Raw genomic sequence first — 72,089 nt, forward strand, 5'->3', positions numbered from 1 at the left:
TGGAGCCCAACAATCTGTTTTAACAAGATGTCCGGATGAATTCCAATGGCTTTTAAAGTTTGAGACCTACTACCACTGTTCCTAGCTGTGCCAACAAGCAGGCTTGTCGTGACAAAAACAACACCCCAGAATTGGAAGGGGTAGAAATGGAATGAGGAAGGGAGAACTGGGAGTAATATGGCCCCACCACATTTTTGTCTGAAAAGTTAACTGGAGAATTTACAGCTTCCATAATTTTTAAAATCCGTCTCCGAAACACGTGGCCAACACCCAGAGTTTCAGTTTTTGATTGTAATATCCTCCCTGCTCAGGGAGACAGCCGCTGGTGGAGGCCACAGAGATTGCCATAAAGACTGCTTCGCTACAACTAGGTGAGAAGACTGTTCACAAAGTCAATAACCCCCTCTAAGTCGATGTGATATTCTAACTGCCTCCTTTTTAAATGATTCACAGAGGATGTTTCACGAATGTTGCCGCGGCCTCTGATTGAACAGTCTGAATTTCATTCGTTCCCTAGTCAAATACAAAGGAGGGTTTTGTGAGCAAATGCTGATTGGTGGGTGGGCAGGGACTGTAAAGTTCAGGAGCAAGGAGACATGATCGAAGGGTGATCTATCATGTGATGGGGCCCCCAAAAGTGCCAGGAGGAAGTATTGCTCATTTCAAAGAGTTAGGTACAGATTCGAGCCAAATGTCAAGGCAATGCTTTGTCCCCAGAGTAGAGCTGCAATCCTCCCAAAGCCAGTCGCAAATGTTCCATATTCTCTTCTTGGATTTTCTTGTTTTCAGACGAAAATTGTATGGATGACTTTGCTTCTATTAAAGCCAGGAAAATACAATTACAACACTTTTGTTTATGGTAAATACATATGGAAACATAAAGTAGCGTGAGCTTTAATACACAGGGTGCTCGATATTTGAATAATTTTTCAACTATTTTAATGTTCTGGAAAAAAGAACCACTAAAGAAATACGGAGACACATACAGAGAGGGGTGCCCTACCTATTGCCCGAGGCTCCAACATAGATTGATGAGGTACTGTTGGATTCTGTTTTGTTTTCAATTTTGATATTTTGTTCATCGTGGACATTATGCACCATTCATTTTGCTTTTAAAAACACTTCTTTAGGGGGCACCTGGATGGCTCAGTTGGTTGATTGGCCAACTCTTGATTTCGGCTCAGGTTCTCGCGGCTCATGAGTTCGAGCCCCACATCAGGCTCTGTGCTGACATTGTGGAGCCTGCTTGGGATTCTCTCCCTCCCTCTCAGTTTCTCCCTCTGTTCCTCCCCTGCTTGCTTTCTCTCTCTCTCTTTCTGTCGAAATAAATAAACTTTAAAAAAATTCTTTAGGGGTGCCTGGGTGGCTCATTTGGTTGAATGCCTGACTCTTGGTTTTGGCTGAGGTCATGATCGCAGGGTCGTGGGATCGAGCCCCATGTTGGGCTGCATGCTGAACATGGGGCCCGCTCAAGATTCTCTCTCCCTCTGCTCCTCCCCCTTTGCACTTTATCTCTCTCTCTCTCTCTCAAAAATAAACAAAATGAAAAGGCTTGCTGAATGGGAGAAAATATTTGTAAATCCTATATCTGACAAGGGGCTAATATCCAAAATATATAAAGAACTCATGAGCCATGCAGCTCATACAACTTAATAGTACAAACAAAGCAAAATAAAACAAACAAACAAACAACAAAACAAAACCACCCCAAATTGAACTACAAATGAGCAGAAGATCTGAACAGACATTTTTCCAAGGGGAAAAATCCCTGCTGGGGCACCTGAGTGGGTCAGTCGGTTAAGTGTGCAGCTCTTGATTTTGGTTCAGGTCATGATCTCACAATTTGTGAGCTCGAGCCCTGAGTCAGGCTCTGCACTGACAGCCTGGAGGCTGCTTGGGATTCTCCCTCTCCTCTCTCTGCCCCTCCCCCACTTGCTCTCTCTCTCTCTCTCTCTTAAAATAAATAAATAAACTTAAAAAAAAAACCCAACACTGCTGTGTCCTAAGCAGCATTATTTACAACAACCAAGCTATAAAAACAACCTGAATGTCCACTGGTGGGTGGATGGATAAAGAAACTGTGGTTTATATATACAACGGAATATTGTTCAATCATAAAAGAAAATGAAATCTTGCCATTTGCAACAACAGGGTTGGACCTCGAGGGTATTTGCCAGGTGAAATAAGTCAGATAGAGGAAGACAAATACCACGTGATCTCTCTTTTTATGGAACCTATACATACGTACGTGCACACCAAGCCCATAGAGGGTACAGATTTATGGTTGCCAGAGGTGGTAGTCGGAGTATGGGAGAAATGCATAAACTGTTTTTGGTGGGTTTTTTTTTTTGTTTTTTAGTTTAAGCAAACTGAATAATAATAAAAAAAATCTATGCTCTACCTTAAAAAATCTAAACAGGCTCCTTGGGAATGGGGGTGGTAATACACAATGCTGTTTCAAAATACTTACCCTATTGATTTTCTTTTCTTCCCTCACTTCCCTCTTGCACACGGTGACCAGGGTTGTGTTTCTAAACCATAGTCCTGATCATACCATTTCTTCTTTGTGTTTATTTATTTTTGAGAGAGAGACAGACAGACAGAACATGAGCATGGGAGGGGCAGAGAGAGGGAGACACAGAATTGGAAGCAGGCTCCAGGTTCTGAGCTGTCAGCACAGAGCCCAATGTAGGACTCGAACCCATGAACTGTGAGATCAGGACCTGAGCCAAAGTTGGAGGCTCAACTGACTGAGCCACCCAGGTGCCCCAATACCATTTCTTCTTCAAAACCATCATTGACTTCATTTCTTCGGGCTAAGTCCCGATTCCTAGCTTGCCCTTCATGCCCTTTGATGGTCCCATCCTCACCTGATGTCTGTCACAGCCCCGTGCTCTGGTTTGCTGCTGTCAGGACCCACCTGGTAGTCCCCTGGAGTAGTGACTCTGCTTTTGGGGTTCCTTTAACATTCCTTCTTCAAGAAGGCCCCCAATTGTTGAGCATGTTCTGCCCTTGCCTCCTTTAAAATGTTTTGTCTTTGGGGAGCCTGGGTGGCTCAGTCGGTTAGGCAGCTGACTTCAGCTCAGGTCAAGATCTCGCGGTCCGTGAGTTCGAGCCCCGCGTCGGGCTCTGGGCTGATGGCTCAGAGCCTGGAGCCTGCTTCCGATTCTGTGTCTCCCTCTCTCTCTGCCCCCCCCCACTCACATTCTGTCTCTCTCACTCTCAAAAAAAATGAATAAATTAAAAAAAATACATTTAAATTGTTTCGTCTTTATCTGTATAACGGTGGTGTTTCCATTCTCAAATTATCTGTATGTGAAAGTCAAGTCCTAAATTAGCCCAGCAACAACTACTGAAAAAGTATCATGTCTTATCTATGGTGGAGGTAGGAGGACTGTGTTTCATTCATTTTTGTTACCATCTTCCATGGCCTCCGAGGTCTCAAGCAAATTGGGAGAACTTCCTGTGTCTGATAACTTGAGATTTAGCCAAGAGGCCTCTGCTCTTATAGCCAGAGGCAGGTGGGGAGAGAAGCCATGGCTGGCCTGAGGCCCACTAACTATGTCAGAGAAGACCCTGGGAAAATGAATTCAGATACAGTGGTTCACCCTGGCCCTCCAGTGGGGCTGGGAGAGCCACTGTCTAAAAAAAGGCCTGAGTCACTGTCATTGTTACACCTGTGGAGGGAAAGGTAATCACATACCAGAGACAAAAAGTTCAGGCGTCTCCATCTGAGAGATCGGTCCAGAGAGAGCTTGATCCTTATAGGGATTTTTCCTGACAATATTTATAACAGGTAAATTACAGATAGATGTGTGTGCTCTGTTTGCTTAGTAATGCAGGTTTCAGTGTCCATCCTGCTAATAAGTGACCCAGAGGAAAATGGAAATGATTCAACTCATTTTTTTCCCTACATGCAAATTGTTACTGGCTGACATTTTTGTTTTTATCATTTTCATAGCTACTTTATTTAACTGTAAAAAGGAATTGTAAATGAAGAATTGAAAAATGCAGAATTTGACAGTTGGCTTTGGAATCCTTTTTATTATTTTAAATTGGAACTGTTACACGTGTTAGCCAGTAAAATATTTTTAAAGCATGTACTATTGAGGCACCCAGCAGGACACAGATTCAAATTAGGATAAATCTGAGTAATGTCCAATGAAAGACCTAAGATTATGTGGGCAGGATGTTAAAAAAAAAACTCGCAAAGGATAAAGCAGGGCTCTGGGCTAGTAACAAAGTGGACATCATTGCCACCCCTATCATAAAGGGGTAAGCGGAGGAAACAGTTACTAGAACCCATGAACAGAGGTTAGGTGGAGCCAGTGACCTAGTAGGTGCCACCATCTTGGGTCAAAGGGCATGTCTGGCAGGGGTACCCTTGCTGGGAGGAAGCTAAGGGAATACAATCCCGTACCTGCTCTCCTTCTTCTGTACTTCGGGTGTTGTTCCCCACTGCAAAGCCCAACCTGAAGCTAGAGTGTACAAGGCCAGTGAAATCTACCCAGATGGGTGTCCCAAGACAGAGATGAGGCTGGAAAAAGGTGGAGAGGGGATCGATACGGGCAGAGAGAAGCTACCCAGCGTATGGTTTCTATAATTGTTCCTACTTTTGACTCTTATAATGAAGGCTGTAGAGTTATTGTCTCCATTTAGAGATGAAGAAACTGATACCAGAGATGTACATTACTCACCAAGCCCACATCTTTTCTCCACAAACCCTGTGTCTGTTTGTTCTTTCTTTCTTTCTTTCTTTCTTTCTTTCTCTCTCTCTTTCTCTCTTTCTCTCTTTCTTTCTTCTTTCTTTCTTTCTTTCTTTCTCTCTCTCTTTCTCTCTTTCTCTCTTTCTTTCTTTCTTTCTTTCTTTCTTTCTTTCTTTCTTAATTTTATTTATTTTGGGAGAGAGAGGTGGGGAGGAGCAGAGGAGAGAGAGAGAGGCAGAGAGAGAGAGAGAGAGAATTCCAAGCAGGCTTCCCACGGTCCACCTGACTCAAGACTCAGACTCATCAACTGTGAGATGGTGACCTGAGCCAACACCAAGAGTCAGATGTGTAGCCAATTGAGCCACCCAGGCGCCCCCCAACCCTATGTTCTTTCTTAAATGTTTCAGAAGAGCAGTGGGCTGGTTCATTACAGTGCCATGTTCAAAGCAGCATTGCACCAAAGAGGAGCAATACAGAAACTCAAGTAACTCCCGATGCTCGGAAAAAAAAAAAATCTGTAAATCATCTTCCTATTTTCTGTGGTACCAGGGTTGAATCACCATCATTTCTGCTTCTAATGAGTTTCAGTATCAATTTGACCTCTTGCAAGCATCCCTGAAGTTGTTCAGACTTTGACATTGTATTTTACAACTCTTCGGGGGTTGGTGGAAAACACTGTGCAGTGTGGGGCTTGTTATATTTTATGGTTTAATATGCCCGTTTAAAAGAAAAAAAGATTCTCCTGTCCTCAGACCTTTCTGAGTGGCCCATACTCCAAGTTCTGTAAATTACAAGGAAACTACTCCATTACCTCGATTTCCCAAGGCAAAAGGGCATTTCTTCCTGCCTGGACAGAATGTTCCATAAATCACCCAGATTGGGATGCTTCCCTGGTCACAAAGAAGTCTATAAGTATTTATGCAAAGGTGAAAGAAGGCACGCTTTTCCTTCCTCATCAGGTACACATGATTTGCATATCCCATTATCTGCTTATTAACCAGAATGCCTTGTAACAATGGCAGACTGTGAAATACGCACACACGGGCAGTTAAACAACAAGCTCTCGGGAGGTTCATCCTGTGATTACCTCCTGGTAATGAAGAGGCAAATGGCGAGAATGTGACAAAGGGATATTCAGCAATGGAATGAAATCCGAATTTGATCTAATGCAACACGACTTGCTCTCAGCACAGGTAAAATATCAAATGGTCTGTGTGAAATTCAATCCTTGGTATAATCTTCCTAATAAATCCATTGTTCTCCTATTTGTCTGAGTACCATACAGAACAGGATGCAAATTAGGTTTCATTAACACGGAGCTTCCTTTTATCTTCATTCAGTTCAATTGTGACTTCTTTTTTTTTTTTTAGCTTTATGCACACTGGGAATGTGAATGTTCCGGTAAATTTAGCAACATGATGGGAAGGAAAACAAAAATCTTCACTGGTGTCTAAGTTACATCTTTCGGTACCATCAAAGGTAGATATATAAAAGCTATTTCTCTGAAAGCTTTCAGAGTTAAAATAAAACACCTAAAGTGCAGCAGGATTTTTGCAGTTTGCCATGTGTTAATTTTATACTTAGGAATCCCCCAGAAATGTAATTTCTTGGACATTATCCTCAGTTTTAACAACAGATGTACAAAGATATCTTTGGGAGGAGGAAAACTAAAAGTTACATGGTTACCCTGGGCCAGCGGCTCTGCCAGATTCTCAACCTACAGTATGTGATTGGATTTTCACAACAACCCTTCAGGAAGTAATTACTGTAACTCAGTTTCTGTTTTTTTCTGAGCCCTCCTCTGCCAGTCAGGATGCTCACAGGAGGGAATGATGCGGTCCCTTAGCAAAGATCCTCTCTACTTTGAGCTGCCAGCACACAGGTGATCCCGAGCCTCCTGAAATTCTGGCTATTTGGAACATTACTATTATTTGAAATATTTATACCCAAGCATCAGAATCTCCAGTCCGGGGCTCTGCCGAAGCAGCACACGCTGTTTAGGAAAAGGTTGCTTTTGTTCCTTCCGGGCACCTGAGTTATCATCACTGAGTTCATCCTCAATGATGGTGGCCTGGCTCTCCCTCCGGTTTTGCTGTTATGATGGGATGACGGGGAGTAGACCCTGCTCCAGGCTTTCAGGCCACCTCAGTCATTTCTCAGTCCTGTCCCAGGGTGAACCTGCTATAAAGGTGGTGTTAATTCTGGGATCAGATCTCTATATCTGGAGTTTTCCCGCTCACCCCTTTGGCAAATGGGTAAGCCGTCTCTTTTATAAAATGCAGAAATACTAAGCAAACACAACACAGCTAGAGGAATGCAGCCAATGTATTTATTGTGCTGGAGAAGACATCTAATGCCAATAAAATTAAATCCAATTTCTGGGTCTGCTTAGAAAGAAACTTAAGCACCACTGGAAATGAGCCTTTTTAAGAGAAAGACAAGGTTCTCAGCTCTCCTGACCATTGTAGTTTGGCTGCATTGCCAGGTCCTGGTTTAAATTTGAAGGTCAAATAGTTAACTTATGATAAATGATACTATATTGAGGTTTGAGCCAAGGCAGAGAGTGTGGGAAAGCTTATAAGAAAACCATTAAGGCTCCAATTTTGCTGACCTGTAAGGACTCTGGACTGAAAAAGTATAGATTCTTGCAATAAGTTTTTGTGAAGAGGCCAGAGAAGGTATTAGCAGCGGAGTTGAGGTCAGAGGAAAACAGAGCATCAGAACATGACAATAACCCCATTTAAGTGTGTGTTTACAAACCTGTCCTCTGAAATTTCAGATATGCTTCTCTTTTTTTCTACCCTTCTCCAATTAGATAGAAGAACTATTATAAACTGCACACTGAGCATTTGGAAAGGCTTTCCAATATTCCTTTCTCGGGGTGATATTCTCTTTTATGTTTGGTAGGGTTTTGCAGCCAAGCTGATTCTGATAGAACCTAAAATCAGCTTCCAATTCATCCCGTCTTCAGTTTTAATACAACTACCATAGTTCTTTGCTGCTATTTGTTTGTTATGCTTTAAAAACCTGCAGGCTCATGAACAAGTATAGTCTATGGTAGAGATAACTATGGGAAATTAAGATGAATTCTATTGTAAACTTAAGTAATTCACATCATTTCTTATGACCTTATATTCTTGCCTTTATAATGAAGGTATAATACTGCTCCCCTCCTTTTCATAACAATTAGAATTAAGTAAATGTTCGCTACAGGCAAAGAATGACCAGAATCTCTACGATCATACATACCTTGTCTCATTCAATTTCAAAATCCTCCTATGAGCCAGTTTTCATTATCATTTCTAGTTCTTTAGAGGAGGAACACTAGCGCTCAAAGATGTCAGATTACCTAAAAGGGATAGATCATGATTTCAGTATCTTTAAAAACTGTGCTAAACTCTGTATGTAACTTCCAGCCTTAACATTTTTTGACTCCACTTTTCAAAACAAAGATTCTTATTGGTTTAGCTATGTTAAAATATTAACTGGAATGAAATCACTCTTTGGATATCAAGGGAGTGTTTTATTCCTTCTAGAAGTTAACACAGTTGTACCTTGAAATACTTGCCTGCAGAGAAAGGTCTTCCATCACAGAGTGAGTAGAGATGTCCCAAGCTGTCTGGCATTGTTTTTCAAGGAAGACGCTTGATGATAACAATGGAAGTCACTTTAGAGCTTCATTACACAAGCACAAATGGGCAGAGGTAGGGAATGAAAACATCAAAAAAAGGTATGCAACGTAATTTGAATTTTAAGCCATCAGCGGTGGTTGTCGCTTCTTATGACAATCCAACAACAGAAGCAACTTTTCTACTATTGAGTAGATTGCTGACTTGATGTTTACTTAGATTTTTACCTCGGGTCTCAGATTTTTCACGCTTCTTAGCTAAGGTGTCCAACAGCTTCGTGATGTCTGGAGAAAGTGGGTGAATAGATCATTTTAGCCGCATTTTGCACAGCGCATCACGAGATCACTTTACTATGAATGGCAGGTGGTGATTGGCTTGGAAATAGATATTAGAGCTTTGGTATCATCCATCTGTCTCTCCATCCATCCATTAACTTAGTCCTTCAATAAATACGTATCGAGTATCTACTACGTACCAGGCAAAGGGTAAGCTTTAGCAATATCAAATTAATAACAAAAGTCTTGGTCTTGGGAACTCCCAGTCTAGTGAGCTGGACAGATAAATGAAAAACAAAACCAAAAACAACGCAGGTGACTATAAAAAGTGAATAGGGTTATGAGAGAAGAGAGTACCCGATACGCAGATACTTACTCCAATCCCTATGAGGGCCCAGGCGTGTTATCCAGTCCAGAGCCTTAAAAGTTGGGTAGGTATTCTCCAAGTGATGAAGTAGAGGGACAGTGTCCCAGACATAGGCAAATACATGAGGATTCAGGTCATACCAATGAGTTTAATTTAAAAGGGCCACTTTGAGTGTGCATGAGAGAATAGGGAGAGATGAGCTAGGCAGCCTCGTAAGATCCAAGTCAAGAAGGGTTTTGCATGTGTGCTGAAATACCTTGAACCTTTTCTTAAAACCAGTAGAAAATATTAAAGCAGAAGGTGTCACGCTATGATCTTTCTTTACAGACGACACTGGCAGATAGTGTAGCCCAAGAAATGCTTACCTATCCAACTGAACTATTGGACTCTGTGTGTGAAACCCCTCTTCCTCATCAGCAAGGACTTTTGAGGGGCTTCTAGAAATGACTGCTCTTCAATTATGAGACCAGCCATACCCAATCTTGCAAGAAGGCAGAGCATGGGCAATTGGCCAACAGTTTGGAGGCAATATGGCACTTGCACCCCCGGTTTGCATGTTTGCAAGTGAAATATGAAAGGTGCAGGGCCCTAATAGAAGCAGTCATTAGAAATAATTTACGGGATGATCTTGATTTTGGCCCATAAAACATCAGTGGAAACCTAAGTGTGTTCTACTTTGCTTATCTCCCCCCTGTCCTTAGCCACATAGCTGCTTTAAAAAAATGTCAGCACAATATAGCAGGTCCCAGAAGCTAAGTTTCTTACCAGCAACTCCTCCATATGATGCTTCTTCATCTAAGTTTTGGGCTGAGATGCTGATGGGGGTGAGGTGGGGTGGGTAGGGTGGAGGGCAGGAGCCCGGCAAGTTGCTTTAGTTTGGAACGTATTGTTAAAGGGAAACACATCTGCAAATACTTCATTATTTATGTAACCACAGCTCTTTGTACAGTTATTTGTCTTAATTATATGTTTGTCTACATTATTGTATTCAGTTTAGATTGCATTATCTTAGAGAGAAGGCACTGGGTCTCTATGCAACTTGACTCTAGCTTAATACTGGAGACATGCAAAAGCAATGTTTAAATAAACGCTACTTGATGTTGACATTTACAGAGACAGCAAAGGCTGATGATCGAATAATAACTTATTTTTATTTTATTTATTTATTTATTTTCATGTTTATTTATTTTTTGGGAGACAGAGAGAGAGAGACAGAGAATGGTCAGGGGAGGGGCAGAGAGAGAGAGAGGGAGACACAGACTCCAAAGCAGGCTCCAGGCTCCGAGCTGTCGGCACAGACCCTGATGCGGGGTTCAAACTCACGGACCGCGAGATCCTGGCCTGAGCCGAAGTCGGACGCCTAACCGACTGAGCCACCCCAGCGCCCCAAATAATAATTTAAATAACAAGCAAATAATTTAAACCTTGCGCTATTATAAATGCCTTAGAGTTTTATAGTGTCTCACTATTTTAAAATATTCTTAGATTCACTGCTTTATAGAATTCTCTGAAACCTCCGCCACGTCCGGGCAATAGGTCAGACCTCCATTTTCAATGTCAAACGTGGGGTCAGGGCTTTGAGAGGCTCCCCTGGCTCATCCTCTTCTTCCAAGTGCTTTGTGCATTTTATTTCTTCCACCACAACCAACCCAGAGTCGCACCATTGTTCTGAGAGCATTTACTCTGCAGCCACACACACGCGCGCGCACACACACACACACACGCACACAACTGCACTTGCAAATCCATCTTTTGTTCTGACTCGTGGATTACTCTGCTCATGCATAAAATGTCATTTTGAATTTTTATGGATTCCAGGAGAAATCTGGCCAGTTGGAATCCCTCATCAATCCCCTTCAACTTGGCTGAGTGGTGCGAGGCAATATTCCCCAACTGGTCAGCTGCACATGTGCTAATATTTCCCATCATGTGGTGTTCTTCTGGTCCCAAGTTCCCCATTGCCATTTTTTTTTAAAAATCCTATTTTTGATTATAGTTGATTTATCTCGAAGGGGGTATAAGGGTCATAATATAAAATGGAATACACACACACACACGCACACACACAGAGAGAGAGAGAGAGAGAGAGAGAGGTGGGGGTGGGTGGGGTGGAGAAGTCAGTGAGAGCTAGTTCCTCCGCTTCAGCCTATGGTTGGGGAGATGCAAAAGAAAAGCTGCTTCAGTCTGGAATCAATTATCTGGTATGATAGATGACAAGCAAGGAGCTGAACAGATGGAAAGAGGGGTGAGTAGAGGGGACAACCCACCTGATCCTAATTACGCACACCTACACTTGGAAATCTTTTTGCCAGACATCTTGAATAGCTCAAGACTAGGTGGAGGGGAGTTCCCAAAGACTCGGTGTACAAATGCAAACTTCAGTGATGAGCAAAGAGGTCACGTGGAAAGGAAGGGGGGAGATCACTGCCTGACAAAAACACCTCGAATGGAACATTTAAGGTCTTACGTTTTATAATCATACGTATTCTACAGATCTTGGCACTCTCCACGGGCTTAATAAATACATTTTAGATATCACTTCAGAAAGGGAAGGTTGGAATGCTTTAAAACACAGTTTCCATCACTTAAAAAGGAAATTCAGAGGGCATGGTGTATTTAAGAATTATGAGAGCATTTAGCAAGATTCTATGCATCCGGTAGGGTCATTGATGGAGACCAGAATTGACCTGTGGCCAAAGATTGACTGTCAGCCTCCGCAGCAGAAACACGAGAGGAAGAAGGTATAGTCGGGGAGAAGGCGGACGATGTTTGTCGAATCGCTGCCACGTAGCTTTGCTTACAACTTCTCATGTGATTTTTGTGATTCTTGGAGGTGGGTTTGATTATTTGCCATTTACAGCTGAGGAAATGGAGTCTCCCAGAGGTTAAGTAACTTACCTGACATCACACATGAAATGTCATAACAGAGATCTAACATCATTCCCGCTAGAGCAATGTAGTTTCATAGTGACAAGAGGCAAGTTGTGTGGAGTCGGAGGGTTTCCCCGAACCTGGCTCCTGAGCCCCGCGCGTCTCCCCTTTCCTTCCTCCTATCACATGTTATCTGCACCCCTGCTCTAGCACACCCTTGGTCTAACTGGTTCTACTGGGTTTTTATTGTCAACATAGTCACCCTGGGACCGACGTTTCTGAAGACTCCTTTGCTGTTTTGTTCGAAGTTCAGTTGACCAAAAGAGGAACTTACGATGTATTGGGAGGTAGAAGGACACCAGCTGCTCTTACCCTCTGAAGGTCTTCCCCTGGTTGAGTACAGCCACGGGAGCAATGCTGACGGGACCAGAGTGACCTTCAGGTCCTGGCTTATGCCTGGCCCCTAGTGCTCTGTATCTAGATCATTTCCTGACTGCTGACCCAGGCTTCCCACCAGACACTTAGTGGTGGGCCCGAAGAGGTCATAGCTCCCTAGATAACTTCCAGAGACTTCTCCACCAGCTCCCACTTTGCTGGCCTCCCTCACACCCATTCCTGTCCTGACTTGTGTCCACACACCAGGGCTTCAGGCAGGCTGGCTAGTGACCTCTCCTCTGACCCTCTGCCTCCCTCACCACACCTTCATCTCCCTCAGCAGCTCCCCAGCTGTGAAGGTCAAAGTCCTAGGAAATGATGGTCATGTCACCATATAAGGTTAGTACAATATGGTTGGCTACAGTCCCTATGCTGTGCATTACATTCTCATGACTCATCTTATAACTTGAGGTTTGTACCTCTTAATCTCCTTCACCTGTTTTACCTGCCTCTCCTCTCCCAAATCATTGCCCACTTTGGTACGAACAGTTTGCTTGTTTTGTTTTTTAGATTCCATGTATAAATGAGATCATCCAGTATTTGTCTTTCTCTGACTTTTTTCACTTAGCATAATGCCCTCAATGTCCATTCCTGTTGTTGCAAATGGCAAGGTCTCATTCTTTTTTATGGTTGAGTAATATTGTGATATCTATCTATCTATCTATCTATCTATCCATCTATCTGTCTATCATCTATCTATCTCACATCTTCTTTATCCATTCATCTATCAACAGACACTTGGGTTGCTCCCATTCCTTGGCTATTGTAAATAATGCTGCAATGAACATAAAGGTGAATATATCTTTTTGAATCGCTGTTTGTTTGTTTTTTCCTTTTTATTCAGATAAACACTCAAAAGTGGAAAAGAGTCCTGTTTTAAGAGCTAGTGAAAGCCCCATCCATTGAATTTTGGATATAAAAAAAGTCCTTCTCCCAAACTGGAAGGTTTTATTCTCCAGCTACTGCTCAATCACACCTGTGAAGTTATTGTTTCTAACGCCATAAACTCGATATCCTGGGATGGCTCATGGCTTTGGAGTCTCGCGAGAATTTCCGAGAGTTACTGCATTCCCTGGAACTTCTGGGGTAAGTGTATGAGAAGCTACAAATGTGATGGCATTTGGGGTTAGAAGATGTTGGTTGGGAGTCTCAAGACTGTAACTTGCTGGTTAGCATGACTTTAGGCAGCGGTTTCTTTAAATTTCAGTCGAGGTTTATAAACACCTAGTTTATAGTTTTGATGTGAGGCTCAAAAACGTAAACATGTGAAGATTTTTACACCATAAATGCTGCATACACTAGTTACTAATTTACCTATATAGATGTTAGGTAAGTATGTAAAACACTGTGGAATTAGTGAATTGTGTAACTAGTTAATGATCACTATATATTTGTAGATAACCAAAATATAGTTATTAATAATTACTAACTTGATTCTGGTCTGTCGGTTTTCACAAAATGGACCGCCACGCACCATCGAATTCCCTGCTCTCTGTCCGCACTGAGTTGACCTGACATTTACTTATTTCATTATAGAGTTTTTGCCCAGAATCATCATAACGCGAATCAGAATACGCTTTCTTCCTTTTGGAAATTGGAAATTTGGAAATTTAAATTAAATATACATAGGTGAGGGGTTCAGATCTGCCATTTTATTATGCGTATTCTTTTTGTTCCTTTTGTTTCCTGTTCCTCTATTTTTTTTTCATGCCTTCCTGTGGGCTACTCAAAAGTACTTACATTTGACTTGTAGTATTTCTGAACATATCACTTAGCACACTTTTCTTGCTCTAGGTATTAGCATATATCTATACATATAAATACCATATATTCTATTTAGATTTCTTTGCTTCTCCATTTTTAAAACAAAATAGTCTTAAGTACTTTCTCTATATACATTGAACATACGTCCCATGTTGTAATGTAAAGAATATAAAGATAAAATAAGACTAAAGAAATTCATGAGGGGAAGGCAATTTTTATGTTCATTTTTTATTTTTGCACATTCTGTTACCCTTCGATGTGTGGTGGCTCTAGACTGCTTATGTTATTGTTAACTTCCTGATGGAGAGCTTCTTTGAGCTCCGTTTTCCTTCATCAGAGAAGCACCCTTTGTTCTCATCCGTTTTCCTTCATCAGAGAAAGCACCCTTTCCTCCCCCTTTGTTCCTGAAGGATAGCGTTGCCGGATACAGAATTCGGGACTCACAGTTTTCCTTTCCACATTGGAAAGAATGCTGGGCCGTATCATCTGGCCTCCACGTTTTCAGAGGAGAAACCCACTGCCATTTGAATTGGTGTTTCTTTATGCATAATGTGTCTTTTCTGTCTGGTTATTTTTAAGATGTTTTTCTTTGTCTTTGTCTTCATTTTTAATGTTTATTTATTTATTTATTTTGAGAAAGAGAGAGAGAGAGAGAGAGCGTGGGGGAGGGACAGGCAGAGAGAGAGGGAGAGAATCCCAGGCAGGCTCCACACAGTCAGCTCAGAGCCCCACTTGGGGCTCGATCCCGTGAACTGTGAGATCATGACCTGAGCGGAAATCAAAAGCTGAGTGCTTAACCAACAGAGCCACCCAGGTGCCCCTCTTTCTCTTTGGTTTTAAGAAGTTCAATTATGTTGTGTCCTCATGTGAATGTGTCCTATTTGAAGTTCACTTAGAGTCTTGACTCTGCATGTTTAAGCCTTTTGGATATTTTGAAACATTTGGGGTCATAATTTTTTTAAATGCTATTTTAATCCTACAATCCTCCTCCTCCAGGAAATCTACTGATACAGATATTTGATTTGTTGTTGTTGTTATTGTCCCACGGGTCCCTGAGGTTGTGTTCATTTTTCGGGCTATTTTCTTTCTGTTATGATTGAGTACATTCTATTGATCTGTTTTCTAAGCACACTGATTCTTCCTTCTGCTATCTTCACATGACTATTGCGTCCATCCAGACCATTTTAAATTTTGGTGATTTTATTTTTTTAGTCATATTATTTCCCTATTTGATTTCTATCTATGATTTCTATTTCTTTGTGGAGATTGGCTATATTTGCATTTTTTCCAGGAGAATTTTATTTATTTATTTATTTATTTATTTATTTATTTATTTATTTTTATTATTTTTTTTTAATATGTGAAATTTATTGTCAAATTGGTTTCCATACAACACCCAGTGCTCATCCCAAAAGATGCCCTCTTCAATGCCCATCACCTCCCCTTCCCTCCCTCCCACCCCCCATCAACCCTCAGTTTGTTCTCAGTTTTTAGGAGTCTCTTATGCTTTGGCTCTCTCCCACTCTAACCTCTTTTTTTTTTTCCCTTCCCCTCCCCCATGGGTTTCTGTTAAGTTTCTCAGGATCCACAGTGAAAACATACGGTGTCTGTCTTTCTCTGTATGGCTTATTTCACTTAGCATCACACTCTCCAGTTCCATCCACGTTGCTGCAAAGGGCCATATTTCATTCTTTCTCATTGCCACGTTGTACTCCATTGTGTATATAAACCATAATTTCTTTATCCATTCATCAGTGGATGGACATTTAGGCTCTTTCCATAATTTGGCTATTGTTGAGAGTGCTGCTATCAACATTGGGGTACAAGTGCCCCTATGCATCAGTACTCCTGTATCCGTTGGGTAAATTCCTAGCAGTGCTACTGCTGGGTCATAGGGTAGATCTATTTTTAATTTTTTGAGGAACCTCCACACTGTTTTCCAGAGTGGCTGTACCAGTTTGCATTCCCACCAATAGTGCAAGAGGGGTCCTGTTTCTCCACATCCTCTCCAGCATCTATAGCCTCCCAGAAGAATTTATTATTGATTGTTAAAACATCCTTATGACAGCTTCTTTAAAATCCTTAGCAGATAATTCTAACATCTGATTCATCTCAATGTTGACATCAGTGGATTGTCTTTTTAAATTCACATCATGGTTTTCTTGGTTCCTTGCACAACTAATGTCTTATTCTATTCTGGACACTTTGGTTATTATGTTAGGAGATGCTTGATCCTATTTAAATATTCTATTTTAGCCGACTGTAGCTGTGTTTAGGTGTATTGTGTTAAATTCTAGCCTATTTTCCTGCGCTTTATTTCCAGTGATACTCTAGTGTTCAGAACAAGGAGTGTTGCAATCTCCTTGTTCTCCTACCCTCCTCCTCTTCCCCCTCCTCTTTCTCCCCCTTCCTTCTCTCCTCCTCCTCCTCCTCCTTTTCTGGCACCGGTGGGACTTCTAACTCAATCCCAGCTGGCAACATGTGCAGGAGTGAAAGGCATTTCCCTGAACTACCTGCTTCACTGGGCCACCTTCTGTGTGTATGTGTGTGGTTGGGGGGAGGCAGTGAAGAAACCGTTGGATCGGAATGTCCTTATCTCACTGGGGGGAGACCAGGGAAACACAGGCTTCAAGGCTTATGCTGCTGTCAGCAGAGTGAGCTGACGGCCAGTGCCTGGTTGTTGGTGGGAATTGAGATGACCCGTGATTCACTGCTCTGCTTCACATGGGCCAGACCACTTGCCGGTTTGGACAGAGAGGGAGAAGGGCTTTTCTTTACCAGTCCTTTCAGTACATAATGTAGGCCTTTCCTGTTTCTTTGTTTCCTGTTTGTGATGGGTTGTGGACTCTCCAGAGCCCAGCCTGGGGTATTTGGGAGACAAGACGAAAACCCAGTGAAGTCAACACATTGTGGTTCCTCAGTCTTAGGATTTCTAGCCTTCTTTCCAGCTTCCCCAGTCTTTTTATCATTGTCTGTTGAATAATTTCCAGGGCATTAAGTTAAACTGAGAGCAGGGAAGATTAAGTCTATGCCAGAGACAGAGAGACAGAGCTTGAGCAGGGGAGGGGCAGAGAGAGAGGGAGGCACAGAATTAGAACCAGGCTCCAGGCTCCCAGATGTCAGCACAGAGCCAGATGCCGACTCGAACTCACGAACTGTGAAATCCTGACCTGAGCCGATGCTTAACAGACTGAGCCACCCAGGCAACCCGTAACAAGTGAAGTTCTAAGGGTTGAGACAATTTGTATGATTGGATCCATTTTAAAATATGCAGGTTACACTTATAAATATGTATAGAAAATAGTTCAAAGAAATATATAACAGAATAGTAGCTTTTTTTAGAGTAATGGAACTACTGGTGATTTTTATTATGTCTCCATGTTAGTGTGGATGTTAAGATTATTTTTACTGAGAACATATACCGATTTTATAATCCAAAAATAAAGGTTAGGTCTTATCACTTAACTAGTCTTTGAAAAAAATTATACTGACAGAAAAATGAAACATAATTATAGGGGATCAGGTTCTAATTTTGACACGAGAAGGCTGGGGGTAGATAATGTGTTGTGATTTTTAAATCCTTAAAGAACTGTCAAAGTAAAGAGGAAGTATACTTGTGATATGCTTCCCCCAAAGGCAAAATTCAGAATGAAAGCAAAAATCACAGGGAGGGACATTTTGGCTTAATTCCATAATCAACTTTTATTTTATTTTATTTTATTTTATTTTATTTTATTTTATTTTATTTTATTTTGTTAAAAGAGAGCGTGAGCAATGGAGAAAGGCAGAGGGATAGAGAGAGACAATCTTAAGCAGGCTCCATGCTGAGTATGGAACTCGAGGCTGGGCTCGATCCCACCACCCTGGGATCATGACCAGAGCTGAAATCAAGAGTTGTTAAGCTCAGAGCTGACCGAGCCACCCAGGCGCCCCTGGGCTTAATTTTATAAAGAAGTTTGTGAGACAAATTTTGTTCAACAGTGGTACGATCACTTGTCCGGTGTAGTGTGGAGACAGTGTTCTGCGATGGGATGGTCCTCTGAGAGGTGACAGTATGTCTCTCCTGCCCAGAGCATCCCTGACAGCCTGATTATCTAGTGTGGCGGGTGAGAAACTTAGTGCCTTACTGAAACTTGGCTGTTGGTTGGAAAACACATTTGTTTTCTTTGGGGAAAGTTAAAGTCTAAGATAGTGAACATCTAATATTATGGCCTTCGTCTTTATCTTTCCTTTGAAAGATCTTTGATTTTCTCCTGGAACTGATTGTACAGATCTGATCTGTCTTTGAGAGGTGAAGAATGGTAGAAAAACCTTCTTTTTTCTCTCCCTTCTCCCTATTGTGAGAGGTGAAAAAAGTCCTTCTCCCAACATCTTGCCCCTGTCTTGTCCAAATCTTCGTCATTTTGGCGACTAGACGAAGAGTCTGAATATTTTCCTTTGTGTTTAATAGTTTTTCAGAAGATATGTATCCATTTTGGGGAGAGTGCAAGCAGGGCAGGGGCACAGAGAGGGGGACAGAGGATCCAAAGCGGGCTGTGCACTGGCAGTCTGACAGCACAGAGCCCGATGTGGGGCTTGAACTCACCAACCGTGAGATGGTGACCTGAGCCGAAGTCGGATGCTCAACCGACTGAGCCACCCAGGCGCCCCTGACTTTAATAGTTTTAAGTAACTTAAGAAGTTATCTTAAATTCCAGAGGTATGGAGGCAAGGTAGGGCAGTGGGACTGGAAACAGCCCTTTGCAAGAGGGTAGGGTCCCTGAATCCACAGGTTTGGGCTGTTGGCCCCTTTACTGTAGGCCATTAAATTTCCTACCCCGGTCTCTCCTCAGCCGTGCCCCTGGGAGATAATCCAGCGTGGAAGGTATTCAGGAGGTGTTTGCTGAAATAGCAAATAAGTGGGTGAATCTGTAAACATCTGTGCCTGCGGTTTTCAGATCCTTCGCGGGGAAGCTGGGGGGCCAGCAGATGGTTTCAGGCTCCTCTGTAAGGACAGCAAAGAAGCTTCAGGGAGAACTTTGGACGTGGTGCTTTGCGCAAAGCCGCACGCAGACACAACCGTGTGGCAGAAGATCAGCTTTGGAGAATCGTGTGGGGGTAGAGAATCAGCTTCTTGGGCTCATTCCAAATAGAGCTTTAACGGCTCAGCGTGTTGAGTGTTCCATTTTGCATCTGAGCAATTTAAAACATCTCCTTTAAGAGCTAGACAGAGCCAAGGCCACATTTCAATATCAGTAGAAAAAGCCACAGGCCTCGGGGCAAGGCATGAACTGAGCTTTGACCGTATAGACACTGCCTGCCTCAAATACAAATACTGAGTGTACTTTAGAAATGTGCACCTTGGGGCGCCCCGGTGGCTCAGTCGGTTAAGCGTCCGACTTCGGCTCAGGTCGTGATCTTGCGGTTCGTGAGTTCAAGCCCCACGTCGGGCTCTGTGCTGACAAAGCCTGGAGCCTGCCTCGGATTCTGTGTCTCCCTCTCCCTCTGCCCCTCCCCTGCTCATGCTGTGTCTCTCTCTGTCTCAAAAATAAATAAACATGAAAAAAGATTAAAAAAAAAAAAGAAATGTCCACCTTAAAATCTTTTCTTTCTCTTGGTGAGCTTAAAGCCTGCTCCTCTGCTGGGAATGCCAAGGGCTAGAGACGGCATCAGGGGCTGTGGATGAAGAGGCCTGAGGAGAAATGTAGAAGGTCCTTGAACCTTCCCAAGGCTGCCAGCCCTGCCTCTTTGCTTCCGTCCTCACGGGACCCAGCCTGCATCCCTTGTTTTGTTTCCACAAATTTAGCCTCTTCTTTGTTTTCCTGACGGCTTTTAAAACTTTTTATTGACATAGAATAAACTTGGCACATTTTCACAAGGTGAACTCACCCGTGGAATCCACAGCCAGACCGAGAGAGCGTTCCTTTACTAGGACGAGTGTGGCGATCCTCAGGGCTCCTCCCCTCCCAGCGGCTTCCCCGCTACATGGTGGACAGACTTTTAGCACAAAAGGTTAATTTTCCCCCTTTTTGAACTTGACATCATTAGAATCATACAGTAGGAACTGTTTTGTATTCAACTTCTTTTGCTCAGTATGTTTGCGAGATTCATCTACGTCCTGTGTGTACTTGTTGGGTTCTCATCGCCGTACAGAACGCGATAGCGTAGATACGTCAAGGTTTATCTAACATTCTGCCATTGACACCCATTTGGGTGGCTTCCAGTTTGGGGCTGTCCTATACAAAGTAGCTGTGAATATTCCTGGATGTGTTTCAGTGAATGGCTGAGTATATACCTAGGAGTGGAATTTCTGGGTCCTGGGGTATTTAGCTGGAATAAATCCTACTAAAGAGTTTCCAAAATGAACTGATTTGATTTGTATTCTCATCGGCAGCGTGTGAGAATTCTGCCTGCCTTGCATCACTGTTAATACTTGGTACAGTCTGTATTTCATTGTAGCCGTTTGGGTGTGTATGGAACACTATTGCCTTATGGTTTTCTTTTTTTTTATATATATATATATATATATAGTTTATTTATTTATTTTGAGAGATGGAGAGAGAGCGGGGCAAAGAGAGAGGGAGAGAGAGAATCCCAAACAGGCTTCATGCTGTCAGCACAGAGCCTGATGCTGGGCTCGATCCTTACGAACCATGAGATCGTGACCTGAGCCAAAATCGAGAGTCAGACGCTTAACGGACTGAGCCACCCAGGCACGCCTGCCTTGTGATTTTAATTGGTGTTTCCTTAACAATTAATAAACATGAGTCCTTTTTATATATTTTTTGGCCACTTGGATATTCTCTTTTGTGAATTATCTATTAAGTTCAAATGCCCTCTCCCTTTCTCTTCTGTGAGGTTGTCTGTCTTAAAGAAGACCTTTTATTGTAACTCTTTATTTATTTATTTTTGGCTAGAAGTTGTATATACATGTGCATTTCAATATATGCAAATGGATGCGTTTCAGTAGTCCCTCTGTCTCTGCGGTTTGCCCTTCCACTCTCAAGATGGCACATTATAAACATAAATTCTCAGTCCAATGTATCATTGTTTCTATGATTAGAGTTTTTCTTGTTATCCTATTTAGGAATGTTTGCCTACCATACAGTCAGAGACGGTATTTTCCTGTGCCTTCCTCTTAAAGTTCTGTTCTATTTTACATTTAGGTCTACCATATATCTAGAGTTGATGTTGTTTCTAGTATTAGGGGGCGTTCCGGATTCACTTTGTCCCATACAGCTACCAGTTCATGGAGTAGGTACCTTGTAGACAAAAGGCCACCACCCTATTCCCATAGCAGTGCATGGTCTCCTTTATACTAAGTCAAGTGACCATCTAGACTTGCACTGCATTGGGAGATCTCTGCTCTCTCCCGTTATTCTATGTGTCTCCCTCTAGTTGTTTTGAAGAAATAAAATATTGCAGAGACACTTAAAATCTCACGTGTCCATATTGGACCTATATTTCGCTCTTTCTTTCCAGAGGTATCCATGATCTTGAACTTCCTTCAAATAGGTGTTAATATTTTTACCACTCATGTATACCTTCATAATGGCATATCACATTATTTTATAAGCTTTTGAATTTTTACAAGTGGTATCATGTGGTTCATATCATTTTGCAACTTGCTAGTTTGTCTCAATATGATGTTTTGAGATATATCCATGTTGATAGATGACACTCTCCTTCCTTTAAACCTTAACTTCTATATATACTGGAAGGAACAAACATAGCATTCATTTATGGTGTTTTGTTCTTTCCCATGGCTAATTGCTGTGTTTCAGCTTTTTTTTGTTACTACAAGTGATGCTGTACTGAAAATTCTCTTCATTCGTCTCATGACCTTTTTTCTGGGGTAGATAACAGGAAATGGAAATGCTAAAGTAAAAAGTATCTGCGCCTTCAACTTTTCTAGGTATTTCCAAGTGCTCTCCAAGTAGATGTGCCAATTTATGCTGCATCGGCCGGTGTAGAGGCTCCATCCGCTTGCTAAGCCTATGTAGATAGTGGGGTTTCCCACTTGCCACCGTCCTTGCCACTACTTGTTTTTATGAGATGCTTTAATTTTCCTGCTCTGATATGTGTGACACGAGGTCCTATTATTGTTTCAAAATGCATTTCCTCTGGAAGAGTAAGATGAAGCAAGTGTTTATTTATTTACTGATGATTTGGGTTTTCTCCTGTTAGATTGTCTCATCAATTTGTAGGTGTTAAAGAACAATGATTCGTGCTGAGTTATGCATTTATTTATTTTTTTACTTATTAAATGTTTATTTATTTTTGAGAGAAAGAGACAAAGCGTGAGGGGGAGTGGGACAGAGAGGGAGACACAGAATCCGAAGCAGGCTCCAGGCTCTGAGCCATTAGCACAGAGCCCAATGCAGGGCTTGAACCCATGAACCGCGAGATCACGACCTGAGCCAAAGTTGCACGCTTAACTGTCTGAGCCACCCAGGTGCCCCTGCGTTATACATTTAGCAGGTGTTGAGAAGAACTTGTGTTTGAAAACTCGAGTGGAGCCGACAGAACAAGAGCTTCCTTCAAACACGATTATGACCATCAGAGTAGTTGTCTTGTCTACAGAGGTTTTTTGTTTTTAGTTGAATGACTACATTTTTTATTTCAAAGATTTATAGTTATTTCTATGTAATCTTCTTAAAATTTGACTTTACTTAGTGACTTACTTTTTAATGGATATTACCCTTTCACTTGTGTCTGTGAGCATACTGAAATTACTTATTTTAAATTCTTTGGCAGATGGTTTACAGCTAAGTGTCACTTTGAATTTGTTCATGTTCATTAGCTGAATCTGTTAGACATGTTATCTTGTGTAGCTCATGTATTTTGTAATTCTGATGTGTCAACTCATACTGAGTAGCAGGGATACTTTGTGTGTGTGTGTGTGTGTGTGTGTGTGTGTGTGTTCACTTCCCCTCCTTGCCACCCTGCCCCCCATCATTCTACCATAGAAAGGTAGGGCAGGAAAGTTATTTCAGTAAGAAAGGAATTTCTTTTTTATGGGGAGGGGCAGAGAGAGAGGGAGAGAGAGAATCCTAAGCAGGCTCTGTGCTAATAGCACAGAGCCTGATGTGGGCCTCGATCCCACAACTGTGAGATCATGTCCTGGGCTGAAATCAAGAGTTGGACGCTTGGGGCACCTGGGTGGCTCAGTCGGTTGAGCGTCCGACTTCGGCTCAGGTCATGATCTCACAGTTCGTGGGTTCGAGCCCCGCATCAGGCTTCGTGCTGACTGCTTGCTCAGAGCCTAGAGCCTGCTTCAGATTCTGGGTCTCCTTCTCTCTCTGCCCCTGCCCCGCTCACACTTTGCCTCACTCTGTTTCTCAAAAATAAATAAAATGTAAAAAATAATAAAAAAAAAAAAAGAGTTGGACACTTATCTGACTGAGCCATCCAGGCACCCAGGTAAGAAAGATATTTCAATGAAGAAGGCAGAAGCAAAGAGCCCACGGTGATTAGGGAAGAGACATTAACATTACAGAACTTAGCAGAAAAAAGACACTTCTATCATTTATATTATAGAAGCCAGACTGGGGTAAGTGGAAACATTTGTAGTATGGGGGGAGTTTAGAATCTACCCAGATTTTGTGTGTGTGTGAACGTTTAGTGTTCTCAACAAAGAAAGAATATGAAAATAAAATGAAGTGATGTCATGTTGTAAAGGAAGTACAAATACATAACATTGCTCCATTCAACTCCCCAACTACATGCTTATACTACCCTTCTCCCCTTGGGGAAGGAATAGGTAATCTGTATTTTTTTTTTTTTAAAGATTCTGACCCACGAGGAAGAAAGTCCCACGCAGTAGGATGGGAACTCTGCTTGCCATTTACTGACTTTTTACCTTGGACAATGGCTTCAAACCTACAGTCGAGACGTTTTAGTGGAGCAGAAACCCCAAATATCATGTGAGGATCGTAGAAGATGACATTTGTGGAGAGCCTTGAGAGGTGTTTGACACCCAGGCGTGCAACAAATGTTACCTTTCTTACCAATGACCACCCCTTGTTGAGCAATTCGGTCAACTTCCCTGGGCCCTCTCATCTGTAAACATGGGAGTAATATCTAAATGACATGCCACCGTTCAATGAAATAGCCAAGTCTGCGGAAGTGCTTTGTAAACTGGAAAATGATTCAAATGTAAGAGAAATTTTCCCCGATCTAAATGACCATGACTGCCACTTTGTACTCTTACACTGCTTTTCACAGTATTTATCACTTCCCAGATTGATTTATGGATGTATTTTTTATTGTCTTTTTCCAAGAGGGCAGGAGTTTTATTGATTGCTATATCCCAAGAGCCTCCTGACACACAGCGTGTACAAGAAGAATTTACCGAATGAATGAATAGCATATGGCTATGTTGCTATTATTGCTATTGTAAAATTGAATTATTTCCATTATTACTTTTACGGTGACAACCTCAACTTTTTCTTCTGCTCAGAACCTCACAATCTAAGATCTCCTTCTGCCAGGGTTCGATTCATTAATTTCTGTATTCATTCAATAGACATTAAGTGAATGTATTAAGTGAACAAAATTCTCCTAAGTTCTTCTTTGCTGCTGTGAGGTCAACACTTCTGGGATGCTTTCTTAACATCAGACAATCACAAAGGCCTGGAAACCCGGCTGCTTATCTCATGACAACTCACTATCCACCTGCACATGAACTTGACCAGGGAATTAAATACGGCAACTCTAACACTTGCCTACACAAGAAAAGCACTGTGATCTGGTTGACTGAAACAGATATATTTGTTCTTTCATTTGTTCCCAGCTCTGTAGTTATCAGTTCGGAGCCATTTCCAATTCAAGGCTTTGATTATTCGCAGGGTCTTCTGCTGACTCGGGCACTTTTGTGAGAATTACCCCAAATGTTAACCAGCATTGTAACCAAGAGCCTTTTTAATCACCATTGTAATTCTTGTATTGACTATTTCTTAATGCAAATGTTATCTCTTATCTGAAGGAAAATGCAACTTCCTAAATATGGAACCTCTTGGGGAAAATTGTCCATGCTAAATGAGGTAACACTGTATGTTAATAAACTTACTGTGGGATCTGTATTGATTCCTCTTGGAGGGAAAATGAATTAAGTTTTTAAAAAGGCGCAAAAGTTACCTTTACAGTCAGGATTATTCACTGTCTTCCAAGCGTAACAGGGCATTTTCGACTTCCACAATATTACCTTGCTTTATTATTTGTGCAAGCAATTCCCTTAACTCACAATGCTCTTTTCCTTTATCTTACTATAGATTGTCGACTGGTCTTTCGTAGTTGGACTTCAATGTCACGTCCTCCATCAAATTTTCTTCAGTGCTTCAAGTGGAATTATCCCCCCCTTCCCTTAGGATTATAGAGCTCTTCCGACAATTTTCGAAAAGGTTTTGCGTCGAAGAATCTTTTCTAGGCGAGAATATATACGGGACCCATCTTGGCTAAACACATCGTACGGTTCAACTATAGCATGATGTGTTTCCAAGGCACCCACAATAGCCGTGTTCAGAAGACCACCACCTGAAAGTTGATAATCATGGGACTTGGTGTTCGAAGTACTTTGCCAATCAGGAGGTGGCCGGTATTCCTGTTCGTCTTCTGTCATTCTAAACAGTGTTCTGGATTAGAGCTGTATCACTTGGCACCATTACTAACGCATGAGCCTTTACGAAACTGTGCATTGCTTAATTGGTTAGCTGCTTATTTCTAACTCTAAGATAAGCAGCTAACCAATTAAGCAATGCACAGTTACGTTAGAGTTAGAAGTTATGCCATTTCGTATTTTCTCTTGGTGTACGATTTTCATGACTATCTGCTTTAACCGTTCTGGGTGGTACAAATCAAACCTCTTATTTAGTGTTGTCGGTGAGAGAAGCCCACGGCGATGGATTAATCAGCATCCTTGGCTGGGGAACCTTTGACACTTCCGCTCTCTAGACTCTGCGTACCCACATTGACTCAGTTTCCTCAACTTCGTAAAAAACCTATAAAAGCCACCCCTCAAGGCTGTTGGGAACATTTGATGAGACGAAATGCCAACAAAAGACACGCCGTGAACAGAGAAATGCTATCCAGTGTGAGCTATCGGTGGTAGTGTGGTCTGGAACGTTCCGGTGAGTTCGTGCCTTTCTCCCAACCTCCGCTTAATTTCTGTGTAATCGTGCATTCTTAGCACGATCAAGCCTCACCTTTGCTTCCCACTTCATGTGAGAAAAAACGGTTGTAGATTTCAGGGGCTGTTTCAGGAAGGGGGATGTGATCGTGTGGGCTGGGAAGGTACAGGGCCGGAGAGGCAGTTGGGGGCTGCTGCTCCGTCTGGAGGCCAGAGAGGAGGCATGTGGCCGGGGGGAGAAGGGCTGTGCCGTGATGCCTGGATCCCTGGCTGCCCACAGCCTCTTGCGGTGATGGACGCGGACTGGTGCCCCAGGGTAGCTAAGGCCCAGCTGTGGCTGGAGCCCACCCACCTGGCGTTTTAAGAAACCTTTCGCACCACGAGGTGCATGGACTCTGTACCCAGGACCAAAGCTGCCTCTGAACCTGTAATTCCTGAGGGTTATTTTCCTCTCTGGGAGGAAACACAGACCTCCACGTTTAATCATCTCTTTGAAAGGTCGTGCACAAGCTTCCCCGTTAATTAATCTTTAATGTCAGTAATTGGCTGTCTGTGTGGTGACAACGAAAGGCATAAACACTGTTGGCAAATCAATCGCATTCTCATCTGAACCAGCATTTAGTTTTCAGGGTGAATAGAAAACAATGACAAGCCTTTCACTGGCTGGACTTCCGGTGTCTGGCTGATAAGATTATTGAAGCAAAAAAAAAAAAAAAAAAAAAAAAAAAAATCAGACAACGATCTCTGTTGCAGATGTGCTAATTGAAGGTTTTCTTTGCCACCGGCGCCTCCTTTTGAAATTGGCTCATTGATTTTTGCCTACGTGGTCTATTTAAATCAAAATCTCCAACCCATGCAGACTTACTGATGGGCCATTTGGTTGGGGTCACCTGCTGTCCCAACACCCATGATAGGGATTCGGTATGGTACAGAATAGTAGTCCCCAAAGTGGGAGCCCTGGACCCTCAGGGGTAGTATCACCTGGATCATGCTAGAAACGCAAACCTTTAGGCTCCACCGCAAGCTAGTGAATCAGAAGCTCAAGGGGTAGGGCCACAATGTGGGTTTTAAGGAGTTTTCCAGGGGATTCTCATGTGGACTGATGCTACAGACTACTGGTATAAAGCAAGGCTGTGTCCACTTCATTTGAGCAGGAGGGCACACAGTTCACTTACAGTTCACTTATTTGGCCTGGAACAGCTTCCAACCTCTGGTCGTGGAAATGGCCCTTTCGATTTGCTCAATCTCTGCTGTCATTCCCAGTTTACGGAGGCAGATAATTAGGGCCGGGGTGGTGGCCTCGAAGGAAAGAGGAAGCAGAGGGTAAGCCGCTCCCCATGAAGGAGAAAATTCTCCCAGACTGAAAATGGCACTCTGCTGAGGGAAGGAGGTGGGGGGGGGGGGGCGAGTGTTGACCTTGGCAAATTGTAATACTTCCACGTTTGTGTGAGGGGTTGCAGAGATGCTGAGAATGGCAGTCTTGCTGGCTGGAGGTGGAGAATAGAAAGGAACAGAGCTTTTGTCCCTGGCTGGGAGGAATGAACACCTCTCTCTGGGGTGATCAGATCACCTTGGTGAAGTCCTTCTAGAAAGGAACATGAAAAAAGCCCAGCTGAACCACTCTTCTGTCAGGGGAAGAAAGCAAGACTCCAGAGTTGACACCAATGCTTTCACTGTCTTCTCTCAAATCCTTTTCTAGGCTTGCTGAGCTGTCTTAACATTTGTATATTTGCAAATGTCCAAAGCCAATGTCTCATTTGCACTTGGAGAGCAGTGATCTTTAACCAATAGGACTGTTTCAGTCTCCCCACAGGTAGGGACAAGAGCCTCATAGTTCTCTTTATTAGAGGTTGATAATGGAGGACATTGGACATAAGAATTAATTTCAGTATTTACCTGTTCCTTGTGATTTATTAGGAAGCCGAGGACTGTCGGGGTGGAGTGTGGGGGATCATATGACAGATTGTTGAACAAGATAAATTAGGAGCAAACGAGGACATGCCATCTTGAATAACCTTGTATATTGCTAAATTTAGGATCTTTAAACTCTTCCTTCTCTCTTCCCTTCTCTCCCTCTCTTCTTCCTCTTCTCCCCCATCCTCCTCTTTCTTCTTTAGTTGCAAAAACTTTGCATGGTTACAAACAGATAAAGATGAAGCCTCTACACAAGCCCCTTCCAGGAAAATGGATGGCTCTTGCCTTATATTAGCATAGCGTACAAATATTTCTTCACAGATCATGGAAGCCCACTTAAAGGTATGCATCCTGTGGCAGAGTCTTTCACTAAATATGGGGAAAATCAAATTTATTTTATGATAGCCCATACACGTTATAGGTAGTCCTTGCTTAGAGAGTACCATGTTAATGGCAATGTGTAAATATCAGAAAGGTGTTCTTGCTTTGCATGGTCCTATAGCTGTTGATGGCACTCTGAAGCTGGAGTGATCCCTCCAATAGCTAGTTGTTGGGTGAAGTCAATACTTGAGATGGGGCATAATCTTGAATGAGCAAGCACTCATTGGCTGAGAGCAATTCCTGGAGAATTCACATCTCCACTGACACGAGGGAATGAATACACCTTGGCAACTGGGGAATGTGTCACTCAGTCTTACCTATGGTGTCGTGGTAGCACCATCTACAGTTCATATCCACTGCTTGGGTCCATTTGCCGTATGTAAGGTCAACCTATCTGGGAGCAGCTTTCCTAGGATTCTGGTTGATCTTTTTTTGTGGGGAAATGTACAAGGGTAAGGTTGATGGGGCTGCCATTGTGCGTGGGGCCCCAACGAATGCTACTCATCTTCCTCCTGCCTGGCCCATCGTGACCCCCCTCGTTCTCTTCTAGGACCTCTTATTTCATGGCTTACCTGATGGGGTGACCCAGACCCTCGTCTCCGAGGGCTTTGAGCCAAGATCACTATGTTCTTCTCAGGCCATAAATGCTTCTCTTGCCTATTTAGTGTTACAGTTGGGCAGGGGATTATTATTAAGAACTCCAGCGGGTCAGCTAGGTTTCCAGCATACTTCCTCCTACCTCCATTGTGTGACAATAGTCCAACATCCTCCTGAAGATCAGGGTCAATTATTCCTGCGGCACAAGGAACTTCCCCTGCAATCTGGTCTCCTGGCACAAGACACCTGAAGTGATAGGGCAACAGCCAAGGCTTATAATTCAATGAGACCCTCGCTGCATCTCCCGGTAGAAGCATCCTCCCTTGGGAATCAGATCCTCTAGACTCAAGAGCCTATATTTGCGTGGATGAAACTGAAAAACTCCTCAAGTGGCTTACCGGGAGTGAAAGGAAATGGAACCACTTCCCTTTTACTCCTTAGTTCTTAGATCTATGTATTCTGCCTATTGGAGTGCAGAGCCATATAATGGATTTAGGGTGTATAGTAGGTCTTGGAGGTGGTGCCCGTATTTGAGTATATCTTCTCCAGGCCAGTCCTCAGTTGTGTCTTCAGATGGTTGTCCTATATGACTCCATTATGCCTGCAGGTTTTAGGTAGTAGAGAAGAAGATGGACAGATCATATGATTTTGCATCAACCGCCTCACTTGCTTAGTTGTTGAGTAGGACCGTTTGTCTAATGAAATGCTGAGGAGGATCCTGGATCCATAGGTGAAACATTTTTTTTTAATTATTTGCCATCTTCCTTTTATTTTTTTAATTTTTAAATATTTATTTATTTTGAGAGAGAAAGAGAGCACGAGTCAGGGGAGGGGCAGAGAGAGAGGAAAGAGAATCGCAAGCAGGGTCCAAGCTATCAGTGCCTGATGTGGGGCTTGATCTCATGAACTGTGAGATCATGACCTGAGCCAAAATCAGAGGCTTACCTGACTGAGCCGCCCAGGTGTCCCAGATCAACCATGTTTTGGGACCTGTGGCCAAACCCATACTCGGAATATATGTCAATCTCAGTTGACGTGAATGAAAGGGATTTTGACCCTCTTCGGAGCTCTGTTGCAATTATAGTTAATTCTAGAGCCTGATCCTCAGCTTTTTCTGCCACCTGGCTCTAGCAGATGAAGATTTTTAAAAAAATGCTGCCGAGGAAGACGTCTGTCTTCCATTCTTCGTCTTAAATTAGTAATCACCATCAGACTTACCTTGTCTTTCCCTGGCTCATCAAGAGGCCCAGCAGCGATCATCAGATTTGTTTGTGTCTATAATTGTGATTTCTCCTGAAATCCTCAAACACCTGTGATATCGTACCGACCTCACATTTACCGTGCTCACCAGCACATTTGCTTCTGCCTACCTGCTATCCCAATTGGCCCACTGTGAAGGTTTTAACAGTTACCTTGTGACAACATGCAAAGAGGATACTAGTTCCAACCCAGCCACCGGCGATGTTATCATCACTGCCAGCCAGCAGGCAAGCTGTGTAACTCCACAAATCTCATTGTAGTTTGTGCTTCCCGGGGCCGATCCTATCACTGATGCCATATATTGGCCTCCCTGGGAAAGTCTTCTTGGAGACCCTGAAATGGACATTTGTGTGCGGTTGGTTGATTGAATAGTTTTCTAAGGAATATTACCTGTGAGGGGGTGAGAGACATAAGATTGGGCAGGAAGAGAGATTGAACGGCATTTTAGGTAAAAGAGGTAATTTTCTAGAAGGGAAATTCAGCGTTACCAAAAGAAAAGGGGATGGTTGCTGGGCAGCCCAAGGTAGCGAATGTCTAATAACATTCTTCCCTAGGAATTCTCTTCATCTTCTTGAGAAGCATGTTTTATACAGATTATAAGTTATAGATATGTATTTACCATCAGCTCTTTCGTATAACTCGTAAACCTATAGGACGTCCACATTTAGCAACTCTAGATGTGTGTGCGTGTGTGTGTTCGAATGAGTGTGTGTGTGTGTGTGTGTGTGTGTGTGTGCGCGCGCGCACGCGCATTTCCTCCTATTTACATAAACATCGAGCCACCTTTTGGATTTCAAACCAAGTGGAAGAAAACCACTTTGGATTGGAGTTTTTCTATTTACTCATGTTTGCTTGTGGGGGAAGCCTCTCTAAGTTAATTATGCTTGCTTTTCCAAGAGAATAATATGCTCACAGTCTGGGATAATTAGGCAGTCTAATTAACCTTTAAAAAAAAAGCAAAACATAGCTTTACAGTGGCTATAGCCCCTTCATTAGGTTAGTTTGGCTCGTCTTGACTGGCATAGTTAATATTGCTGATTTGCATATCTTTCCCCCTGGTATTTAGCGCCATAACTTGTAATGAAAACACATTTTTAGAGCACACTAGAGATTGAGTTAATGGAATTGGCTATATCACAAGTAGAGATTCCTCCAATGGCTATGGCTCGGTCCTCATATTTACTGCAAGGCACTTAAAGGTACAATTTAAAGTGGGGAAAGCTTTTTGAGTGATCATTTTTTTTTTTAATAATTAGCTTTGGAATAATTTGGAAACTATCTCTTACAGCACTTTAATAATGTAAAGTAAGCTATTTCTGGAAATGTTAATGGAAAGTAAGCTCCTTGGAGATGGCAGAGTTAAAAGATCTGTAAGAATGGCTATTAATTATGGCCCAGAGCCCTCTTTCTGTTATTAGGCAACAGAGTTATAAAGCAAGATAATGCAGCATTCAGAATTCACAGCACCTTTCCTATTAGACACAGAGGTAATCTCAGCTAGCGTGGAATTCAGGCCTGTTCCAAATGGAAGGACTCTACTTAGACCTCTGCTGTAACTGCATGCAATTTCCTTTTACTCAGGGAGGGGGTATGCAATAAATACTCAGGATTAAATTAGCAAATACACCCTACTCAAGCATTCCAGTATTAAAACACTAAAATTACTATACTCTTCAGGATCTGCTTTTTCTTCTACTATATCAAAAAGAGCACATTGCACAATATCAGTGCAGAAATGCCTTGTTTTCTCCTGGATGAGTACGTGGCCCCTTCCGACAAGACTGAAGCCTTCTCAGCCTCAACCCTTGGCTTTTCCCATCCCCCACCCTCTCTAGTTCCATAGGATTGATCCATGGATCGTTCTCTCCTTGAATGGAGTTCGGAAAACGGCGTTCAGGATGCATCTTAAATGTGCCCCCATAGGTCCTGCCTTTTGTTTCCATCTCCTGTGCAACCAAATTTTGTGATAAGACATCAGTTCCCAGAAATCCTATGGATTCACCAGCCATGGGCTCTCTCCGCCTTTTATTTTGCCTAGAAGCGGGAGTACGTCCTGCTTGTCATCTCAGGGTGTTTCTGACCTTGGTCTCTCTGCATCTTGGCTTTGACATATCATTGGAATCACAGGTGGTACCTAACAGGGCTCTTTTTATACAGCGCTTCCTGTCTAAGTGGGCCTTGGGTGTTTCAAAGAAATGCTCCAAGTGTTTTGCTAAAAGCTTAATTAACATTGTGCAGGAAAAACACGTTATGGTTTAATAGAGAGCCTGTAACAAACTTAAGACTTTCCTTTCAGCTGTGAAGGCAGGAAAGAGAAAGGGTCAGACAACAGCTTTCAGACTCACCTGCTTATCTACACCTGACTATTCAAAAACAGGACTATAAATCCTTCTTCTGCACACACTTCTATCTGACAAATTTGTCTTCGCCATTGGGTAAGCCTCTTTCAACGAGAGGGCTCCTTCGCAACCAACTTATATTTGTTCTTCCTTCGTCTACTTGGAGGCACAAATGCCATAGCACAAACTAATTAGAGCTTTGTTGTTTGAGAAAAGTTTTAATAAGTTTGCCAACAAAGGCGTTGCCTCGTCTCAGTGCAAACATGTCAGTGGCTGTACATGTAAAATTAAGTCCATGGAGCTGATTCCCGCCTATTTTTATCTTTAGACCACATTCCCCATCATACAACCCATTAAAAACTGCTATCAAGGGCTTCCTGTAATACACAAGACCCTGGCAGTGTCCCTTTCATAGCTCTTCAGATGCTCTGTGAGCCGGGATCAGAAAGTCAGATTGAATAGCCTGCAAGGTTTATCCCGAGCAAGTGAAATCTGAGTGAAAAAAATTTGTAATCTTGTGGAGAATGGATATGTCACCGATGGACTCAGATTTTGCTGAAAAAGAGGCTTTACACTGTGAGCGGTTCCAGCATCTGCCCCAGAAACACCTATCGCTGTGCAGTGAGTGTGTACTAGAATGAAGAGTGATTCCGGATAGAAGTAAAAGGTGAAAACGTCAGTCCCTCAAGCACCGTCAAGAATCAGTTAATTGGTGGGGCGCCTGGGTGGCTCAGTTGGTTGAGCGTCCAACTTCAGCTCAGGTCATGATCTCATGGCTCATGGGTTCTAGCCTGGCGTCGGCCTCTGTGCTGACAGCTTGGAGCCTGGAGCCTGCTTCGGATTCTGTGTCTCCCTCTCTCTTCCCCTCCCCGCTCGTGCTCTGTCTCTCTCTCTCAAAAATAAATACACATTAAAAAAATTAAAAAAAGAAAAGAATCAGTGAATTGGGGAGCCCTTTCTAAACTATCCTTTTCTGTTGTTTAAAAACAAGTAGATACTGCCTTGGTGGCGTTTGAATAAAGAAGAAAGGATTAGGGGGAGAAAAAAAATACCTAAACGTCTCCGTTGCTGAGGTTATGAATGCATAGCTATGTATTCGACCAGTCAGCACACATATATATTTATATTTACACTATCTTCCAGGTGCTGAAGATTCTATAGTAAGACAGACAGGTCTCAACTTTCAAGGACTTTAGATTCTACTGAGAAAGAAAAACAATAAGGAACCTAACATAAGAAGTATGTAAGATAATTGATTTAAGTGATCGTTAACCAAAGAAACAGAAATGCTATTAAACAGTAAGACCTTGGTATGATAAAGAGTAACTGAGGCGGAGGTGGGGAAACACATCACTAGTAGGAACACTATCTACAGAGTGCAGAGCTGCTCCCGAGGGGTCCTTTGTTCATTTCATGTGCATTTATGGAGCACCAAACATAACATGAAAACAAATAAGGAGAAGTTTTGTATTGCTGAAGAGGCTTTGATGAGCGTCAGGAACTTTCCTTTAACAAATGTTCCCATTCTTTTGTCAGGTAGGATTGACAATAGCAAGAAATTCCATTAACAAGGGGCACACGCAATAGGTTTTGCAGATCCAAGGGGCGCCTGGGTGGCTCTGTCAGTTAAGCATCCAACTCTTGAATTCAGCTCAGGTCATGATCTCATAATGTCACGAGTTCAAGCCCCGCGATGGGCTCTGTGTTAATTGACAGTGTGGAGCCTGCTTCAGATTCTCTGTCTCCCTTTCTGTCTCTGCACCCCCACCCCCACCCGTGCCTCTCTGTCTCTCTCAAAATACGTTAAAAAAATGAACTTAAAAAATTGTTTTTCAGATCCAGGAAGAATATGATTTGGTCCCTGTCTTCTAGGACTGAAGCCAGCTTTGCAAATGCATCAGTACAAAAATAATGAGTGAGAGTTGTATGCGGGAGAATCAGGAAGAATTGAACACTCTCAAAGATTACCACTCTGGAACCGGGTTTTATGTGAACATGTTGTCACAACCAAGGAAGCAATCACACCTATTTGTATAGTTATTATAAATGCTCGTTGCACCCTGCTCATAATTAAATTGTGCACATTAATATGGAAGGCTGATTTGTTTTTCACAGCGTATCCGAGATCTTTTATAGCTTACGGTAATCCACAGTACCTCTAAGTGTTCATTCGTTTCCTCGGGGCCATGAAGAATGAATGGGTCCAGACTTGAGAACCCTGATCTTTCTCCACGGGAAGTTGGTGGGGCAGGACCCCTGGGAATCAAGGTACAGTCTTCTCTAAGCATTTGGGACAAGAGCGTAAATGAAATCCCTCAATCCATATATCACATTATTAAAAAGTTATAGATCACAGCAATAAATTTGACAAGTATGCTTCACCACGATAAAATACGTGTACAGGTATGTTTTCATTTGACTCAAAGTCAACAAGCTAGCAGACAACTAGCCTTCGTTATGCCGCGTGTCTGGGCGTTCTTTTGAAGAGCCAGCGATGTTTATTGTTTTATTGTGCAAAACGTTCCTCTGCTAACTCGCACAGTTGTTGCGGATATGGCATTAATCCGCGAAAACCTCTGAAGTAAAGGTTAAAACCAAAAAGAAGCAAGAAACGGGATGCTCAGTATATTGGGAAAGGATAATTCATTTCACAGGGGCTCGCTGTATTTCTCTCTGGGGAGACAGATGAGGCCATTTATTTTGTCTTTCCTCTTACCCAGGGTTCTTGCTTGTCAAATCTTTGCTACACTTCAAAGCAGTCCATCTTGAGAAGTGACATAATCCAAAAACTCTGCAGAATTTGAGTGCAGCTCTTCTCGTCTGGGCAGAGGGCAAGAGATGAGCAAAGCATTTTCTTGGCCCCAAACGGTGCTAGGTATGTGAGCAAGTTAATTAGGGTTATGAGTATCTCTATGCAAATACGATGTACCAGATACAGAATGACAGAAGTGCCCATGTATTTTTGTAGTAAATATATTTCTGATGTGTGTCTGTAATAGGTGTAGCCCTCTAAACAAAGACCACCACAGAACAAGGGACCCTCTTGCCTGATCTAAGGGGCTACTATCTGATCGAGCCCTATTCCGGAAGGCTATCATCATTAGTATCAGGGTAACCAAAATTCGGCGTGCAGCATACACACGTGTATAACCTAGCTATTAAGTAATGTAGTTTTTACATTACTTAATGTCCAATTCTTTCTGAATCATTCTGTGTAAGGGATAGTCCAGTCCAGAAGAGGTGGTGATGCCTATGCGAAGGTCGGACAGTTTCTCAGGGGACAGGACCCTGGGACCGTGTTTTCAAGGAAGAGAAGTCAGCCAGGTGGAGAAAACGCAGGAAGACATTCCTGGCCAAGGGAAAACAATACACAAAATTCCACAGAAGTGTGTCCAAGCAAGTGCCGGTCTTCTGGGGTGGTCGAATAGATGAGCCGGAAGAGGAAAATGAGTGTTATCATCCAAGTGAGAGATGATAAATCGTGAATTGAGGCAGAGGCGGGGGAAATACCACAGCAGTGGCAGGTTGACAGATGTTAGATACAAGGGAGGCCCAGAGAGGCGCCTGGGTGGCTCAGTCGGTGAAACGGCCGACTTCGGCTCAGGTCATGATCTCACGGTTCGTGGGTTCGCGCCCCACGTCGGCGGGCTCTGTGCTGACAGTTCAGAGCCTGGAGTCTGCTTTGGATCCTGTGTCTCCCTCTCTCTCTGCCTCTCCCCTGCTTACACACACACACACACACTCTCTCTCTCTCTTTCTCTGTCTCTGTCTCTCTCTCAAACATAAATAAACATTGAAAAAAAAAATACAAGGGATGCCCAGGTTCTGGCTGGGCAGGCTCTATAGTGCCCCGTGCGCTGGCCTCTGGTCGAAGCCAGTATAATTTTGTCAATACGGCAGTTACCAGATTTAGGTTCATGCTAGCGTGACCTCACCTTAAGCCTTTGTCAGTAAAATTTGATATGATTCAGTGTGTCAGTCTGGAGAATGGACAGTCCATTCACAGCAGGACCCAAGGCACGAAAGGAATTTTTCAAAGACAATAAATAGAACTCCATACGAGGTAGCCTTCATTGCTCATTCTGGAACCCAAAATTAATAACCTCCTAGAATCGTTGATTATAAGAGTTGAGTACAGAAACGATGATTAAATCTCCAAGTGATAGACTTGCTGATTTCTCTGATTCAGAATGATTACGATCAAGGGCATGAGAAGGACTCCTCCCTTCCCAGAGGGGACGTGCCTGCCTGTCTGCTTGGCTGAGGGTGTCTTCAGGGAGATTTGGAGGCAACGACCCCCCACTGGCTGTTCATCCTGATGTTTGCTCTGCACGCAGCCCTGAGCGTGAGGGCACTTCTCACTTCCGTGTTGCTGCAGTGCCCTGCAGCCTGGGTCCCCGGCCGCACACTCGCTATGTCTCCTTTGAATGCTTTCTTTGCTTTTTTAAAAAGTGCAGTAAAACCTTAGATTGCGAGTAACTTGTTCTGCGAGTATTCCGCAAGACGAACGCACATTTCTAATAAATCTTAACTTAGAAAACGAGCGATGTCTTGCAATATGAGTAGTACGTGTCTCTGAATGACGCATGATCACAACTAAGCCAATGGTTCTTGAAATTTGCTTTGGTACATGGATGCTTTGGATTACAAGCACGTTTCCAGATCGAATTATGCTCGCAAACTCGGGTTTTACTGTATAACCAAAGCAAGTTGGGAACTATATATATAAGCACAGTGGCCAGGATTCTGAAAACCAAGGAAAAGAAAAGGAAAGAAAATAGCCGAAGGTCAAGAGCGAGACTATGGAAAAGAATCATCCAGTACATCTCGGTTTTCTTCTTCTAGATTCTTCCACCATCTGTGCCAAGGATTATTGTAAAGACTCCGACACCCTGACTCATTCCATCAAACCCGATGAGATGTTTCACTGTGAAGGGCGGGGTGGTCCTCTGTGTGTCCTGCTGTGGAGGAGGAGGGAAAGGCCTCCTTCACTGGGAGGCTCATTGGAAGGAACAGAAGAAGAGAGTAATGTGCTCTTCTTAATTTCCCAGAAGCCCTCTTTCTTATCTCCCCACAGTTGGGGTCTGCTGACATCCCCCTCCCTCCAGCAGACCCCACTCCCTCACGTTCCCAGTCAACGTCCTCAGGCCTGGATGTGTCTTATGATGACACCCCCTTTCCCCCTGGAGAAGTGAGGGGCTTAGAAGGAAAGCACAAACATGCCATCACCTTAGCTTTCAGTGTCAGTGAATCACTACATACTAGGTCAGCAGGCTCCCTGCGACTGAATTTTTTTTACCCTATGGATCTTGTCTGGGAAGGAAGTTTGTCTTTTGAGATGCCAACCCTTTTGACAGGTCTCTGGTTGAGACCAATTAAGGTTCACCATTACCTTTTCTGGGTTTGTCCCTATATTCCTAGCCTCCTGGGGTCCCAGCCTTCCCATGCCCGAGTCTTCCCAAATAGCAGATACTATCCAGTGCCCCCTCACTGGTGGTCTTAGTTTCCTGGGAATTCTTTGAAGCTCACTCTTCTAACTGAACCCCCATGGCCAAGTCATTTTGTAAAGGACTGGGGCTCTAGATCTACAGAAGTCTTCTTCAGAGATTAATGCCTGTGGAAGAACGAATTCCTTCTACTCTCCAGCCTCTTCCCATGCCCCACGGAGCAGATACTGACTCATTATTTGGCTGCCAGGATCCTAGGTCTAAGGCATAGGCTAAGAGCTGAGAAAATGTGTGTGTGTGTGTGTGTGTGTGTGTGTGTGTGCACATGTTCATGTGTGTATGTGTGAACAAAAGATGACTGCATTTCAATGGGAATTTGTCCTTTGTTTTCCTGCTGTCCTTTGTGACTCTAACATGCATTACCCAGTCAGTGAAGAATACATACGTGACTTCCTACCGGTGAGGGTCCCACATCCTCGTGCTCTCCGGCAATTTGAAGAATAGAAAATAGCATAGAAAGGGTTATGTGGGGTAGGCCAGTTCACTTCACCTTGGTGGTCTTCAATCTCCTCAGCTGTAACTTGAATTAGTAATGCTTGCTGTCCCCCAAGTTGTTTCGAGTCTCTGAACACCATGAGTGAAAATCTCTGCAAATCGTAAAGGACTGTAACGGTTCGGAGTTTTTAGAAATGTACATTTATGATGAAAACAACCATCACTATACGTTATGGGAAGAAAGGAAAGGAAACACTGAATTATTATCCCCAGAAATTTTCAGCTTTGCAAGAAACACGCTTTAGGAATTACAAGGGCAGACAGATTTAATCAGGAGTCCCTACAAAAGCAATCAAGATCAAATGAACTGTAATTACAGTAATCAGTTCGTGAACTTTAATGCCACGTTCCTAATTTCAAATATTATGAAGTCCTGTATAGTGAATCAATCTGTCATTGCAAAGATAATAAAATTTTCATGTCTGATGGGGTATATTCTGTTTGACTGAAAATTTGTCATTCTTTTCATCAGAAGCCTCATTAGGGTCACTATTTTATCATTTTAATTAAAGTGAATGAATCCTATGAATATATCTATCATCTCTCTCTCTCTCTCTCTCTCTCTCTCTCTCTCTGCCTCCCCCACCTCTCTCTCTCCCTCCATCTCTTTATTTATTCATATATGCTTAAAATAATAGATTTAATATAAATGGTTATACAACTCCCCTTCAAATTTCTCCTTAATGGTTATTTTCTCCAAGAAGCCCTCCCTGGCCCCCAATTAAATCAGATTCTCTGGTTCTAAAACCCCACAGTGAGCCAAAGTCTTTCTCTGCAGCATGTCCCAATCTGTAGTTCTATTTTTACTTTTGTGACTATGTGTTTAGTGTTTTCACCTCACAGTCCAGACTGGAAGACTCAGGAGAGCCGAGAGAGTGACTGTGTCATCCATATGGCCCAGGACGTGACATTTAGAATTCAATCGACCCCACTCCCTGTGGCCTGTGAGGTGCTTTGTATATTGCCATCTGATTGCCATGCCGTCCCCTTGTCTTGCTTTTTCAAAACCCCCAGCATATTTCTACCTCTGGCCTGTTATACTTGATGTTTTCTCTGCCTGGAACTTTCTTCCTCCAGATTTTGCCTGGCTGTCTTCCATGCAAAATGTCATCCAAATGTCACTGCCTTAGCAAGGCTTTCTCTGATCTAACACATCAAAACTGGAGATGTGCCCCTCCACACACACCCTTAATATTATTTCCTTCTCTTCTTTCCTTTCATGCACTTGCCGCTGTATGAATTATCTTTCCTGTGTACATATCTATGTTCTTACGTGTATTTCAGTGTATTCATTACCTGTGTTCCTTCTAACATGTAATATCTCCGAATGCAAGGCTCGCTCTATTCAATTTGTTTGCTTCTGAATCACCGGGGACTAAAGTGATGCTTGATCCCAGTAAGCATACAAATACCTGTTGTATGAATGAATAAATACATGATTAGCAGGTGTCTGAAGGTATATTGTGGATGACTGAAATTGATCAATCGATAAATGAATTTTTTATTAAATTTTTTTAATGTTTACTTATTTTTGAGACAGAGAGAGACAGAGCATGAACGGGGGAGGGTCAGAGAGAGAGAGGGAAATACAGAATCTGAAGCAGGTTCCAGGCTCCGAGCTGTCAGCACAGAGGCCATCGCGGGGCTCGAACTCACAGACAGTGAGATCGTGACCTGAGCAGAAGTCGGACGCTCAACTGACTGAGCCACCCAGGCGCCCCCAATAAATGAATTTTATAATAACAAGTTTATTCAGGTAAGAATTTTTTCTGATTCACAACTTTGGTTTGCCATGACATTAAAAATAGGGCTCTGCTAGAAACTGATTTTCCTCTGGATATTAACTCGTAAAAGCAAACGAGACTTCTCAAGGAGACGTGAATTGCATTCAGGAGTAGGTCAAAGGTATCCGTTTCATGTGTTCCTCATTCCTTTTCGGTTCCTGGCCATGCATGAGGTTGACGTGGCTCCTAACTTTCGAACTGGAATCTGTCTTGAGTTCTGTCCTTGAGAAGTGTCTATTCCAAACCACGAGCCGCGGGGTTCTCCTCACATAGCTTATTTGGGAGGATAAACGAGGATTGCAACCAATGAAATCAATGCCGTTGGGGCCAGATGATTGTTCCAAGTGGATTCATTGTGGATGTAGCTTTCAGGGTGGCTCTGAGCAGTGCCCTCTGTGTTCTCTTTTCTTTGAATATCTGGGGGTGACTTCTTCAGGTGAAGAGCTGGACTCTGGGACAAATCCTCTGTCAGGTGTGGACACTTAAGCTGCTTTAGCTCATCAGCCTGGATCCCAGAACTATCTTATATTATCCACTCTATTTCTTGACTTTGAGGTCTAGTCTGGTTATAGCAACTTCAAGGATTCCATTACTTTGCTGTGTTTATTGTTGACAATTCACCGCTGGACCCCATGGAAACTTCCTGAAGCCAGTGCTGTGCTAGTAGCTTCTCTTGATATTGTTCCTGCAGTGAAAGCGTCTCCTGATCCACAGTTGTCTTTGTTTATTTCCATAATGGCCTTTCCACAGTCTTTTTTTTTTTTTTATTGCCAGCGGTTTAAAATTTCCTTTATTTGGGAATTATTTTAATAGTAGTAATGTACATATATTGTCCTTCCAAATAATCCTGCTAAAATTATTTAATATGAATTGAATTTCTATATCCATTTTATATGGTGTATTTGTCATGGATTGGAATTCAATGTTCTCTTTATTTTTTTAATTAAAAAAATTTTTTGTAATGTTTATTTATTTTTGAGAGACAGAGAGAGACAGAGCACGAGTAAGGGAGGGGCAGAGAGAGAGGGAGACACAGAATCTGAAACAGGCTCCAGTCTCTGATCTGTCAGCACAGAGCTGGATGTGGGGCTCAAACCCACAAACCATGAGATCATGACCTGAGTCAGGCGCTTAACTGACTGAGCCACCCAGGAGCCCCCAGTGTTTTCTCTCTATCTTTTTTTAGACAACTGCTTTATTGAGATACAATTCTGTGTAGTAAGAAATTTGGCCTCTCCTAAAGAGAGGACTGAATTTTATTCTGGGAGGCCTGGCAGGTCATTTCTAATTCCTTTTAATTTCCTGAGGGATAAGAGTTTCTCGCTATTCAGTGCGGGTCATTTGGATCACATCTGATAGTTTGTGCTACGGGGGATGCTAAGTTATGCTAAGATGACACTCAGTCATGCCAGAAAGACCAACCAAGTGACGAGAGAGTTGGGGCTTTGCACTACCTGATAGGATCAGCCTACCTTTGGCCAGGAAGAAGGCCTAGAAATTGACTTCAAGCAGGCGGGCCATGATTCAGTCAATCACGCCCACACAGTCAAGCCTCAACAAGAGCTCTGGATGCTAAAGCATGGGTGAGCTCTCTGACCGGCGATACTCTGGCAACACATCCCCGAGGACCCCAGAAATTTCACTTTTGGAAATCTTGCAGACTGCTTCAGTGCTTTCCTGAGTTCTGTGAGTCATTCTTGTGAATTATCAAACCTGAGGAGGGTCATGGGAAATCCTGTCCTTTGTCGCCAGTTGGTCTGAAATGAAGATGGCCCTGGGGACCTCCAAATTTGAATCTGGTGTGTGAAATAAGGGCAGCCTTTTGGGGACTATTTCCTTAGAATGTGTAGGTTGTTTAAATTGCTTTGCAGTCACATAAGTTCACCTTTTTCAAGTGTATTATTCACTGGTTTTTAGTATATATGCAGAATTGTGGACAAATCACTCCTAATTCCAGAACATGTTAATCACCCCCAAAAGGTTTGTACCCTTTTTTCAGTCATTCTTCATTCTGTCTTTCCTCTCACGACCAGCCTCTGGCGGCCATTCATATATTTTCTAGCTGCCCTGAATTGCCCATTGTAGACATTTCCTTTAAATGGAATGATACCGGGGTGCCTGGATGGCTCAGTTAAATGTCCGACTTCGTCTCAGGTCATAATCTCACCATTCATGAGTTTGAGCCCCACATTGGGCTCTGTACTGACAGCTTAGAGCCTGGAGCCTTCTTCGGATTCTGTGTCTCTCTCTCTCTGTGCCCCTCCCTTGCTCCCACTCTGTCTCTCTCACTCTCTCAAAAATAAATAAACATTTAAAAAATGTAAATGGAATGATACAATATGCAGTTCTTTGTGACTGGCTTCATTGGCTTAGCATAATGCTTCAAAGATTCATCTGTGCTGTAGCACGTATCAGAACTTCATTCCCTTTTTGTGGCTAAATAATAGTCCATCATGTGGCTATACAACATTTTGTTAATCCATTTTTATCAGTTGATGAATGTTTAAGCTGTTTCTATTTTTTTTATTTATTATGAATAGTTGCTTCTGTGAACATTCACGTATAAGGCTTTGAGTAGAAATACGTTTTCAATTCTCTTGGGTATATATCTGTAGTGGATCATATGGTAATTTTATGTTTAACTTTCTGAGGAGTTGGCAGACTGGTTTTTCAAAGTGGTAGCCTTTGGGGCACCTGGGTAGCTCAGTTGGCTAAACGTCTGACTCTCGGTTTCAGCTCAGGTCAGGATCCCAAGGTCGTGGGATTGAGCCCCACATCGGGCTCCACACTGAGCGTGGAGCCTGCTTAAGGTTTGCTCTCTCCCTCATCGTCTGCCCCTCTTCTGCTCATGCTCTATCTCTCTCTGTCTCTTTATCTCAGAAAAATTGTGGTTGCCTTACTTTACATTTTTACCAGCAATGTATGAGAGTTTCAATTTCTCCCTAGTTTTGTCAACACTTGTTATTATCTGTCTTTTTGTTTTTGTTTTTTTAATTTTTTTAAATGTTTAAGACAGAGGGAGACAGAGTACAAGTGGGAGAGGGGCAGAGAGAGAGGGAGACACAGAATCTGAAACAGGCTCCAGGTTCTGAGCTGTCAGCACAGAGCCTGATGCGGGGCTTGAACCCATGAACCATGAGATCATGACCAGAGCCGAAGTCAGACGCTTAACCGACTGAGCCGCCCAGGCGCCCCTTATCAGTCTTTTTCATTTAGCCATCCTAATGACTGTGAAATGGTGTCTCATTGTAGTTTATATTTGCATTTCCTTAATGGCTTGTGACATTAAGCACCTTTTCATGCTTATTGGTCATTGGATATCTTATTTGGAGAAATGGCCATTCAGATATTTACCCATTGTTAGTACAGTATTTGTCTTTCTGTTGTTGAGTTGTAGGAGTTATTTGTATATTATAGATACAAATCCCTTACCACACATAAAATTTGCAAATATAGTCTCACATATATTCTCCCATTTTATATGTTGTACTTTTACTTTCTTGATATGTTTCAATGAACTATGATTTTTAAAAGTATGATGAAATTCAATATTTTACATATAAAATATATATTTATATATTATCTATGTTATAGTAATATGTAAAATATGTAATTATATATAAGTATATAAAACACATATAACTTTATATGCTTCAAATTATAAGTTTTATAATTTATAATATATAATATATATGTAGTTATTGTGGTTGTTTGGCCTTTTGGTGTTCTAAGAATTTATTACCTAAGCCAAGATCATGAACATTTCCTCCTATGTTTTCTTCTAAGAGTCTTATGCTTTTAGGTATGACATTTACAAATTTTTTTTTTAACTTTATTTTGGGAGAGAGAGAGATTGAGAGCACGAAGGTGGGAAGGGCAGAGGGAGAGAGAGAATCCCAGGCAAGCTCCACACTCAGCACAGAGTCTGACAGGGCTAATCCCAGGAACACAAGATCACAACCTGAGCCAAAATCAAGAGTTGGATGCTTAACTGATTGAGCCACCCAGGTGGTCCTCTATGATCCATTTTGTATTAATTTTTCTATATGGTGTGAGTTAGGGGTTCAACACCATTCTTTTGCATGTAGATATCCAGCTGTCTCAGCACCATTTGTGAAAAGACTCTACTTTACCTCATTAAATTGCTGAACTTGTCAAAAAGAAATTGACTATAAGTGAGAGGTTTTATGTCCAGACTCTCAATTCTGTTCCTTTGATCTCTGTGTCTACCTTGTGCCAGCACCAGACTTACTTGATTCCTGTGGTTTTGTAGCAACTTCTGAAATCTGGAAGGGTGAGTTTTCCAACTTTGTTTTTCTTTTTCAAGATTGTTTTGGCCATTTTGTATACTTTACATTTCCAGATGAGTTTTAGGATCGTTTTTCAATTTCTGCAAGGAAGCCATCTGCAATAGGGATTAGGGTGACTCTGTAAATAAATCTGAGTGGTATTGCCATCTTGACAATACTAAGTCATTTGATTCATGAACATGAGGCATCTTTCCATTTATTTGGATCTTTAACTCCTTCCAACTTGCTTTATAATTTTCAGAGTATGGATCTTACACTTCTTTGGATAAATTTACTCCCAAGTATTTTATTATTTTTGATATTATTGTAAATAAAATTTTTCCTTTATTTTATGTTTAGATTATTTATTGGTAGCAAGTAGAAAAATAGCTGATTTTCATACTTTGCTCTTGTATTTATATTGAATTCTAACGCCATATTTTATTGTTTGGAAACCCCATATAGACCAGGAACTCTTTGAAGGCAGAAAAGCTTTCTTGTTTGTGATGCACATTTATAATCTGGTATAGCAACTGGCAGATAGGTGGCGCTATAAAAAAGTGGTTTAAAAAACGTGGTAATTATTGAATGAATAAATCTTTATTGAATCTCTCCCATCTTTATAACATACTATGAGAGACTGAGGGAACCATAAAGAAGTATAAAATCATAACTTCATTCTTAAGGGTCTTAAAACTTATTTGTAGTCGTCTTTTGCAAAGAACAAACACTGAATAAAATTATAAAGCCTATCCAAGTCCTTTTTATGACTCATCATTCATCTTATTTCTCCTTCTGGATTGTATTTGCTATCTCTTTCCTGAGGCATTACCCACTTCATGCAACTTAGATTTTCTGGACCTAGGTGTTCATTGATTGATATTAGAATGCAACTGTCTTGATTTGCTACCAGTCTTGGTATCATCTGCATTTTTATATTGGAAAGCCTATAAAAGACAATCTTTTAAAAATATAATTTATCGTCAGATTGGTTTCCGTACAACTCCCAGTGCTCATCCCAACAAGTGCTCTCCTCCGTGCCCATCACCCACTTTCCTTCTCTCCCACCTCCCATCACCCCTCAGTTTGTTTTCAGTCCTGAAGAGTCTCTTATGGTTAAGGCAATATTTAACTCAAAAAGTTGAATGTGGAATTAGACCCCTAAGATATCTTCAACTGTAATCTGCCACAAATATTAAACGAATGGAATATCAGGTACGGTTGCACTTCACCCCAGGGTGTATTGGTTTTTAGGGAGGCTATCTGTCATTTTTGGAACCATGCAGTGTAATTGACCATCTGTTTCGCTTATAAACATAAATTGTGGTGACCCTACTTGTCCTTGATATATCTGTCTCTCCAAACATACCCAGAGCCAATGCAATGGAGGATTATACTGACCTACTCTCAGCGCCATGTTGAAAGCCTCTCCCCAGAGACAGATTTGTGCCTATACATATGTGTTTTTAATTAATTTAAATTTTTTTTTCTTTTTCTTTGTGGTTTTTTTTTTTTTTTTTTTTTTTTTTTAGTTTGAGAGAGAGAGAGAGAGAGAAAGAGAGAGAGAGCATGAATGGGCCAGTGGAGCAAAGAGGAAGAGAGAGAGAATCGTAAGCAGGCTCTATGCTCAGCACAGAGCCTCACATGGGGCTCGATCCCAAGAACCTGAGATCACGACCTGAGCTGAAATCAAGACTGGGGGCTCAGCCGACTGAGCCACCCAGGTGCCCCTGGTTTTGTAAAAATGCTTATAAATGTATGGATGACAGATGTATCTGGCGAAACATTTGATAAATTTGTTCTAGACTCCATGAAAATGAATTAGCCTTTGAATAAAAGACTTGAAAGTTAAAGCCATCTTTAACAATAGCATTACTATTATTATTATTAAGTAAAATGTTGGTCAGTGGCTTGATTAGAGCCATCATATTGCCTAGAATTATTGAGGGTAATGTACAATTTTCCTTTTCCAGTTTGAGTATAAAAACCTTGCGCCCAAAGCAACAAAATTTGCCATAGAAAATAAAGTCACTGCCCTAACCCAAACCAGGCAGCATTTTTATTTCATCGGGGCCACAAAGAGGTATTCCTAAGACTGAATAACTGTAGAATGTGAGAGCCGTCTGAGAGTTACCCTCGCAAAAATCTGCACATGCTAAGTGAGGAGATGTGCAATCCATGAATGTACATGTGCTGTAAGGATGTGGGAACATCTGAAACTGTGATCAAGGCTTTCAGGAAGTCATTTTGGAGACATAGTGTGGAATGGATGCTAATGCAACTCAGCCATCTGAAATCTCACTCCTTGCGCTTCCTCTGCTTGGAGAAGGCTCATGGAAAATAGACGGTACAGTCACAAGAACGTAAAATGAGAAAAGTACCAGGTGGTAGGCAGCGCTGTGTATCTGCCCCGACAAGTAGCTGGTCTTGGCCAAGTAGATGTCTGCGTCATGCTCTTTTCGGCCCCATTATTCCTCCAAAATGTGGGGATTCCTCAAGCCTCCTTACTTGAGCGGCAATCGTTGAGATAAGCTGATATTCCTTACTTGAGCTTCCGTTTTACCAAGGAACAATGATTTTCCATTTCATAGTTTCTCCTTATAATAAGAGAACGAGTGTGTGAGTCTCGTCTGAGAATGGCCGTGTTTCCACCTTAGATTAGTATGTCGGAGTTCCGTTTCCATATGACCTTGTTCCTGAGAGACAGAAGCACTCTTGGCGTTCCAACAGAGTCTCCCTGATTGTGAGATTTTCGAGTGTGGTGAGTCCACTCTGCATGTTCTTTCAGGGCCGCTGACTGGCCTTCACTAGGTGACACGTGATCTCACTTTATTCACCTGAGATACACGTCAAAGCACAGGACACTGCTAGAAGAAATTAGGCAGCGAGGCAGGTTCGTTTGTTGTACTTCCAGTGCATCAGTTTTGTGCCCATGTCCTCAGTCTCAGGTCCTTTAACTCACCTGGCAGGGCAGCCCCTTGACAATGTAGCAAGTCATGCTTTTCAAGGTGGAAACCATGATAACATCATCTGTCTTGCCCCCTATGTGATGTACTCTTGACTGGAGTGAATGGCGTTGGAAATTTAGACACCGCCAAGCTTTACACATTGTGGGAGACACCCAGGGTGCTCTTTCGTATCCACTCTGACTCATCTAGTATGTTGGAGGGTGACATTTCTCTGATCTCCTTTGCAGTTGGAGTCTTGTGACAAGTTCTGACAGCAGGCTACGAATAGAGTGAGGCATGTCCCTTCTGATACAAGACATTTTGTGCTGGGGCAGGATTCCCCCAGGATGCTCTCTCCCTTCTGGACAAGAGAGAAAATTTCATTTTTATGTCTGTGATCAAAATGACAGTCTGTCTAACATCCTGGGTCCTGCTTGGGATTCTCTCTCTCTCTCTCTCTCTCTCTCTCTCTCTCTCCCTCCCCCTCCCCTGCTCCCATGAGCACACACACGCTCTCAAAATAAATAAATAAACACTAAAACAGTGACCATTCGATATAACCTACTACCAAGGATTCAGTGTTTATCTGTTATCACAGCGTAATTTGGACCATCATCGTATAATAGAAACAGAATGTGAGCCACATAAGTAATTATAAGTTATTTAGCAGCCACATCAAAAAGTAAAAGTAAATGGGTGAAATCAATTATAATAATATATTTTATTAACCCCATTTCCAAAATATTATACTTCGAACATGTAATCAATGTAAAAATCACTAATGAGATCTCTTACCTTTATTCTCATTATCATTATTATTATTACTATTATTATTATACAAAGTCTTTAAAACCAGATGTGTATTTAGCTGTAGTTCATCTCTTTTCAAACCAGTTACAAGTGCTCAAACTCTACAGGTGGCTAGTATTTGGATGGTACCATATAGGCCAATGAAGATCTTACCATTTTGACCAAATGTGTAAATTATAAGCATAAAATAGCACTCAATTATATTTAAGGTCCTGGGATTGTTATTTTCACAAAATTAAAGGATGCTTTCTTTCATTACCTTTACCTTCTGGACATTTCTCTTGGCTTTGTGTTTCTTCCCACCTATTTGGGAACTCAGGGCTACCTTTGCTGTGTTTGTTAATCACAAACCATGGCTTCTCGGAGGGTTTCCCGAATTGTGCAGCGCAATTGTACGTATTCTGTGATGTGAATACACACAGAACACTTTGCTAGGTGCATGAGAGAGCCACAGGGTTATAAAGTTTTATGCACTGGCGTGTTGAGCTGTTTACTCTGCGGGGAAGGCAGCCAAGTAATAACATCCAATTCGTGCAGACACCTGCCAGGATGTTGATACTTCATCTATCTATTATCTGGATGTTAAAAGAAGAGAGAAAACATAAAGAAACAACTCAAATACCTGAAACAGTACTTTCAATTTAGTTTGATATCTACGTGTATCGTAGTTCAGATTTCCCCCACAAGCCCCAAGACGGGATTTCAGTACAAGCAGTCCATCTGGGCTGTGCAGAGAGTGGGGTAGTGACACAGGAAAGAGAGTGTGCCCTAGTAAGCCAGCTGCCTCCATGGGCGACTAGTATTTGACTCTGAAAGCAAAGTCTGGAAAATGGTGTAGCATACAAGGTGTAGAACTAGCCCAGTCTAAGGACAGGCAGGCTGGGGAATTTATACACCAACTCTTGAATCCTGGGTTGTGGGTGTTCCCGTGGGATCTCGATTCCCTGATGCTCCCGGACGTCAGCATCTGCGGCCACGGAGATTTCCAAACTCTCATTCAGAACTCACCCCGACCAATGAAATAGAGGTTTTGACAGATATGGGCGAGACGTTGGCACAGGCTGTTCTGATAGGACACTCATTTCAATATTGGAAGAAATCATAGACTTATAGAGCCTGATTTCACTAATTAAGCAAAGGAAGAGATTTTCCGAGGACAGATTTAATGCAGTGTCACAAATTTCGATCGTAAGGGGGAAAATTTGAGTGCAAGCACTATTCTTTCCAGAGGAAACTGAGGCATCAGAGATGAGTGTGGCATCAGGCTTTACATGTGATGTAGAGAAAGGCACAAGGCGTTGCCCAAAGTGGATGACAGTTTTGAAGGCAGAAAGATCTGAGGAGGGGTCAACCGCTGCTCCTGGGCATCATGGTGGAGTGCCACCTTAATCGATGGCCTATGTACTCTTCACAGGCTACTCAGAAGAATTGGACCCTGGAGACTGACTCCCATGACGGACAGAGCATCCACCTGGCGGGTGAGCCATCCTGTTAATTTGCAAAGGACATTTCCTCCTCGATGAATTTTATAGCTTTGTCCTAACCAGTCATTTTTCTCCGAAAGCACCCCAATGATTAGATGAGTGTATCACTTTGATTTTGGAGATAGAGGGTTGAGCAGCACCCTAGCTTAACATACTCAGAAACTATCAATCTTTGGGGTGCCTGGGTGGCTCAGTCAGTTAAGCATCTGACTTCAGCTCAGGTCATGATCTCGCGGCTCATGGGTTCGAGCCCCGCATCGGGCTCTGTGCTGACAGCTCAGAGCCTGGAGCCTGCTTCAGATTCTGTGTCTCCCTCACTCTCTGCCCCTCTCCCACTCACTCTCTGTCTCTGTCTCGCTCTCTCAAAAATAAATAAAACATTAAAAAAAAAAGAAGCTATCAACCTTTTTGATTAAGGCAAAACTTATCCAATTTATATTTCATAGTTAATATTAAATATTGAAGCCATGGTAATTAAGCTTCTTGTTCCAGGATTCTTTTTTTAAATTTATTTTTTATTATTTTTTTATGTTTATTTATTTTTGACACAGAGAGAGAGACAGGGCATGAGCAGGGGAGGGGCAGAGAGAGAGGGAAACACAGAATCTGAAACAGGCTCCAGTCTCTGAGCTGCCAAGCACAGAGCCCAACACGGGGCTCGAACTCACAGACTGTGAGATCATGACCTGAGTAGAAGTTGGACGCTCAACCGATTGAGCCACCCAGGCGCCCCTCCAGGATTCTGAAAGTGTATCTTGTTGAGGAACTGTAGCTCCCTATGTAAAGCACATGAGCATCTTCATATTGTCAATCCAATGGGAAAGTAAGCCACTTTTTTCTTCTTAACCTGTGTCCTATCCAGAGAAATCAAACAAAATTCAATGGTCAGCTATTTATTTGACACCCACTTTTTCTAAGCTTCAGACAGAAACAAGAGGGCAGAGAAAAAACAAGAGTAAAATGAAAATAGATAAGCTTCTTATAACTCAAACCTCAGGAGATATTAAAGTCATTTATTCAAAAATATTTACTGTGAATAGCCTATGTGTCAGGCTTGGCAAGGTGCTGAGGGTACCATGTGAACAAGATGGACAGGAGTTTTGAGCTGGTGGGGAACAGAGATGAGTCAGAAAGAAATTATAATCCAACGCGATGAGTGTGGTGATAGAGTAACAACAATACGTCCTGGCGATCGGAGTTTTTCTCTCCTTGCTGTCAGCCCTTCTGTGGCCCAATTGGATGAGGATTTTAGCGTTTTCACCCTGCAGAGAAAAAAAAGAGAAATATCCTTCAATATCAACAGGGTAATGATTTCACAACAGACTACCGGCTGCATTTTAAAAGCCCAAGATTGCTGATTAGTTCTTGCTTTGGCACTCAATTCTATTTGCTCAGGTGTTCAGAGACATTCTAAGAGGCTAGGTCTCTAGAAAAAGAATGTTCCAGTGATTACAACTCTGTGCCATGTTTCAATGCAACAGGATTAAGAGAAAATGATGTGAACATATTCTTTTAAAAGTAAACACGCTAAATGGATGTGGGGAGATTTTCCTAGTATTTGTAGTAGGATTTCTTGTTGGGTGTACATTGTCTCGACATCTGAGCCAGGCTGGGCAGGTCGGCTGGTCCATCAGGTATCTGTTTGCATGAGAGTCTTCTAGTAAAGAACTTATTTCAAGGAAAGAGGGGGTCAGGCACAACGGGATAGCTGGAAGGGGAGGACCAGAGTGCTGCCGTGCCGAGCGATGAATAACACTTCAGTGAGAGTCCACCTTTGCCACAGAGAAGGCGTCTTGTTTTCATCACAAGAACAAAAACGTTCAAAATAAAAACTGGCAATGCTGTTTCACCCCAGATATGGAAGTCAGACTGAGCCGATACTGTCATATCAGAATATAAAGGGGAATGGTCAAGATTTTCCTCTAGACCACCAGCCAGCTTGGGCACCATAGGGGTCTGATGCAGTGGAGTGGTATTGGGGTGGAGGTGACAGAAATTGCAGCTTCCTCCGATGGAATTCTGAAACGTGTGGAGGGAGGTGGTAGACATTTCTTAGGGCTAGTGGTAACATTGTCAAGGGTAGCAGACTCAACCACTGGTAGTGTTCAACGGGTGGCGGTAGCATGGCACCCAGCCGAGATGTGAGTTCCCTTGGGATGCTCCATGGATGCTGATGGGTACATACATGAGCACGTGGGAGACATTCCCTTGGTGGCAGCCAGGAGGCTTTATCGGGAATAGAGTTCTTTGTACGGGCAGGAAGCAGTGAGAGCCAGTAACATATGGATTTGAAACCAGTTTCCTTTTGTGCCCTCCGGTGGATCGGACGTACAGGAAACTCAAAACGGTTTTCCTTCTTTCCCCTCATCTCCTCTCTTAAAATTATTACATTTTAGTATTGCTATCTTCATCATATCATGGACTCTTTACTTGCTGCTATAGTTCTGTAGATGTAGGACAAAGCTTTTACTGGTTTTCCTTGGTAATGCCAAGATGGCAGCTGGAGAAACATTAAAAATGGGTGATGTTTGCTTTGAAAGAAACCTTTGTCACCTACATTCTGGCTTTTCTTGCTGTCTGTATTCCCACGCCAGGGTCGTGTCACAGCTTTGATCTAGTAGAAAATGATGACCGTCATCAAGCCCCTTCAGAGGATCTTCGGTGAATTCCCGATAAATCTGTTTTATTTTTGTGCCATCAGGGCGCCATCATGGTCTTGGAGAGGCAGTCTCCTGACACTGCAGGAGAAACACTATGGGATCTCCACATACTTGCGGCTTCCTTCCCTGGCCCTTTGATTCTGTCACACTTCATCTCGCTTTGCCCCTCTCCACCAGAGGTCACGATCAGATTTGCTATTTTCTGGCTGCTCTCTTTCCCTACGTTTCATTTTTTGATTCCCCGCTCCCACCATCCAGAGTCCCAGGTAGATGCTGCTCCTCCGTCTTTGAATAGGAAAATTTCTCTTTGATCCCTTGGTGTGCAACTCCTTCTCTGGATTGTCTTTACCTAAATACGTCGGTAGAAAAGTCACATAAATGGCTGTGTACCCCATCATCTCCGCTAGAAAGTGAAAGTAACCACATCTGGTCATTGATTTCAAGACGGGTGGAAGATTGTGGGTCCCGGTAGGAGAGTGTAGAAAAGAGCAAAAACGGACACACATCTGAATCTCCCGGGGCTGGAGTCTGCTCTGAATCCTTGTCCTTGAAAGAGCTACCGAATAGGAAGTCTTGGGACAGCTTGGGAAATTTAGAAATTTTCTAGAGAAAAAAACAAAACAAAACAAAACCGGAGTGCACTTAGCTTGACAACTATTAGCAATTTATTTCAGGAGGTCTGATTATAATAGTAAGTGAGGCAAATTTTGCCAAATAAACAGCTCTTTCGAAGCCTTGGGAAGGAGCACGAGACATTTTCTCTTTCTGCCGAGTGACTGATATTAGACATTCAGATCACTCTTCACATTCATTATGTGGGGTTTGAATAGATTTGCACAGCCCTAACCTGCTGTGTTGTTTGTTTGCTAATCTATTCCAACCCCAGTGGAATATTAATGACTGTGAAGCCGTAACACTTTCCATAACCTCTGCTATTTGTTCTGTGACAAAATTAAGCACAGTCTGTATTTAATTACTCAGCATTGGACTTCAGCAGGAAAGAATTCAATTTTGTAAAATAACAAACTTTTGAGTAATTGCATGCATAATCAATGCATATTTTGTCCATTCAGTGGCTATCTTGAGGGCAGGCACGATTTCTTTCCCTTTTTAAAGGAATGTTACCCTTTTAAGGTCACTGTCCTCAGAGCCTTAATTCACAGCAAGAAAAAAACATGAATTGAACTTTAGACATGTCTTTTTCGGCTTTAAAAATCACCTTTTTGCATTTAGCATTAAGGTCATAGATTTTTGAGGCCAAAGCAGGGTTTTCCCTGGATGTTTTTCTTGGACTGTTTCTCCATAAGAAGGTTTCATTCTGGTAAAAGGTGGCATATTTTCTTTTCATCAGGAAAAAATATATATAGCTTGCTTATTGTCCGGGGCTGAGAACCAAGTAAAGGCACAGATGACAAAGGACAACTCCACCGGGACACGAGAACACATTTCCACGATAATAAGGTGACTATTAGCTGTAGGGGGTGCCAGCTGCTTCCTTACAAGCATTTATTTGGTAAGGAAAATACAGGTGCTGGAACTTTGCTTCAGGCCCTCAGATGTTGATGTAACCGTATGTGTCTTGTTCTCCCTCCAGATTAAGACCCGAGTTTGGCCCTCCAGGTCCAACACAACAGCAGGAATCCAAGGATCTTTTCTTCTCTTCGTTTTTCACCATTATTCATTCCCTCCTTCCCCAACTGCTCTCAAAAATAGTATACATGCACAGGATTCCTCTGAAGTCAGGAGGTAGCCCCCCAAAACAGGACCTTTTCAGTGTGGTTCACTCTGGGTCTCCTGTGAAGACAAGACCACTCCCAGATTTTCAGCTGAGGAATTTTATGAAGATCTGGAGTTTGTGAACCACGGGAGAAAGGATGGGGGGGCTGTAAGCGTGATGGCTGATGGGGGAATTGGAGGAAGAGTGGGTTGTGCCTCTCTCCTGACTTCCCATCTTTGATATTTGGGGGAATGGGATCAGGGGAAATACCTAGACCAATCCTACCAAGTTGGGAAAGTTGAAAGCTTCAACATCTCTCCTGTGCAGCCCTCCCCACCAGTCCTAGGTATTTTCTGTGTTTCCCCTATGACTTGCAGGGAATGCTTTGTTTGAAGACAAGTGTTCTGTATCTTCCCAAACTTGAAAACCATTGAAAAGGCCTGCAGAGCTTCATTTTATGGAGCTTCATTTTATAGAATCAGAATCAGAATTTAGCAGCTCAGAAATGCTAGGTGACATGCTTAGACCTACAGACCTAAGAGGGAGAGAAGCCAGAGGCAGAACCTAGCTCTTCTGAGTCTTATATCCCTACACCAGTCGCACATTTGCCCATCAACAGGAGCCAGCCCACTGCGAAGTCATTATAAGAGGCAGCCCCAAATAGCTATATGTACAATCAGAAGATAGACAGTTGGTTTTACGGCTTGGTTTTTTGTTGTTGTTTTTTTTTTTTTTTTTTTTGGCCTTTGCTTAAAGAGTACACAGCTTGTCAAAAATGAACTGTAGGTAACATAAAACTTGGATACCCTCAGCTGTTGGCCAGTTGCTTAGTTTCAAGGTTTATTGGTTCAGATTCCTGTAAAATTAGATCCAGGCTCCACCCTTGTCCACCCCCCCCGCCTTCTCTAACTGCTAACCTCATTCTAGAAGGAATCTATGTTTGCAGCTGGCTACATTCTCCTCCTGCCCCCACCTTCCACAGTGTTAAGCAAGAAACACAAAACACATGGATGCTTATGAATAATTCAAGCCCCCAAGAGAAGGCCATTCCATACTGACCCAACACAAACCTTTCCCATCAATCTGCATTTTTTAAGCAAACCCTGGGAAAGTCGACCTCCTTCGGACGTGAGAATACAAGGCAATTCTGATTTGCAAGCCTCAAAGGTCCTCAAGTAAGAAAATCAATTCCAACCCAAAGTGACATTTCGGTTTTATTAAGGCAATGTCGTCTGGCCTTCATTAGTTAATAGGGAAGATCTGTTATGACCTCTGACGAGTTAGATCTCACAGACAGTGGGGCAGAATGCTATCTGTTATAGTTTCACCCTCAGTGATTGGAAACACAGAATTCATTATTCTGCTGAAAGTAGGCTCTGAAATGGGTTTCCTTTCAGTTCATCCATCAAAAAAGGAACGTGCCTCAGAAGATTTTATTGACCTCATTTTAGTCGGGTGACCCATTTGCTTACACATTTAGAGTCGTTACCCAAAGGGAACAACACTCAGGGGCATGGTGACCAGCCCTGGTTTCCAGGTAGAAGGTGGCATCCTCAGATTTGCAAGGTGATGCTCTCCAGTAAGAGTCTAACCGGAAATACAGGTAGGAGGAGTTGCTTGCTTGAGGGCTGAAATTGAACACTCACAGCTCTTTGGGATTAAATTTAAGGCTACTAGAGTTACTGGAAAAATTCAAAAGCAGGTCTGGGGTTCCACTTGTATCTGCCAACCCTATGGGTTCATTTTTCTCCCCCAAATTATATTAGTCAATTGATTGGATTATCCAAATACACAACTCATTCTGAGGTAAGAGAGACAATGACATTTCCCTCACTTGTGAAGTGGATATAGTAGGAAATGAACACAGATACTAATAAGACTTGAGCTGGAACACATAAGAACAGATGATATCGGGGTTTGACAAACCATGGCCCATGGGACCAAATCCAGCTCACCTCCCATTTTTATAAATAAAGTTTTATTGGGACACGCCTGCCTCATTCATTTTCAAATTTCGACATCTTCTTTCCCATTACAGTGACAAGGTTCAGTGGTTTTGACAGAGTGGAGTGGTTACAAAAGACATCATTAGGCCTGAAAACCCCCAAATATTTACTATTTAGCTCTTTACACAAAGTATCCACCAATCCCTAAGTTAGACTATAGTATTCACGGTCAGCGAGAGGCAGTATCTAACAGAAGTCCTTCGAGAGAATTGGATGCTTATTTAGTTCAAAGATAGAGTTGGCCTGCAAATCTAATGAAATCTACATTGCCAAAGAAAAATGACCACTAATGACATTACTGTAGCCGAAGAATGACTAGGTGACTAATAAAAAGAAAAAGTTTGTTTCTGGCACACTAGTGAAGGAGACCACCAAATCCAGAATCTGTTGACGCCACTTACGCAATCTTGCCCGAATTCAGGAGACCGAAATCAAGAGATATGGAACGTGTATATCTCATCAGGTTTTGCTACGGGGTAGATGGGGGGGTAGGTAAAATTATGCTGTAAAATCCAGATAGTAACCATTTTAGGCTTCCTTGGCCAAAGACAGGTGGGGCATAGCTTGCTGACATCGGGATTAGAGGAAAGATCCCTTAATACTTCCACTCCTTCCGGGCTCATTAACCTTTCTTCTAATTACTAAATGCTAATTTGGTATATCCCACCGAGAGACCGAAAAAGGACTGGAAATATTGACTTCCGAAAAAGCAAAGAACTATCCCCAACACCACCAGGGTATCAACACACTTGGATCCCCAGTGCCTAGCCCAGTGCCAGGAATGTGATGGGTGTTAATAAATGTCGCTGAAAGAATGTGATCTTGCCAAGGCAGTTCAGCCCTGTGGGGGCCCATCTGGACATACAGCTTGTTTCCGTAGATAAAACTTCCACTTACATATTTCTGACTCTAACAGACATTTGTAAATCTAATTCAGCAAATATGTTCAATGACATCAAATTGGTTCTCTTGTGTTGTTGCTGACGTAAGAGGTAACCTTACGTTATGCAATTGACCTGCTTGCTGTTGGTATTGGGGCAGCTTTTGTGGCTTTCTTGAAAGTCAGTAGGTTGTTAAAATAGGGATCTTTTCTATCACCTTATGGTTGAGGAAACTGTCGTTGACCAGATAGCACTTCCCCAAGTAGTGCTTACTTTGGGATGTTTTGCCTAAATTTCAGATACTGTTTATTTTATTAGAAACATATCTTTCCACTCTACACCATCACTCTTCACCTTTGTGGAAAAATGGAATTGAAACCTTAACTCCTTATTTTTGGAGCCTTACGCTATTAAGTGTTATACCCTCTTCCTAGCTGTCCTGTTTTTGTTTGTTTCTTCCAGCTTTCTTGTTGTCTTCTCTTGTTGATCAAAGCTGTCGGCACGTGACTCCAAATATTTCCTTCTCCCCATATCCCTGCCATGATCCTGGGTTATTTCCATTTCCGAGTGGATAATTCACACCATGACATCTCAGTTTTTTTACCTCTTCACCTCCAGGGTTGTGTCGTCCCTCCACTCATCCTCCACCCCTCCTCATATCTTGACCCAGGTCATCCTCCACAACTGCCTCACCTCTGTGAGCTCTGATTCAGTGATGTCATTATCTGCCCACAACTTCCCCTAGTTGGGTACCTTGTTTAAGATACCCAGCCATTTTTTTTTAAGGCACATCAGCCCTTTACCGGTCCTTTTACACCTCTACCTTCTCACTTTTTTATACTTTTCACTTTTTTATACTTCTCACTTCCTTATCTACTCCATATGCAGCTTATATTTATGTCTTCAGCTCCTTTCTCCCAAAGCAATTTATCAAAATTTCTTTGACTTTAAATGAAAGGCCTACTAGACTCCTGTTTGTCAATAATGTTTATATCATGATTCTTTTGAAAATTAATTTCAGAGCTTTGGCACATTCTATAACAGTAGGGCATGGCAAAAAAAATGGCTTTTGAAAATTTCTTACTTTCTCTATAATGAAATGTCCCTTAAAACTATCTATTTACTCTCCTGGCTTTATCTAAAGAGTCCAGCTGTGTTTTGAGCATCTCAAGGCGTATCTAGATAAAGCTGGTCATATTGAATTTTCTACATATTTTCTCAGGTAAAATCTGGCTATGTAATTACTGTCCTTCTCAGAAATATTCACATAAATTGAATTGCCCTTCTGGCATTGAAAATCTGAATTAAATGACCCGAGCCACAAGGAAAATAAATATAGTGGGATTCCTCCTAATCTCTTGAGTGTGTTTATGCATATTATTGTACTATTCTGCTGTTAATGTAATAGCAATGTGTGTTTTGGTACAACTACAAGCAATAAAAATGAATATTTTTAAGAAATAAAAATCAGACCAAATTCCATGCCCAAGGTGGTAAAGAGACAAACCAAAGTCAAAACCAAAACCAAAAACATAGCTGTTGAATCATTGGCACTAACACCCGTATATAAGAATGGCAGTTTTAATTCAGAACGCATAAGCCCTCATTGATTGGCATTTACTGTTTTCATTAACATAGTAGTTTTCTTCTTGTTAATTAAAATAATGCCTATGTCACGAAAGAGGAAGCATAGTTTTCTCTTATGTAATGATTTTTCCTTTAACCAGTTACAAATATTATAGAAACTAACTTTAAAAGCATGTTTGACAATATTCTTCATTCTCCCCCGCCCCATCTCCTAATTCTAATTTAATAAACTTTTTAGACCTAGGGAGAGCTGAAGAGTAGTTTAATGGGAAGAATCTTTCGGCATTTACATTTGGATTCTGTTTTGTCAAATAAAGAAACTTGGAGGTTAATTTTAGTGATGGAAGATTAGGTAATTCAAACCAACCATTTTACTGAGGGCAAGAAAAAAAAGCTGCATAATCTTTTAAAAAAGAAATGTTTGCTTGAAGGAGGTGACGGGATAGTGAGGGCCAGAACCTCAGAGACTGCAGCCCAGAGAGCTGAGGCCATCATCGGGGACCCCTTTTCACAGCTGCAGGTGGGAAGCTCCCTAGCGTTTTGACAATTTTGCTGGGATAAGTGATAGGATTTAATAAAATTAAAGAGTTTAACACATTTGCTAAATGGAAGGTCAATATAGAAACTGCATTTCTATATTATAGCAACAAACAGAAAATGAAAAATAATTATTACAAGATATAATCTAGGTGTATTAAAAGATTCAATACGCTGGAATAAATCCAATGCATGATGTTTAGGATTTCTACACAACTATGAGACACTTTGGAGAGAATTTAAAGAGGGATGAACGGGAGGGGCTCCTGGGTGGCTCGGTCGGTTAAGTATCCCACTCCATTTTGGCGCAGGTCATGATCTCACTGTTTGCGAGTTCGAGCCCTGAGTCAGATTCTGTGCTGACAGTGCTGAGCTGGCTTGGGATTCTCTCCCTCTCCCCATCTCTCTCTCTGCCCCTATCTTACCCACACACTCTGTTTCTCAAACTAAATAAACATTAAAAAGAAAAAAAGAGTGATGAACTGGAAGTAGCTGGGTCTTCACTATTGCTCAGCTTCTGATGGTCCCTAAACTGCCTGGATCACTGACCCCAAATCGATACAATCCCACTCAAAACCCTACCAAGTTGTATTTTGTTTTGTTTTCCAGTGGAACTTGACAAGCCAATACTTCCAAAGGGCCAAAACACACTTAAAGAAGAACAACAAATGGGAGAATTATTGCACTATCTGGCAAGTAAGACATTAAAATATCGGTGCAAAGGTCGGTGGTTAGACACCGCCACTGATAGTATAAAAAGGAGACCCATATGTATATGGCAAACGATTCGTGACAAAAATGGCGCTTCAGAACAGTGGAGAAAGGGCCGTCTTTTCGATAAATGCCGTCAAAGTAATTGGATGTCCAGATGGAAAGAAATGAAATGTGATCCCGGTCTTAGCGCATATATAAAAATTAATTCCAGTTGGATTGGAGACTTCCAAATGGCCAGTAATGTGTGAGAAGCTTCCCAGTCTCATTAGTTACCAGGAAAATACTCATTAAGAGCATGGGATTCCATTACACAGCCACTGGAATGGTGAAAGGCAGATAACACCAAGTATTAGAAAGGACACGGAGCAAAGACAACGCCCACGCATTGTTGGTAAGAGTTAGATTGGAATAACCATTTTGGAAAAACTTTTACCACTATTTATTAAAGTTAGGGTAGGCAAATCCTATGATTTGGCAATTCTACTCCAAGACATATCCTAAAATATAAATCCATGCCTACGTACACAAGAGGCACATTAAAAAAATGTTTATTGCAATATTTTTGTAAAAGCCCAGGTTTGCAAATGGCTCCAATCAGGGTTATTCAACAGTAGAGTGGTAAATCATGGTATAATTGCACACCTGCTATATATACATACAATGTAATATCACAAAGTAATGAAAATGAACAAAATATGGCTCCATTCAACATGAAGACGTTACAAAAATATAATTTTTATCAAAGAAGTTAGGTACAAAATAGTACGTACTATATGAGCCCATAAACATGAGGTTCATAAAACAGGCAACAGTTTGCTTTGGGTGACAAACTCTAAAGAAACACAAGTGTTACTTAAAAAAATAGTTATATTTGGGGAACACACAGTGGATATTTATTGGGATTCAATATATGGGGGCTTCTGTGGTGTTGATAACATTCTGTTTCTTGATATGGATGGTAGTTTTATAAATCAATGATCTTAATTTTTTTTGTGTGCACCTTTCTTTCTTTCTTTCTTTCTTTCTTTCTTTCTTTCTTTTCTTTCTTTCCTTTTTTTTACCATGTAAAGAACTAAAGAAATTTCGATGTTTTTATTTTTATTTATTTATTTTTTATATAAGGAGACACAAGCTCTACCAAGAATAGTTTTCTTGTTTTCTCCAAGTAATGGTAACTTACGGTTTGAAATACAGTTTAGAGAAATAATTATTGAATACTCATTTTTTATGTCTCTAAAAATGGAAGAATTGGTTTCTACATTAGCAAAGACTTTCATAATTTTATTAGATACTGAATTGAATTTTGATTTGCTATTGGGAACCCACCAGGAAAATGTACTTTTCATTAAGAATTTAGGCTAAGTTTTCTTTCTTTCTTTCTTTCTTTCTTTCTTTCTTTCTTCTTTTTTTTTCTTCCTCCTTCCCACCTTCTGTCTTTCCCTCCTTTTCTTCCTTTCTTCCTCATAAGCACATATGACTTATTTTAAGGAAATCTAGAAAGTGAAAATTCATGCCTAAAATAGAAATATTAATGATGAAGGGCACCCTCGTGGCTCAGTTGGTTAAGCATCTGACTCTTGATTTCAGCTCAGGTCATGATCTTACGGTTTGTGGGATTGAGCCCTGCATGGGCTCTATGCTGATGGCATGGAGCCTGCTTAAGATTCTCTCTCTGTCTCTGTCTCTCTCTCTCTCTCTCTCTCCGTCCTTTCCCTGCTCATGCATGCTCTCTCTCTCTCTCAAAATAAATAAATAAACATAAAAAATTAAAAAAGTATTAATGATGAATGTCACCTATTAATGAATGTATTAAGAAATATATTATTCAACATCAGAAATTATGTTTACCTTGGCAGAAAAATTCAACAGGAGCAGTCTGAAACAGCACAGTCTAATAATTTCAATTAGTACATTTTTCATTGTCAAATTAGTTTTGCAAAATATAGTCTACCTCTTGTCATTCCACCTCACTATTTTGGATGATCTGGAAGGTTCGCTATGTAAATTAGTGAATAATCAGAATTATAGGATATTTAAATGAAATACAGTTTTAATACTTTACAAAAATGCAGTAATAATAATCCTAAATTCTAACAATGCACCCTTGATTTAATGAATACAGAAGTTTTTTTTAATCAGAATTTAATTCTTTTTATGCAAATGAAAGCTATTACAATACTTGAAAATAATTATTTTAAGTTGCTTAAACATTTCCCTCTGAAACTTTGTTTATATTATCCCTTTGCTTGGCAAACTATAAAACAAAGCTAAATGCCTTTTCAGCCTTGTTTAATCTGCACACCAACTGAAGTAACATTTCCTAACGGAGTAATGTTTCATTATGTACATTGTGAGCCTGTGATGACATTTTATTGGTATTTCAGTTTATTAATTCAGATATGCAGACTTCATCCAAGATATTGATTGTCTAAAGTCCCAAAGAAAGATTGTCTTTATCAGATTTACTCACCCACATTTTACAAAAGAACGTGATCGTCATTCATAGTTTTTGAAAAGAAATAAATCTGTGGCACTATAGACTTTGTATTTATATTAGGAAAGAATAATTATATATATTAGGAAAGAATAATTTCCTAGATAACTGAAAATATTTAAATATCTTAGGAAAGAATAATTTATTCTTATATATATTAGGAAAGAATAATTTCCTAGATAACTGCAAATATTTAAATATCTTGGCCATTTTTTGCTCAGAGTCTATACCCTCTTGATTCAATTAATCGACAGCTGTTTTTTTTTTTTTTTCTAGGTTTACTGAGAAATAATTGGTATGCATCACTGAATAAGTTTGAAGTGTGGTGGCTTGATTTACGTATATCTTGTGAAATGATTACCGTGACAGGGTCAGCCAACATCCATCTTCTCATTTTGATACAATAAAAAGAAAAGAAAGAAGAATAAAGGAAAAAAGAATCTCATGATGAGAACTCTTAGGATTAGTCTCTCAACAACTTCCTCGTACGTCATACGGCAGCGTTTGCTATAGTCATTGTGTTGTATGTTACGGCCCTAGGACTGACTTACCTTATAATTGGAAATTGTTATCTTTTGACCCCCTTTCTCTAATTCCCTGTTCCCCTACCCTCTGCATCTGGTAACCGCAAGTCTGACCTCTTTTTCTATGGGTTTGGTTGTTTGTTTCCCATATAAGTGGAATCACATATTATTTCTCCTTCTCTACCTGGCTTGTTTCACTTAGCATAATGCCTTCAAGGTCTATACATGTTGTCAAAAACGGTAGGATTACCTAAACTTTTATGGCTGAATAATATTCCACTGTGTGTGTGTGTTTGTGCGTGTGTGTATACATATACATATATAATGTACGCACATATATATACAAATTTTGTTGTCCATTTATCCATCAACGGGCACTTAGTTTGTTTCCATGTCTTGGCTCTTGTATGTAATGCTATTATGAACATCATGGTACTGGTATCTTTTCAAGTTGGTGTTTTTGTTACCTTTGGATATATTCCCAGAAATGGAGTTGCTGGGTCATATGGGAGTTCTATGTTTAATCTTTTGAGGATCCTCCACACGGCTTTCCACAGTGACTGGACCCATTCACATTCCCACCTCAGTTTACTTATGATCACATTTTTCATTGAACAAATTGCTTCACACACACTAGTGAAACCTAATGCTTGGTGGGCGCCGTAAAACAGTAGTGTGAAGTTCATGTTTGGGACCAGCGTTAACCTATTGTGTCCAGAGAAATGAATTATTTTTCGCCTCTACTTTTAGGTAAAAGGATAACAGAATTTGCTCAGTTTTAGTTTTTCTTGTGTCTGTGTTTTAGAAGAGTTAACCTTGAATTCTCTGAGAACCGAGAATGAAAGGTCCGCTGTGAAGGTGGCTGGCAATGAGATGATACACTCGTCTAGGACCTTGGAGTTAGAAACTGACCTACTGATAGAACTCGGTCTTGTGAACTGATATTAACTCAGCTACTTCCAAATGTTCTCTCTAAGACTCAGTCGATCAAGAGTGGAGGTTATCAATTGGGAAGTATGTGGATGGGTTTTGGACTCATATCTCCATCTTCACTGTCTGGCATCAGATGAGTCGCTGAAGTCTAGTGATTGTATTTGCACAGCTGACAACATTACACCCACCCTGCAGACTTTTTGTGCAGATGTCTGGAATGCCGTCAGGTAACTCGATAAATGAAAGGTATGATCCCAACTAAAGTGTCCAAAGCATTAATTTTATTATCAAGGGACCAACACCCACAGGGAGAAGCGATTTGCTCAAGATCCCATAGCAGAACTGGGATAAAACCTAGGCCTTCTGACATCTGCCTAGCTGTTCTTTCCACCACCTTCTTTGCTTCCCAAATCATAATGAGCCTTGGCCCAACGACTTACAATAGAAACAAAGAAAGAAAGAAAGAAAAGAAAAACAACTACATCACAGCCCACGTCTCTAAAATTTCCAGGCTAATTTTATAGATTTAATTGGGTTGGCATGGACAAGATTTGTCTTAATAAGAGAACGCATTCATTGGGTTGTAAAGCACAACCCCAAGCAGGAGACAGCATGTGACAAATTACAGAAATAACAAGGCTCTGAATGGTCACACAAGTGCACCTGCAGCTGGCCCACCTGGGGCTGTGATTTCATTACCCTCGTAAACCAAGGCAAGGTCAGGCTTAGTCAGACTTCGATTAAGAGGCCCCCAAGGAGATCCCAGGTGCAAAAGGAACTAGCATAGATGCGACGAGAGATATGTGAGAACCTCTCTTTCCTGTCCCGAAGCAGGCCCTGTTGAGACAGCTAAATCATGAGGGTTAGTAAACTAGGTGCAAAGAGCTGTCACATGGGGCCGTGGGCCAGAGGCCAGAAAACTTGGGTTAGATTTGTCTTGGGCCTTTGTTAGGAGTGGGGGCCAGGGAAGGTTTTCATAAACTGCATAGCGAGGCTAACCTTGCAAGTTTGTTCAGGTGCAGCTGTTCCTGGGGGTGGGGGGTGGCAGGAAGAGTAAATCTGTTCCTTGATTTGCTGGTAAGTGGCCTGTGTTCTGCGAGATGGTGCCAGTTGGATGAGAGTGAAGCCAAAATCCTTGAACCTTGGGAATGGCATGTGAAGCCAGGCGACCTGGCCACATTTCAGGTCTCCCAATTAGATCTGCTTTTCTAAGTGGCTCCTACAGTTTCCAATTTTCCTTCTCAGAGTTGACCATGCAAAACGGTCCTGCGTAAGGAATGCCTCTTCCAACACCACTTGGCAAAATGCCTTGGGCTAGAATGGAGGCAGAGGTGGCACAGAATAGTTGGTGCCAGGCTTTCAAATGTGTTCTGTGTAAGGTTGCCTTAGGGCTTTCTTGGGAGACAACGTGGTTAAGTCAGCCATGGCTGACTTGGGGCAAAATGTTCTGTGGCCTTTAGGTTATGCATATATCCTAGCAAAGTCCGCGATGTCCAGCAATTACAACGGGCATTTAGCGGGAACGAATGGAGGTACTTCTTGGCTGAGAATCAGGATTCAAATACTAGACTTGCGTATGCCATGATGTTACTGGGCCTTGTAGGTAATTCCCATAGCTTTTGGAACCTAAGGTCTACAATATTTTCAGCAGCTTTATTCATTCCATGCCATGTTAAGTGGTAAACTTACAGGCTGGAATGTGGCTTCACGGTGATTCGATCGAGGCACACTGATGGAGGAGGTGATCGCCAGAGATTCTTGGATTGTAGGGAGATAGTTCAGACAAGGTAGTTATTGGAAATAACCAAAGATTGGACAACAGAGGATGGGTCAACGTTACATGTAAGGATCATGAAGAGCCAATAGTCAGGACAGTAAATTTTGTCTTCTAGTAGGAAGATCAAATTTATGGCAGGGAATGGGAGGCCAAGTCCAAGAGGGTCTGAAACAACACAGATCCTACAGTGATGTGGGAAAGATGGGGGGGGGCGGGGGTCAACAGCAGAATCCTGAGGGTTTTTAAATTTTTTAAAATTTTTTATTTTTTACTGGGGCTGGGGTTCTCGTGCTTTTATTTCATTTCACTTTCTGCTTTGGTTGGCTCTGTGGTGCGTGAATATACCCACTCTGAGTTCTTTATTAACTTTCCTGAAATCTGTTTGGATTTTGTTGTTTTTGCTAGAATTAACCTAGACAAATGAGTCCAAAGTACACCTAGAAGCTCGGTCATTGATTGGTTTGGCGAGGTCCAAAGCCTGTTTTGTAAAAACTCAATTATCTAGCTGATTTAGGTCCACGTGTGCAACTGCAGATTTTCACCCGGGGAGAATATTGGGAAAGCAAAATAAAATGTGGTTTAAACATAAAAGGAAGAAGAAGACGGGGCGACTGCCAGAAACCTTTTGTGACCGTGGCTCGATAACACTGAACTCTCACGAGCCTTAATGATGATGATGATTTCCGTGCCGGTGTTGACAGAAAGGGGGAAGCCATTGGCTCAGCTCCCTGTAGACGAGTGAACATCCTCCAAATATCCAGCAAGCTGGTATCACCTCTGCTTGTTAAGCATTTGCCCCGCTGCAGTCTAGCGAAGGGACCTCGTGACCTGTGGTCTCCTTCCCTCCTTTCTTCCCTCTCTCTCTGTCTCTCTCTGTCTCTCTCTCTGGGTAGCAGACGGGTTCTAACTTGGCCTGGAGTCGTAGATGAAGAAACCTTCTCAATCTCAAGAGCAACCTGTTTCTCTAAAAGCCTGAGCCCACATCAAACATTCTGCCACGAGAGGCACCCAGGGGGGGTTCCTGGAGGAAGATCTGGGACTTCTGAGCAAGCATGTGAGAGAGAGCCCTCAATGCATCGAGGCAGATGGCCACAGCGAGTGCGAAATGGGTGGGAGAGTGGGGCCCGACCACTTGGATCTGGGTCACCTGAGATGCAGGCGGAAGACGGGTCGTGGCCCTCTGAGCACCCAGGTGGCAGGAGCAAGATTAGAGTTTGTTGAGACCATGAAGCGGATGGCAAAAATTGCAGGCGGAGGGTGCGGTGGCCGGTGCCTCAGTGCTCAGAGGAACACGGGAGTGCCTTTGGGGTGACAGAGGTGTCTATTGCCCGCTAAGTGATGTGGAGCCAGCCTCCTGACATCTGTGTCTGCTTTCTCATTTATAAAAATAAGGAAACTGATACCTAGCCCGTAGGACTGTATGAGAAAGATCGGAACCCCTTGTGAGCACCAAAAAACAGAAACAAAAACAAAAACAAACAAACAAAAAACAACAAAACAAAACAAAAACAAAAAAACCAAAACAGAACAGAAGTTCTATGTATGGCCTTTGTCATTCAGAAAAGTAAAAGCCAGAAGAAATGAATAGCATGGTCTTCGCGAAGGCGCACTTGACCGCGTGAGTGTCTGTGTCTCTGGGTGTGTGTGTCCACGTGCACACGCGCACGCGTATGTGTGTGTGAATAGAATGGAAGAAAAAGAAAAAAAAAAAACCTGTGATTTGAGTGTCCTAATATTGCCAAGAGGCCAGGCCTGGCCACTCCAATTTCCAGAACTGCTTTACTGTCTTAATGGGATGTCAGGGGCCCTGAAAGGGATCTGGGAAAGCCGTCATTAAAAACAGCCCTGGGGGGGGGGGGAGGGTCACCCGCTGGGTTCCTGGATTCCAGGATTCAGATCTCGTGAGCTTTGTTTTGTGTGTGTGTGTGTGTTTTTAGTGAGCTAACTCTTAGCTAGTGCTTTGGTTTCCTCCTTTGTAAAATGGGGATAATAAGAATGCTTCCTCTAGAGTCATGAAGCTTAAATGCGTTCATATAAGTAAAGTTCTGGGGTACCCGCGTGGCTCAGTCGGTTGAGTGCTGACTTCAGCTCAGGTCATGATCTTGTGGTTTGTGAGTTCCAGCCCCGCGTCGGACTCTGTGCTGGCAGCTCAGAGCCTGGAGCCTGCTTCGGATTCTATGTCTCCTCCTCTCTCTGCCCCTCCCCTGCTCTCTTTCTCTCTCTCTTCTTTCTCAAAAATAAATAAACATATTTATTTCATATGTATATATATATATGTAAATATATATATATATATATATATATATATGTAAAGTTCCTAGAACAGTGCCTGGCACATAGTAATTTTATAGCAAATGTTGGCAATTACTAGTACTCAAGACTTTGATAAAAGCAATGGAAACTCAGCCCACAAAACCACGAGTATCTGTATGCACTGAATTCCGCACACGATGTACCCACACAGCACACATCAGGATGCTGGCGATAGAAATGCCTCCTGTCAAGAGACAGGCCCGGGTGGAAGAAAGGGTCAGTATGTAGGATACAAAGGAGACAAGCAAGAAAGCAGAAAGGCTGGGGCTGACCCTCAGCTTCATGGTGGAGTTGGATTGCGTTGGCAATTTTTCTGAGGACCAATGAGTTTCGAGAAAAAAAAAAATGTCTTCTACGTCTTTCTGCTGTCTCTAGCACCAAACATAGTATGAATTTTCTGTGAATGACAGGTGTCAGAAAACTCCAAAAGAAGGCAATTGTGGAACTTCGTATTCAATTACCAAAGAATGCCCAAGGATCTTTCCATTTAAAAATACTGAGCAGTTTGGGGCGCCAGGGTGGCTGAGTTGGTTAAGCGTCCAACCTTGGTTCAGGTCATGATCTCACAACTCTGACTTCGAGCCCCATGTCGGGCTCTGGGCTGACAGAGTGGAACCTGCTTCAGATTCTCTGCCTCTCAGTCTCTCTCTGCCCCTCCCCCATCAGCCTTTCTCTCTCTCTCTCTCAAAAATAAATAAACATTAAAAAAAATGCTTACCAGTTTAATTGTAATCTTGGTTCACTTGCACTTAAAATGTTTTTCCCTTATTTTTCACATTATCCAGTAGAATACTTCTCTCATTACTAATATATAACCAAGTTCTCAAGAAGATATATGTTGGCATAAAAATTACAGGAATAACTGTTGTCACTTAAGTGAACTGAGGTGTTTCCTTGGCTCCAACTGTTTCCCGGAGAGATATTTACTTCCCTTAATTATATCGAAATATAAATTACCAAAATAGTTCCTAAAGCATAGGGAAAACAACCTTAATTCTCAGTGTAATTTAAAGCAAATGCCTTGGGTGCCATGAGACCCGCATTTTCCTCTTGTGGCCCTAAGAGGGTATAACCCCGTCATTGTCATGGAATCAAACCCCACACACACTACTGAACAATGTGATGGGCCTGGGCACGAGAAGGACTTCACTACTGCTTTCTGGTTGCTACAATCTGGTTGAACGTCATGGAGGAAGGTATTTATCTAGACCGGGTGTTAAATCTCTACCTGAAAGGTGTCTATGGCAGAACAGGTATGTGCATCTTACAGAACCGCCATTTTAAAAAGCAGGGATGGTTTCCTTGAGAGAAACGAGAGGTACTGAATCCAGGTCGAGCCAAAGGGAGAGCTTTCAGAAGGAACGGGGAGCTGTGTTGTGGGAGAGGGTTCCCCGATGTATGTCGCTTTCTGTCTCTCTCTGAGCTATCTTTGCTGTCCTCTGGGTCCCCTTCCATTTCCCTCTGGAGGAATCTCTCAACCATTAGTCTTTAAACACGGCATTTTCAACCTGCTTCTCTACATACCAGTTCGTGTGGGTTTTTGACACACGCGGTAGAATGTGGCTACTCCAGGACTCCAGGTGGGTTCTCTCAGTGCTGGTAGTAGCAGAGATAGGTTATAACATCGTGCTCAATTCCAGATAGCCGGAGCAGTGGATTTGGCTCAGCTCAGTCAATGGCTCCTGGTCCACTTCTGTCCCAGTCCACTCCAACCAGTGAGAGGCAAGTAACCATTGCTGTAGGGTCCGTCCCAAAGGTGGATATGGGTCCCTAAAGAGCTATATCCTACAGAAGCACTATACAAATGGTGACATAGAGATTTGATCCCTCCTTGGTCCTTTAGGGAAACGACCACATTAAGAATGAAATTGGACAACGTGTGTGAACATGCCTTCTAAACCAAAGTAGCCCTGGGGACTGCAGGGATTGAAAGGTGCTGGGGGAGAATATGAGTTTCCACATCACATAGACCTGGGCTCAGGTCTTAACTCTACCACATCTTGGGTGAGTGTTCTAAGGTAAGGGTGCTCGACATTTCTTGGTGTCTTCGTCAGTAAAATGAGCAACATAATACATAGCTCCCGTGCCCGAGGATTGGATACAGTAATGACACCCAGCAGGCACTCTACATATCTTGGCTCTTTCCCCTCCTTCCAGCCCCTCGCTAACGCTGTAGATTCCCTCCAGCCATCATTATCTGGCGAGTGCCAGCAGTGATCAACCACTGGCTTCGGTTGGGTCGTGAGGAAGCTGTGTGGCCATTAGTGTCTTAGTTATCTGACCACACAGCCCCATCGCCCTACCCACAGGGAAGCAAGTGGTTGCATCAGCGCAGAATCTGTAACACTGGCCTCGCCTTTCTATTTTCCCCTCTCCTTATGACTCTGCCTGTTCTGGAAATGGTCTTAAGCAAGTATGGCTCATATCATTAATAGAAATAATAAGCTGATGTATGCATAGCATTTTATGGTGATAAACTAAAAGGGCCCCATAGGAGTCAAATAGCACAAAAATCTGATCATATTTACTAGATAGCACCGCTCTGCTTTATGTTGGGGTATAGCGGAGAACCAAGTATTGGAGAGAAAAATCATATAACTTGCGTTGTGTGTGTGTATGTGTCTGTGTGTGTAAATATAATTACCATTATGATACTGATTAGTGCTCTGAATCTAATAAATAGAGTGTTTAAGAATCAGGAGGGCTAGTTTGAAGAGATCCATTATATCAAGGAGCCGAGGAGGACTCTCTAAGGAAGCAACACCGAAATAGCGACCTGGAGCCTAAGAAAGAACTGGCAACATGAAGAGCATTCTAGGCCCGGGCACTACTGTGCACGATGGCATCAAAGCAGGATAAAATGCAAGATGTTCAAGGAAAGTGACGGAGAGCAGGCTGCCTCGACCATGATGAGCAAGGAAGGGGTGAGAAATTCAAGAGGAGACCGAAGAGGCAGATGGGGCCAGTTCTTGCCTTGAAGATCACGGTTAAGACCTTACTTTGGCCAAGGTCATGGTCAGAGATTTTATGAGCAACGTGAAATCATTGGCATGTTTTGGGCCGTGGAATAAAATTAGATTTGTGTTTCTAGCTGACTGCCATGGGGCAAGCAGTGAGGATAGTCTAGTCTAGTTGGACCAGGGCTCTCCCTGTCTCCAGGACAAGGGCCTGCAAGTGCTTCCAGTTACTAGGTTCCTGGCATTTCCTAGCACTCTGCTAAACATCTGGCGCAAAAGCCCAAACTGCTTAATGCATAAACCACAACGTTTATTCCCCTCATGCAAGACTGCTCTCACACTTGTTCCATAAAAAGGGAAGCCAGTGTGTCCAGCCACACAAGTTCCATTGGCTTCTCAATATGCCAGAAGAATGGGAGACCTGCGTGCTTTTCTGACCCGACTGGCAGTGAGTGCCAGCCTAGACCAAGGGGCGTTTGTAGGTGTTCTCTCAAACGCCGTGCAACATCAGTCTCGTGGCTGCTGCGCAGAAAATGGACTTGAGAAGGAGAAAGCAGATTCCCACCTGGGTAGGATGAAGAATGATAGTGAGTGAGGGGACTGTTAAAGGCTGAACTGTGCCTCTCCCAAATTCATATGTTGAAGTTCTAACCCCCAGTGCCTTGGGATGTGGCTGTATTTGGAAAAGAGGGCCTTTAAAAAGCTGATTAAGGTAAAAGGAGGTCATTAGGGTGAGCCCTCATCAAATATGACTGGTATCCTTGTAAGAAGAGGTGTCTGGACACACAAAGAGAGATGAAAAACACACGTGGACATAGAGGGGAGACCAGATGAAGACACAGAGAAAAGGCGGCCATGCGTAAGCTAAAGAGAGACACTTTGGAAGAAACCAAATCCTTGATCTTGGACTTCTAGATTCTCAAGTCCTCTCTCTCTCTCTCTCTCTCAATCTGTGTGTGTGTGTGTGTGTGTGTGTGTGCAGGTACCAAGGAAAGGCCATATGAGCACACAAAGAAAAGGCACCCAAG

Source organism: Panthera tigris, chromosome B3 (genome assembly GCF_018350195.1).
Source record: "Panthera tigris isolate Pti1 chromosome B3, P.tigris_Pti1_mat1.1, whole genome shotgun sequence".
NCBI lineage: Eukaryota > Metazoa > Chordata > Mammalia > Carnivora > Felidae > Panthera > Panthera tigris.